This window comes from Camellia sinensis, chromosome 11 (genome assembly GCF_055761805.1).
Source record: "Camellia sinensis isolate YWXY chromosome 11, ASM5576180v1, whole genome shotgun sequence".
In the NCBI taxonomy this organism is placed as follows: domain Eukaryota; kingdom Viridiplantae; phylum Streptophyta; class Magnoliopsida; order Ericales; family Theaceae; genus Camellia; species Camellia sinensis.
The window spans coordinates 139,172,054-139,244,142 of record NC_138971.1 but is presented as its reverse complement, the minus strand read 5'-3'; the positions used below and the strand labels follow the sequence as shown (position 1 = coordinate 139,244,142).

At 41.2% G+C, this 72,089-nt stretch overlaps 2 long non-coding RNA genes and 1 pseudogene across 2 annotated transcripts; 1 reads left to right on the top strand and 2 right to left on the bottom strand.

Annotated features, from left to right (window-relative positions):
- Positions 1-6,338: 6,338 nt before the first annotated feature.
- On the top strand, positions 6,339-8,470 carry LOC145803277 (uncharacterized). The gene is made up of 5 exons (XR_014345387.1): positions 6,339-6,446; positions 6,774-6,848; positions 7,119-7,562; positions 7,647-7,725; positions 7,825-8,470. It is a non-coding gene; the product is annotated as an uncharacterized LOC145803277 (long non-coding RNA).
- A 30,690-nt stretch (positions 8,471-39,160) lies between these two features.
- On the bottom strand, positions 39,161-41,539 carry LOC114278478 (uncharacterized). The gene is made up of 3 exons (XR_014345385.1): positions 40,420-41,539; positions 39,961-40,272; positions 39,161-39,636 (listed from the first exon to the last, which is right to left on the bottom strand). It is a non-coding gene; the product is annotated as an uncharacterized LOC114278478 (long non-coding RNA).
- Positions 41,540-44,783: 3,244 nt separating this feature from the next.
- On the bottom strand, positions 44,784-47,691 carry LOC145802666 (long-chain-alcohol oxidase FAO4A-like; annotated as a pseudogene).
- Positions 47,692-72,089: the final 24,398 nt, after the last annotated feature.

Here is a 72,089-nt window from a genome sequence, read left to right as displayed (position 1 = left end):
AACGAGAAGCTTTGTATTGCAACGGTGGAATATGTACAAGTATCAAGCCCACAAGTCGGGTCAATGATAGAATTTACGTAAATGTGTTGAATTCCAAGGTCGTGGTAGGCTTCTTCCTGACATGTCTGAGAGCCGATATGCCCCTGTTCCTGCGATGGATTCTATCTGATAGGGGCCGTCCCAGTTTGGACCCAATTTTCCATCGGCCGGTCTTCGGTCGGCTGGAAGTACCTTTTTCAGGACAAGCTCCCCTGGCATGTATCGACGCAACTGAACTCGCTGATTATACGATTTGGCGAGCTGCTGTTGATATCGTGCCATGGATGCCAGGGCACGGTCTCTTCGCTCTTCGATTAGAATCAGATCCAGGGCAAGCATCATGTCGTTTTGGCCCGTATCAAAAACTTGAGATTTCAAAGTTGGGAGGCCGATTTCCAAGGGTAAGATTGCCTGGGTTCCAAAGCATAGAGCAAATGGCGTTTCTCTAATGGATCTCCTCGGCGTAGTACGATGAGCCTACAATACACTCGGCAATTCTTCGACCCATTTGCCTTGAGCCTTTTCTAGTCTCTTTTTGATGCCGTCCAAGATGGATTTGTTAGAGGCTTCGGCTTGACCCTTGCTTTGGGAGTAGGCCGATGTCGAGAAGTAAGGCTGAATGCCATATTTGTTACAAAACTCTCGATATACGCCACAATCGAACTGGGTGCCATTGTCTGAGATGAGAGCTCTTGGAATGTCGAATCGAGTTATGATGTTTCTCTATACAAAGCGTTTAATGTCGGCATCTCGTATATGTGTTAAAGCCTCCGCTTCGACCCATTTTGTGAAGTAGTCTGTCGCGACAATTAAGAATCGCTTGTTCCCTGGGGCCCTGGGCAACGGTCCTACGATATCAAGTCCCCACTAAGCAAACGACCAGGGGCTGGTGATAGAGTTCAACTCTTTAGTAGGCAAATGGGTTAATGGGGAGAACTTTTGGCACTGTTCGCTTTTTTTTACATAACTCTCTGCGTCAGCTCTCATTGTCGGCCAATAATATCCCTGCGTTATAGCTCGAAGGGCCAGAGAGCATCCGCCAGAATGGGCACCACAACTGCCCTCATGTATCCCTACCAGAAGCTCCTCCACTTTGTCGGGGTGCACGCATTCCAAATATGGACCAGAGAGGGACTTTTTGTAAAGCCCTCCTTGCGGATCCAGATAGTATCGCAGGGCTTTATTTCGCAGCTTGTGTGCTTCTTTTTTGTCCTCTGGGAGTTGTTCAGAAGAGAGGAATGCAACAATGGGGTCCATCCAGCTTGGAGCGGATTCTATAACGTTGACGTGGATTTCCTCCGAAGGGCCAATACTCGGCTGCGGGACGAAACCTACTTCGATGGTCCGTTTGATCTCAGAATTGATGGCGGAGGCTAGGCACGCTAAGGCATCTGCGTGTGTGTTCTGGTCGCGTGTTATTTGGTTCAGTTCGTGATGGTCAAATTTTGCCAGCAAGGAATTGGTCGTTTTCATGTAGGCCGCCATACGGTCGTTTCTTGCCGCATGCTCCCCCTTTAGCTGATTGATTACCAATTTTGAATCACAAAACACAAGCAGACGCCGAGTGCCGAGAAGGTGCGCATTCCTCAGGCCGGCTAGAAGGGCTTCGTATTCGGCTTCGTTATTTGATGCTTCGAAGCCAAGCTTGACGGCCTGCTCAACTACTGCACCGTCTGGAGACATGATTACAACTTCGGCGCCACTGCCCCTTTGGTTAGATGATCCATCACAGTATAATTGCCAAATATCCCCGACATAAATTCTCCAATTCGGCTTTGGTAGAACTTCAGCCTTCGGTCGAACTTCATCAGGTTTGAGGCTGGCAAGCTCGCCTGTGAATTCGGCAACAAAGTCGGCCAACACCTGCCCCTTGATTGCAGTTTTAGGTAAAAATTGAATGTCGTATTGGCCGAGTTCAAGAGCCCATTTTGAAACACGTCCTGATGCTTCTGCACTCCATTGAACTGATCGGAGGGGATAATCTGTTAGCACCCCAATGTTATGTCCCTGGAAAAAATGCATCAGTTTTCTTGTCGCCATGACTAGGGCTAAGATGAGTTTTTCCAGCGGAAGGTAGCGTGTTTCGGCGTCAACCATTGCCTTGCTCACATAATAAACTGGCCGTTGCTCCCCCTCCTCCTCTTTTAACAGTACAGCACTGACGGCCCTATCGGAAACTACCAGATATAGGATGAGCGGGTCACCAGCGGCGGGTATTGTCAAGAGAGGTACTGAACGGAGGTAGGTCTTGAGTCCGTTGAAGGCTGATTCGCATTCGGCGGACCATTCAAAAGCCTTACCCTGTCGTAGTGTCTAAAAGAATTGTCGGCAGCGATCTGTAGACCGGTTGATGAACCTGTTGAGTGTAGCGGCCATCCCCATCAACTTTTGGACTTCTTTTACTGAATGAGGGGAGCTGAGTTCCAAGATTGCCTCGGGTTGGCTTCAATTCCTCGGTGATTGACAATGTAACCCAGGAATTTTCTAGAGCCGATTCCGAACGCACACTTGGAGGCGTTCAGTCTCATTCTGTATTTGCGTAAGATGCTGAATGTCTTTTCTAGATCGGCTATATGACTCTGTTCTTCTTTGGACTTGACCACCATATCGTCGATGTATACTTCCATAGTGTGGCCGAGTTGCTCTTTGAACATGGCGGTGACCAATCTTTGGTAGGTTGCCCTTGCATTCTTCAGCCCAAAGGGCATAACTTTGTAGTAGTAGGTTCCTCTTGGGGTGAGGAAGGCAGTTTTGTCCTGGTCATCTAGATGCATGGCGATTTGATGGTAGCCTCTGTAAGCATCGAGGAAGCTCACCCCAAGAAAAATAGTCTTTGGGGCAAGCTTTGTTCAGATCTGTGAAGTCGACGCACACTCGCCAAGTCCCATTTTTCTTCTTCACCACCACTGTATTGGAGAGCCACGTAGGGTAAGTGACTTCTCTAATTGCCCTGGCGTCAAGCAGTTTGTCTACCTCCTCAACAACAGCAGCAGTGTGCTTCGCGGCTGACGGTCGGCCTTTTTGAATGATCGGCTTACATTTCGGATCGACATTCAGATGGTGCTGTGAAACTGACGGGTCTATTCTCGGCATTTCGTACGGAGTCCACGCAAAGACGTCAAGGTTGGTGAGCAAGAAAGTGATCAGCTGCTGCCTGTCGGCCTGATTTAGAGAGGCGCCGATCATGAGGAACTTTTTTGGGCTACCATCAATGTCAACTCGGTCTAAATCTTCCGTGGCCTTCTCATTTGGATACCGCCCAACATCGTCCAGGATCTCCCGATTCGGTATCTCGATGGAGTTTACTTGCAGTTCATTTGGCGTTCTGGCGGCAAGGAGATAACATGCTTGTGCCGATTTCTAGGATCCGCGGATTTGCTCAATGCCGTGTTCTGTTGGGAAATGTAGCAGTTGATGATAGGTGCTTGGGACGGCCTGCAAGGTATGCAACCACGATCGCCCCATGATGAGATTGTAGGGCGATGGCAGCCTGACGACCAAGAATTCCACGTCCACCGTTCTGGAGCCTGCTCGAACGAGTAAGCTGATCTTTCCTAATGGGTACTCTAGAGTGGCATTGAAGCCGAATAGTGGATGGTGTCCAACCTCTGTTTGGTTTGCCTAGCTTGTGCCATGGTCGCTTGTATTGTCTTTTGCATTGGGTTTGGAGATGAGCAGAGGTCCGAGGCAAGTCTTGCTGCGATGGTTTTTGGTCCAAGCGAGTTCGCTGGAATGAGGTCGCCTCTCTGTGCAGTCTCGTCAGTGGCTATCAGAGGATCTTCAGTCATGCCTGCCATGGATGTATTTGAGTATTCCCACAGACGGCGCCAATTGTGGAGAAATAGTTCGGAAATACTCTTCGGATCTTGGGAGACGCTGGTGATCCTCAACTAGTCACCTGAAAAGATACAAACATTTTGGTCGAGGGTGCCGGAATTAGCACTCCGACGGACAAGTTAGTTCAGATACTCAGGGTAGCTTCTTTACTAAGTTTTGTCAAGTGATTTTGTACATACCTTTCTAAATCTATGGTTCTTGTATTTATACTTGCTTTTTGGGCCTCGGGGCCTGAGCCTACTTTTATCCCATTTCCTTTTTATTCATTTGGAGCCACTGACCTCTGTCTATTCGGCCTTCCTAACGTATTCAGCGTCCTAGTCACACAACATGAAGCCGGATAGTATCTAATTTATGGAGTACGCATCTTCCGACTCTTCTACTTATTCGACTCCCACAAAGCGGTAGGACTTATATTGGATGTCATCTTTTTATGGTTTTTGTCGAGGTGATATGGTTTTTTGTTAGTTGAGTGTGATATAAAGTGAGAAAAGTTGGATCAAAAAATTTGAAACTTGAAAGAAGAAATTTCACCAGTCACTAGTTGCAATTTCAATGACATTAGCAGAGAGTGGAAATAGGATAAGTCCATTGGTTGGTTGTGTTATCACAAGGGTTGACTTCTCATCTGTTGTGCTTAGTGTTTAATCTTTTATATAGCCGGCCCCAAATCCAGATAAAGGAGGAGGGTTGTTTGTTAGGTAGCCCGATAGCTAGCATGTAAAAATCTCCATCAAATCCCTTATGAACATGAATGCTAATATGAATATGCGAGACTGAGCATATAGCTCTTGATAGAGTGGAATGGCAAAAAAGGATTTGTAAAACTGACCCCACTTGATTGGGACACAAGACTTAGTTTGATTTAATTTGGTTTGGTTATTGTAAGCAAGGGTTGTTACATTTCTCAATTTTTCTTTAAGTTGATATTGTATAGTCACCAACCCCATCTGAAAACAATTTGAGATGATTTTTTTAGAGCTGATTAAAAACTACGTATGTGATTTTCTCTTCCAACTTGTACTCTAAAAATTCACATAGTATTGAGCAGCAGGGCAGGAAATGATTGATACTGTTGGTTGGTTCAACCTCCACTCATTATTATATGTCTCTAGCTTTGTCAATTTATTTTGTTTTCTGTATGTATTGTTACAATCTGTTAGTGAGTGGTATTGTCCCTAATTGTCCTTCCTGCATATTTGTCTAATACATACATAAGGTAGTAAAAAAGGAAATAGAATTGATGCTAACATCCAGTGGTTAATATAATTGAACCTTTTTTTATTGGTTTTCCATCTCTTTTGAAACTTTTTCAGGATCCTGTTATTCGTCCATTGGTTGAGCAAGACTCTCAAACTTTGCAGCGGTTGCTTCCAGAGATATCTCTCTGGGTGAAAAATCCAGACTATCACCGTGTAACCTGTGACTTCCCAAAAATATACTCGGGCATCTATAAACTTATGCCTACTACCTATTGACTATTGAGTATTCTTAAAAATATTGTTTATACACATTCTTGCTGCATATTCATGTAAGATTCTTATAGTTCTACTTTTGCACAGGTTGATTGGCTTAACAAATTCATTGAAACAATGTGGCCCTATTTGGACAAGGTATGTTTACTTGGACATGAACTAAAATTTTTGGAGGTTTCTATTTTGTGTATTGATGGTTTAAGGTCCCTCAGGCAATCTGCAAGACTGAAAAATATAGCAGGGCCCATTATTGCCAAGCAAATTCCAAAATACAAAATTGATTCAGTTGAATTCGAAGCACTGAGCTTGGGCTCCATATCTCCTGCTTTTCAAGGTTGCTCTCCTTTTCTCTCAATGTTTCAATCACACTTGGGTGCCATAAAGTTAGACAAATATGAGTGAAGAAGTTTCACTCTTATGCCAGTATTTCATTTGACTAATTATTGTGATGCAATGAGAAGCTATGCATAATTTACATTATTGCAGCTCTTTAGAAATTTATTCGTAAGGTCCAATGGTTTGAAAACATGTTAATTAAGTGAGAATTCATGTAACTTGTTTTTATGGGAAACAAAATGTAAAATGTTCAATACTTGATGCCATTTCATGCCAAGAATGAAAGTGTATCTCACTGAGGAGAAAGAGTTGATAATGGAACCATCCATGAAGTGGGCAGGAAATCCTAACATCACCGTTGTAGCTAAGGCATTTGGGTTGAGAGCCAGTGTTCAGGTGTTCGCTTGTTTGTTTTTTGTTAAACAGAGAAATTGATAGTTGTTAAAAATAACTAGTTGGTGTTGAAGAAATTGATAGTTGTAAAACCGCTTTGTTGGAAAAACTAACCTATGTGCACAAACAGTTGCAAAATGTTTGTGCTCTCTCTCTCTCTCCTTTTTTGGTAAGTGGATGAATGAACATTAGTTTATCGGTAGAGGACACTTCGTTACTTATTTGTATTCATTAGTGACTGTATGTTCCTTTGGAGTATTTCACGTGATTGATTTGCAAGTATTTGCCTGTCCACGTATCACCTTGAAGCCATTGGTCCCAACTTTTCCTTGTTTTGCCAAAATCTTAGTATCTCTCATGGAGAAGGTACGTGGTAATGAAAAGTGGTAACTTTGGTTGATGAGATGTTGGATTAAGGGTGTGTTTGGATAGGATGAAAGATTTGTGGAAGGAGAAGAAACAGGAGGGAAAAGTGAATGGAATATAAGCTAAATTTTGTTCACTTTTTCTTTTTCCTTTTTCCTTTCATTTTCTAAATCTCTCTTCAAATCCTTGAATCAGCAGACACAGGCTTAGGATATTTTTATTCATCATCAGATTTTCGAAACTGCATGTGGGCTTCATAAGTAACAGTGTTTCTTTTTTACTGTCAAAAGTTTGATTCTCTCTCCCCCTCTTGGTCTGAGTTTGCAGCCTCATGTTGACTTTGGTTTGAAACTTCTAGGAGCAGATGCTATGTCCATTCCCGGCCTTTATAGGTTTGTCCAGGTATGTTAATTTGGTTTCGTTTGTTGCTATAACTCATTTTCTTTAGAATTCATTTTATTCGTCATTCACGTGTTAGGCACGTCTTCGTTGTATAAATTTCAGAAGGCAAATACTAAAGAGTCCCCCTGGGGCATTGTTTAACATTGGAACTAAGCTAAAAAGTTTATTGAAAATAAGTGAAAAGTGTATTATTTTTAATAAAAATTGCATTAAATTCAGTTAAAAGCACCTTGTGTTCTTCAATTCTTCTGTCTTTTTCATGTACCCTAGAGGCACTTGTTAGCAACACCCATTTCAGAAACATGGAACCACATGTGCAAAGAAGTCGTTTTTATCTAAAAAACACTTTAGTGCAAAGGAGGTCGGTACCCAACCCTTACCACCTCATAATGTGCAACCTAAGGATGAGGTGACTGCATCTAGCATCGTTGGTAAGTTTGCAAAGTTGTTTTTAAGGTTTGACTTGCATTTGTTTACTTACTAACTCAATTAATATTATATCCTTATAGCATCACATGACAGACGTGGTCGTGGCCCGACATGCGGCATACAGGCCCATCGCATTGTCAAGAAGGATGGGAAGATGTTAGTTCCTATACCTGAACAGTTTCGTGCACCAGTAGGAGACAACTAGCTAATGTGAATAATAGGATGCAAATGAAAACAAAACATCGATGTGGATCAAAATCAATCCTGGTCAGGGTACACAGCTTGGTGCGTTCTACTAATTTATTTTATTGGATTAGTAGGCTTTGTTATTTAAATCATTGAATTAACATTGACAAACAAATGAAGCAGATAATTGCAAATGGCAAAGTCCATCCACTACAATTCGGACACGCATGAATGGATTTCATCGGAGAGCCAAGTTAATTATGTATGTACAAGGCAATGCTTTTCAATTTTGATGATATTATTTATTTTGTTGTGTAGGGTAGAATAACTAATACTTGTTTGATTTATTTCAAATTAATAGGACAACATGATACAGATGCAAGCAGAACACCTCTCGCAGACTAGTGCGATCCCCTTGACCCCAGAGGAGTTGTCAGTCAAGGTGCTTCAGCCAAGGCCAGGTTATGTGAAAGGACTCGGCATGAGGCCTTCTTCTTCTGTGAATACAACTGTTGCACCTGCTGAAAATAATGACTATGTTCAACGCCTCGAGCTGCAAATAGCACAACAAAATGAACAAATTGCAAGGTTTGAAAAGTCAGAGAAGAAACAAAGCAAGAAGATACAAAGTATCATAGAGTGTTTGAGGCAGAAAGGTATCATGGGAAATTTTGAGAGTGGGGAAAGTTCAGATTCTGATGGACAAGCTTCTTGGTTAGTATATTATGTTTCTATGTTAATTTAGTAGAAATTTCTTCTTCAACTAAGATAGTGAACTATGCATGTAAAAGCCCGAGAAACATCACAAACACTGAAAAATGCACGTGGCTCCCAATTAGGAAACTACTTTGAAATTTGCACTATTCCAACATGTAGGCATGAAACTAAGTCGAAAACTATTCCAACATGTAGGCATGGAACTAGCACGGGACTTCCGGTTTGAAAACTAAGTCCAAAAAGACACTTTTTCACACTTAACCTTGAAAATAAGCCGCCAGAGGCCAAAATCGTGCAACAGCCATGAGACGGCCCGGGGAACACCTCAAACACCTCAGGAGGGACCAATGTGAGTTGTGAAAACTTACGGAACTAGCACGGGACTCCCGATTTGAAAACTAAGTCGAAAAATGCACTTTTTCACACTTAAGCTTGAAAATAGGCCACTGGAGGCCAAATCGTGCAACAGCCACGAGACAGCCTAGGGAACACCTCAAACACCTCGAGAGGGACCAATGTGAGTTGTGGAAACTTACGAAACTAGCACGGGACTCCCGATTTGAGAACTAAGTCGAAAAAGGCACTTTTTCACACTTAGGCTTAAAAATAGGCCACTGGAGACCAAAATCGTAAAACAGTCACGAGACGGCCCAGGGAACACCTCAAACACCTCGGGAGGGACCAATGTGAGTTGTGAAAACTTACAGAACTAGCACGGGACTCCTGGTTTGAAAACTAAGTTGAAAAAGGCACTTTTTCACATTTAAGCTTGAAAATAGGCCACCGGAGGCCAAAATCGTGCAACAGCCACGAGACGGCCCGAGGAACACCTCAAACAACTCGGGAGGGACCAATGTGAGTTGTGGAAACTTACGGAACTAGCACGGGACTCCCGATTTGAAAACTAAGTCGAAAAATGTACTTTTTCACACTTAAGCTTGAAAATAGGCCATCGGAGGCCAAAATCGTGCAACAGCCACAAGACGGGCCGAGGAACACCTCAAACACCTCAGGAGGGACCAGTGTGAGTTGTGGAAACTTACGGAACTTGCACCAGACTCCCGATTTGAAAACTAATTCGAAAAATGCATGTTAAATTGTATATTTTATGGATAAGATAATAATTGTCTAACTTGCATTTTTATTTTTATTTTTTTGTGTTTCATTTTTTTGCAGATTCGAGATTTGATATGGACATGCTTGGTAATTTGGAGGGTAGATGGTAGCTCATTTTGTGTTTTTGTCCATTTTACCTTACATGTATTTTGGTTGCGTTGTAAATTTTCTATTTTTGTTGGTATTACAGGGCATGTTGGGTAATCTGCCTTTGATATTTTATTTTTCTTGATATTAGTAGACATGTTTTTATTGGATATTAGGAGATGTGTTTGGTAATCCGCATGCAGTTGATATTATATTTTTGTGGATATTAGTAGACGTTTTTTGTGGATATTAGGAGACATGTTTATAATCCGCATGCAATTCATATTATATTTTTGTGGATAGTGCTGAAATTCGATTGTGATGTTTATGAAAATGAACAGATTTCTGTATTGATTTGTAATAGATATTTTATTGAACAGGTTATTGAAATGCACAGGGAACTGTTACTGAAAAGAAAAAATTTCGAAAGAAAATAGTACCCCCATTTTCAAATTTTTAATTTTTATTAGTGACGAAATAAAAAATGTCTCTATTAGTTTTCAAAAAACATGACGAATAATTTTGTCACTAATGATATAATACCAAACAAATAATTTCGTCACATTTGCTGAATATTTCGTCGCTAAATTGAAATATTTAGTGACAAAAATGTTTTTTGTCATTGAAGAATTTTCTTTTCTGCTCATTTTAGTGACAATTTTTTTTGTCACCTTAATTCATATCGTTGGTGAGGAAAACTTTCGTCACTAAAATCTATTTGGTGACGAAATATTTCATCGTGAAAAACAATTAAAATAAAATATTATTTAGTTTTGACGACGAAATTGATGTTATAGAGGACGAAAAATTCAATATTTGGAGACGAAATATTTCGTCGCCAAAAATCAAAAATAAGCGACGAAACTGTTTTTCATCACCAGGTACTTTCAGCGATGACGTATAGGCCACGAATGTGGTGACAAATTTTTTCGTCGCAGATCACTTTAGTGACGAAAATTTGATGTTTGGAGACAAAATCACTCTCTCACCAAAGGCTTTTTTTGTTATAGTGTCATTATCAGTGCAAATATTCATTTTCTCTCTTCTCTTCATACTTTCATTATAGCGATCCCGGTTTTCCCTTTCGTGCTTAACTGTAATCCGGATTCGGTTTCGTAAGGGTGCTGTTGTCTTATCCTCTTTCTATCCCTTTCTCTTTGTGTTTGAGCTTTGGGTTGTGTTGGGCAAGTTGGGAATAAGTTGGTTGTGTTTTAAAACGTAAAATCTTTGCCCAGTTTTTGGTCTCTCTGCTCGAGCGGCGCTTTTGATGCTCGAGCGGGACTCTGTTGTTGCTTGTCCGCTCGAGCGGGGGTGTTGGCGCTCGAGCGGGAAATCACCCATCCAGTATTTCGTCTGTAGTGGTAGACGCTCGAACGGGGGATTGGCCGCTCGAGCTGGAGTTTGTGTCCGACGTTCGCGCGGGGAGTTTGACGCTCGAGCGGGCACCATGTCTGTAAAAGTTCTGGGAGCGTGCATCCGCCGCTCGAGTGGGGGATTGGACGCTTGAGCGGGGATCTGTGAGTAACGCTCGAGCGGGGATTTTGCCGCTCGAGCGGGGCGACTTTTATATAAAGCCGAGATCCAACCCTTTTGTTCACTTTTCAATATCCTTTCTCTCTCTTACTTTTCCAAAAAGCTATTTTGAGAGTTCCTCTCACTAAAACCCTAACTTCTCTCTTAGGATTGATCTAGTAGGAGTTGTTTTCTCATCTTGGGCCTTTACAAAAGTTGTGTTGATCGTCGAGGGCTATCTTTTAATCTGAAAATTTCAGGATTTGGAGCATTTCCATTTCTTCATCTCCTTCGTTGAGTCCCATCATTCGAGGTAGGAATAACCTACTCCATCTTATGAGCTTTGTCTTTGAATTTTAGCATTTTGATATGTTTGGGGGTTGTTCGGTAATTTTGAGAAAGTTTGGGCCTTTGTGTAATTTTACAAAAGTTGGGGTTTTAAATATGAAAACCTATATGCATGTTAGGCATAGAGAAATGAGATTAATGTCGGGACATTGATGGAAATGAAACCTTAGGGTTGTTTTGTGAATTATGGTAATTTGCCCTAATTGGTTTAATTAATTAATGCATATAATTAATTGAAGCAAACGAGAAATTGAATTGAGAATGTTGAAATTGGGAATGTATAGGACTAAAGAGTGTAGTCGAATCTTTTATTGCTTATCTAGTTGAAATGTTGATATATTATCCACTTGTGCATTTATTTCCTACTTAGAAATAATTGCTTTGGGCTACCGGTGGAGGGTAGTGTTGATTGTTGTAGACAATGCATGATGATTAGGCAGACTAAATCTAATCAATTGGATGTGTCATAGAGTATGACGGTTGATAGAATACATTAACTTTATGTATTGGTTGATTGTGCATATGACCAATGTGTTTATATGCATTATGTGTAGACAGTTGATAGAATACATTAACTTTATGTATTGATTGATTGCGTATGTGATTCTGTGTTTATATGCATTACTTGTGTATGAGAGGAGATGGGGGACGTACTCCACGGTTTAGGGGAAGATGAGGGATGTACCTCTAAACCGGTTAATGGTTAAGGGAAGATGGGGGATGGACCCAGGGATGCAGCTCATATGCTCTCCCATTGTAGTGAGGATACAGCTCATTTGCTTATCTGTTGAAGTGTTGATACAGCTCATATGCTTATCTATTGTAGTATTGATATAGCTCATATGCTTATCTGTTGTAGTAGTGATATAGCTCATATGCTTATCTATTGAAAAGTTTGTTTGATTTGATATAGCACTAAAATGTATATCATCACCGTTTGTGAAGTATGTAAGTAGTTTATGTGTTATTGATACAACACCAAAATGTGTATCCACCTTGAATTTCGAAAATGTTCTAGTGATGAACTATAGTCTCATCAAATGTTTTGGCCAAAGTGCTGAACCTTGTTTTCAAACTCAAAGTTGAATAAGAAATGGAAGTTGAATTGTAACCTAGACTTGACCATCATGGAATTGTAATAAGATGTAAATGGAAGTGTAAGTGTTGACCATCTACCAGTTGCTAATCTCTTAGTCATTGTTCATAGTTGGTTTAGTATATCTCTACTGGGCTGTGGCTCACCCTATATGGGGACATCATTTTCAGGTACAGGTAGCATGCCATCTCTAAGGACATAGCTTGGGAGGCTAGAGGCGAACATACTTTGGCTGTCTTATTTTCCTTGATTGTATTACATATAGTTTTAAGCCAAGGGCTTAAGGTGTAATTGAGTTAGCACTCTCTTTTGTAACCAAGTGTTAACTTGGAAAGTTGTAAGCCCGTAGGGCATTTGCTTTTGTGTTGTAAACATGTAATACTGTTGTAATGAAATACCCTGATGAATAGATGAATGTGGACCTTTATGTATCAATGCATGTCCCTATATGGATGAGTTTAATGTTATTTTTTTGAGGGCGTTACATTCATCACTTTGCATCTTCATATCCAACCTTAGCCTAACCCTATTTACTCTAATCTATCATTCTTACATTCTATTTCATTTTGAAATAAACAATAGACAGTAAAGAATACGTTTTTAAGCAATTTTTTGTATAGAGAAAAAAAGTTTTTAATTATTGTTCATTGTTTTCATAGGTTGGTTTTCCGAATTGGTTTGACACTGAGCAACCGAACAAATTTCACATGTTTGAAATTAAGTATCTGTACAAATATATTATGTTCGGCATTAAGTATTCATATAAAACAACTGGAACCAATTTTTTTGTGTTCGGCACTGAGTATCTGAACAAATTTCACATGTTATGAATTAAGTATTCGGACAAATATATTTTGTTTTGTATCCATATGAACAACTGGAACTCAAAATGGTCAGATTGTATAGAAAAACAGAGACCCTCTTTGTCTCGGAAACTTTCTTCATCTCAAATGAATCCAGAATCTCTCTTCGTTACTTGGAATTCCAAAGACCCCAAATGTGATTTTTGTTCCTCTATTTATTGGTAGTGAGGTGTACAAAGTAGATTTGTATAAGATTTTGGGATTTTTAAGGTTAGAATGGGTATTATTTGGGGTGTCCAAACAAATAAATAAAATTTCAAATTTATTATTTGGTTGTTCAAAGTAATGGGATATCTAACCTACTTTTTGGGGTGCTAATAGAAGCTCCCCTCCCGTTAATTTAACTTGGTTGTGCAAATGAACATAATACCCTTTAAATACTATTCATAATTTATCTATATATTAAATTATCATTTTATTTCTTACAATTTTTTTTTTTTTTTTTTTTTGTAATTCCTTGACTTTGTATTTTTTTCCCCCTATAAGTTATTGAACTTTTATAAGTTAAAAAAAATATCAATCATTAATGAAAGTAAGAAAGAATATCCATGTTTCTTATTTGAATTAATTTTAAGATTTAATTTAATAAAAATAATTTAAATGAGAGAAACAAAGATGGAGATATAAATTTTAGATGTAATAAATAACAAATTATTTGAGTATTTTATTATTTTAAAATAATTTTTTTTTCAAGTAAAATTTCATTTTAATTGTATGTAAGAAATGATAAATTGTTTAAATAGTTTATTATTTTCAAATAATTTCTTTATCTTTCATTCCCTATCAATTAATATTAACTTATTGTAATGTGATTAGATATTTTTTCACTTTTATATTTATTTTTAAAAAAATTGTAAATAAAGTGAGAAATATTGACCTTTTTTTATTTTTATTTTAAATATCCATCAATTGAAAATTGAAAGATTCAAAGATGAAAATTAAAATTTGAGAATAATATAGGATTGTGAAAAGAAAAAAATGACATTTTTAAAAAAATATATTTATGAGGTAGTATTTGGTAATTTTTAGAAGTCAATTTTTTTTGGGACATTTATACACAAGCCCTAATTTATGAACTTATACTCCATTAAATCCAAATTAAGATATTTTGGACCTTTAAATCCCATTAAATTTTTAATAATCGAAATTATTATTTAAACGATGATTGTTCATCATTTATGATTATCTATACAGAAATATGATGATTTGATATTTATTTTGATTTTCAAAACTTTAAAATATCAACTTTCAAATTGAAAAAACTAAAAAAAAAATTTATGTGCAAAAAAGAAAAAATATTGAAAAAATTTAAAATACTGAATTATTTTTTTGTACAAAATTAAAAATTTTGTGTCTATAAAAGAGTATGATAATGGAACATTGACGTGCAAAATTGAAAAAAAAAAAAAAAACTTTAAAAATGAAAAAAATTAATAATGTTTTTAGTTTTAAAACTGGAAAAACTGTTAATGTTCTCGGTTTTATTGGATAGTTGAATCAAACCAATAAGTAGAAGGGCAAAAACGTTTAATCTTTTACTCTATTTTTTTTCATTAGTTAGTAAAACAATTATCTGGAACATTACTATGCAAAATTGATAATATTCTTAATTTTAAAAATTGAAAAAAAAAAACTAATAATATTCTCAGTTTTACTAAATAGGACTTATTAGTTCAAAAAATCTTAAATAGGATATGAGATACTATAACATTTGTAACTAAGACTTTTAAATAATTAACTCTTTTTTTTATTGTAAATATGAAATGTTATTATATTTATTTTTCTTTTAATACAAAAATATGTTTATAAAGTTAAAGAAAAATTTATGTTTTGTAAGTTGTGGTATTGGGTGATGTTAGCTAACATTGATGAAAGAAAAAAATGATGAAAAAATAGAGGAAAGAGCATGAGAAAAGAGAACAAATAATAATAATAATAATAATAAAAAATAAAAAAAAAAAAAAAAAGATTGCAGTGACACTATGAAAAAATGAATGAGGAAATTAATAGAAAGAACCAAATGAAAGAAATAAAATAAAGAAAATGAAAAGAGAGAAATAATTCTCCAAATAAGTATTTTTCATACCAAAAAAAAAAATCAAATACCTATATGTATTTTTAAATTTTTATTCAAACTCTAATTTGTCAAAATAGGTATTCATAAAATTACATTCTGATTTATTCTCCTTCGGAGGAGAAGCACAAGGAACACTTGAGAGTGGTGCTCGAGTTGCTTAGAGCCCATAGGCTGTATGCTAAGTTTGGGAAGTGTGAGTTCTGGCTAGGAGAGGTCAAGTTCTTAGGCCATGTTGTTTCTGGGGAAGGGGTGTATGTTGATACATCAAAGATTGAGGCAGTGCAAGATTAGGCACAACCTAAGAGTGTTTTTGAGATCCGCAGTTTTCTGGGTTTAGCGGGGTGTTACCGTCGGTTTGTGAAAGATTTCTCTAGACTAGCTTCGCCGTTGACTAGATTGACGCGGAAAGGGGTCAAATTTGTATGGAGTGGAACTTGTGAAAAGTCGTTCCAAGAGTTGAAAGTTAGATTGACCATCGCTCCGGTTTTGATTATTTCGGAGAGAGGTTTGGGTTATGCAGTTTATTGTGATGCCTCACAAGAGGGTTTGGGTTGTGTGTTGATACAAGAGGGGAAAGTGGTAGCCTATGGCTCACGTCAGTTAAAGATTCACGAGAGGAATTACCCTACTCACGACCTAGAACTAGCAGCAGTAATTTTTGCCTTGAAGATTTGGAGGCACTACCTTTATGGTGAGAGATTCGAGGTATTCTCGGATCATAAGAGTTTGAAGTACCTGTTTACATAGAGAGACCTGAATTTGAGACAGAGAAGGTGGATGGAGTTCATTGAGGACTATGACTTCGAGTTGCACTATCACCTGGGAAAGGCCAATGTTGTGGCCGATGCCCTTAGTAGGAAATCCATTAGTGATGTAGCTTATATAGCCATCCAGGAGTGGGAGATGTTGGGTGCACTTGGCGAGTTCGATTTGTTTCTGGGCGAATCTGTTGAGGCTGCGGCCTTGTTTTCTGTAGTTGCACAACCCACACTTGTGAATCGAGTGTTAGAGGCACAAGGAGGTGACCTTGAGGTAGAATCCCTCCGAGAGAAGATCTCCAACGGGAAGGCTGAGAAGGGTTTGACGGTGTATCCCGACCTGAGTGTGAGATACCGAGACTGTTTGTTTGTGCCGGAATCTTGCCGAGAGGAGGTACTCTGAGAGTTTCACCATTCACGTCTTGCGGAACATCCGGGAGGCACCAAGATGTATCGTGATTTGGGTCACCAGTTTTTGTGGCGGGTATGAAGAAGGATGTGGCTGTGTTTGTGTCTAAGTGCCTTACTTATCAGCAAGTGAAGGCCGAACATCAGAGGCCAGCGGGTTTGTTGCAACCCTTGCCTATTGCCGAGTGGAAGTGGAAGCATGTCACTATGGACTTCATTATAGGTCTTCTGAGGACTCAACGGGGTAGTGATGCTATTTGGGTGGCTGTAGACCGGTTGACTAAGTCAGCGCACTTCATTCCTATGCGCGTGAAGGATTCGGTAGATCATCTTGCTGACTTGTATATTCGGGACATAGTGAGGTTGCACGGAGTCCCAATGTCGATCGTCTTAGATAGAGATCCACGTTTTACTGCTAGGTTGTGGCAGAGTTTGCAGAGTGCCTTGGGCACTAGATTGACTTTTAGCACGGCTTATCATCCTCAGACTGACGGGAAGTCCGAGCGTACTATTCAAATCCATGAGGATATGCTTCGAGGTTGTGTCCTTGACTTTAGTGGGTCGTGGGAGAGGCACTTGCCCTTTGTGGAGTTTGCCTACAACAACAGTTTTCAATCCAGTATCGGTATGGCACCGTTTGAGGCCTTGTATGGCCGACCGTGTAGGACTCCAGTATGTTGGGCCGAGGTGGGTGATGCACCTTTATTGGGCCCGGATTTGGTGAGGGAAACGATGGAGAAAGTTGAGCTTATCTGAAGGAGGCTTGTTACAGCCCAGAGTCGCCAAAAGAGTTATGCCGACCGTAGGAGGAGGCCTTTGGCATTTGAGGCGTGTGATCATGTTTTTCTGAAAATATCACCTAGGCGGGGATTGATGAGATTTGGGAAGAGTGGGAAGTTGTCCCCTCGGTTTATTGGCCCTTTTGAGATCCTTGAAAGGATTGGCGAGGTTGCCTATCGCTTGGCTTTGCCGCCGCAGTTGTCCGGGGTGCATGACGTGTTTCATGTTAGTATGCTTCGGAAGTACGAGCCGGATTCGTCCCATGTGTTGGATTGGACCGACTTGGAGGTTGGCGAGGATATCTCGGATGAGGAGAGACCGGTTTGGGTCTTGGATAGGCGGGATCAAGTCTTGCGAGGCAAGACCATTCCCTCGGTAAAAGTTTTGTGAAAACATCACGGAGTGGAAGAAGCCACTTGGGAACGTGAGTTGGATGTCCGTGAAAAGTATCCGGATTTGTTTGTTAATGTTTAAACATGTAATGGGAATTTTGTAATATTGATAAACTTTAAGAGCATGGAATATGTCTTAAGTTGTAAAACATTGTTAATGTTTTGGTTTATGGAAATATATTTTGGGACTTTCCTTGAAATGGAAGTTTATTTTAACATTGCATATGTTAAATCTGTTTTAGTAATGCAAATATAATACTGGCATTGAATATGTTTTGTGATGCATGTTGATAATGCATGTTGGAGGTTATATTGTGATTTGCCTCTTAAAAAGAGATGGGATGACCGGTAATGGGTCAGGTTGTGGAATGTTGGTTGGTAATGTTATTGAGAATTGAGGAAAACTTGTTTTTTTTGAAAACTTGTACTTAATTTCGGGGACGAAATTCCTTAAGGGGGGGAGATTATAGTGATCCCGGTTTTCCTTTCCTTTGATTATTGCATTCCGGACTTGGTTCCGTGGTTATGTTGTTGTCTTATTCTCATTTACATCCTTTACTCTTTGTATTTGAGTCTCGGATTGTGTTGGGCGTGTTTCGAACGGGTTGGTTGAGCTTTAGTCCCATTCCTTGTTGCCCATATTTTTGGTGGTCCACTCGAGCGGGTCCCTTTGCGCTCGAGCGGAGTTTACACACTTTCAGCATTTTGTGCCTCTACAAAACTTCTACGGGTGCATTTTCACGCTCAAGCGGATTTCCTTGCGCTCGAGCGGGCCTCTTGGCGCTCGAGCGGGTGTGCAATGTCTGTAAAAGTACTGGACAAGTGTAATCTACGCTCGAGCGGGTTTCCCTTTGTGCTCGAGTGGGTGTGTTTTGCAGTTATGTCTTGACGCTCGAGCGGGTCCAATTTTTGTGTTTGACGCTCAAGTGTTCTATTCTCCGCTCGAGCGGGTCATACGTATATCAGATCGCAGCTGGGCCATTTTAAATCACTTTTTCAACTTTCTCTTTTTCTCTAACTTTTCAAAACCCTAATTTGGGTAGCCTCTCTCTCTGCACACTCTCTCTCTCTAAGAATCCATCTAGCTCTAGAGTGTTTCTACCTTAGTTCCTTTGTACAAAAGGTAGAGTTTGGCTTAGGCTATCTTTGGATCCAAAAAAGTGTTGATTTGGAGCATCTTTGGGTTTCTTCATCTTCCCCTTTGGGCTTCAAACATTGAGGTAGGGATAACTACTCATGTTTATGAGCTTTAACATAGATGTTGAGCTTTTTGTATAAATTGTTTGATTTGGAAAGTTAGGGTTTTGTAATGTGTTATATTGGAAAGCGGGGTTTTGTTCTTTTGATTCAAGCATATGTGTTTTAGGTCTAAGAAGGAGGTTATTGATGTTGTTGTTAATATTTGGACCTTTGGGCCAATGTTGAGAAAAGGGAAAAAAATGCCATGTTTGGGTATATTTGGGTCATTAGTGTAATTAATGACATTTATTATGGAAATATGAAATTGAGTTGGAAATAATGTAATTGGCTCATTATGAAATAGCATGGTGGAGTTGGATTCATTAATCACTCACCTTTGAAAATGTTGATAATTTATCTATTAGTGCATTTATTTTCTGTTTAGAAATAACTGCTTTGGATTATCGGTGGAGGATAGTCTTGATTGTTGTAGACACTGCATGATGATTAGGTGAATTAAAACTAATCAATTTGAGTATGTCATTGAGTATGACAGTTGGAATAATACAACGAATTTGTGTATTGGTTAGTCATTGTATATGATGAGTATTTGATTACATGGGTGCCGAATCCCGCGGATGAGATTTCCGTAAAATGGCAATTCGAATATAATTATACATGGGTGCCGAATCCCGCGGATGAAATTTCCATAAAATGGCCATTCAAAAATATCTATAGATGGGTGTCGAATCCCGTGGATAAAATTTTCGTAAAATGGCAATCCCAAAATATCTATACATGGGTGCCAAATCCCGCTTACGCAATTTCTGTAAAATGGCAGTTTGAAGTGTTGTTGGCTTGAGATGTAGTCTCACTTAAGTTGTTTGGCCAGGTTCTGAGTCGTGTTTCTAAGTTGAGTTTTTGTTAAGTGAAGGATTATCGAACTAGATTGCACTGTATGTTGGTTTATATGAGTTAAACGTTTATCAAGTGCTAATGTCTTAGTTATTGCACATATTATGTTTAGTATATCTCTACTGGGCGTTGGCTCACCCTATATGGGACATCATTTTCAGGTACAGGTGTTATGCCACCTCCAAGGACGTAGCTTGGGAGGTTTGAGGCTGTCAGACCCGTTTTGTTGTTTTGTTGTATTATATGTATATCAAGCCAAGGGCTTATTTTGTGTAGAGCTAGTATTCTCCTCTTTGTAACCAAGTGTTGACTTGGAAAGTTGTAAGCCTATAGGGCATTTACTTTTGTTGTCAACATGTAATACCTTTTGTAAGAATACTCTGATGACTGTAATATGAAATCTCTTCTATTTATCGTGAATGTATGTTATGATGGGTTTATTTTTCAGGGCGTTGCATTTACAATGGTATCAATTATCCAAGACTCCTCTTATTTGGATTAAGATCAATCATCTTAAGAGTCCAACCTTACCTAAACAAGTAGTCTAATATCATCTAGGACTCCAGTCCCTCATTTAAACACCTCGAATTCAGATGTGGTTTGACCACACCTCAGCCAGTCAAAATCACCCACGTGGCATCTTAGCTAACCACATAGGTCATGTGGATAACTCAAAATTATGTCCCTACAACTGCCCTCTAGGTTCTATTACCTCGGTAACTTGAGGTGATGGAACCTATATCGTCTAATCTTCCAATATATTGTGTAAACAACATGCTAGGGATACTCCTTTGACCGAGATCATGACTCGTTGTTATCAAAAAATAAGGACTCAAATGTCCACTCGTCAAAAAACAAGAACTAAGAATCAAAATGATCTTTCTCGTCCTCCTTACTGGATGTTGGCTATCTATTCCTACTAAGTTTCCATAGACGACACCAAATTAATTTCCGACCTCATTAGAACTTAGCTAGAGAGCACGCCGCATAATAGATTAAACTAAGCACCTGCCAACAAGAAGACAAGAATACCACGATGGCTCGTTCACCTGAAGGCATTCTGACGATCAAGTCAACCAATAATCTCACAAGATCTCAACTCAAGTAATCAGTGCACAAATAAAAAGTATACCTTAGACCTATGGAAGTGCCTTACTTTTATAACAAACAGTGCCCTCATCATTTAGAAGTCTTACTTCATAGGATTCTATCATTTACAATGATATCAATTATCCAAGACTCCTCCTATTTGGATTAAGATCAATCATCTTAAGAGTCCAACCTTACATAAACAAGTAGTCTAACATCATCTAGAACTTTAGTCCCTCATTTGAACACCTCGAATTCAGATGTGGCTTGACCACACCTCGGCCAATCAGAATTACCCATATGGACAACTCAAAATTATGTCTCCACAAAGTGTAAAAGAGATAAATCTTAATATATATTAGATGGGCTCTCCACTTAAAGATTTAAGCTTTTAAGTAGGTATGAATTTCAAAAAATGTATGTTAAATCTTGATATAATTATTGTGCGCTTGTGAGCTCCCAAATTCTCTAACACAACTATTAAGCTAAATTTGTAGATGCTAAAATAACTGCAATACTAGGACACTATGTGTATGCACTTATATTGAATTCATCAACTACCATTATCAATTAGGAATACACTTTGGTGAATTTGTTTAATAATAATGCTGGAATGACTATATTCTTATGCAATGTTTTATTTATGAGTAATACTATTTAAAAAATATATATATTATCTATAAATTTATTCATAATACTGTCCTTCCTGGCATAAGATATATATTTCTCTCCGTGGCCCTGGTCACGAGTTTCTGCATTGTTGTTGTCTCCTTCAACGTCAAGGTCAATTGGTCTGCGACTCCCAGCAGGAGTGTCGTCCCCAATCTTTTCCTTTTGTCCGTTACTGGCCATCTATTTTTCTAAGTTCCCACAGACAGCGCCAAATTGTGTGAGTGATTTTCTGATCACACTGCCCGTTTAGTAATCAGCTAGAGAGCACCGGCAGAATAGATGGCTTCAGTTAACCTGTAACAGAAAGAGAAGGCTCCGGCGGTGGCTCTTCCACCCGGGGGCACTCCGACGATCAAATCAGTATATCTCTCAAAGATAATCAAGTGCTAAACTCACTGCTCAAAGCATAAATTGCGTACCTTACACCCACAGGGGTGCCTCTCTTTTATAGTTTACTTAATCCTAGTCCCACTAGAAGCCTCACTTCTATGGACTCCAAGTCAGTACTTACTTTGGACTCCTCAAAAGATAAAGATAAACTCTCTAAGAGCTTTATCCTTATCCTGGCTAAATCTCCTCTTTATTCTAGGATTCTTGTCCTTTATCTTTTATCCTCTTATCACGGATTCCGATATCTTCAGAGATAACCTCGGCGTCACGACCAGGACACGTGGCACCTCGGCTGACACGTCGGCGTCACCTTGCCATGTGTTGGTACTCAGAAAATATATCCCCACAACTGCCCCTAGGTTCTATTACCTTGGCATTCTGAGGTGATGGAACCTATATCATTCCGTTTTTCCAGTACGTCGGTTTTCAGTATCTCAGCCGAGATCATTATTTTGGCCGATATCCTTTTATTGAAGAACAAAAATTTCAAGAACCCTTCCACGTGTATGAGCTGTCATACACCATAATTCAGCCGTTTTTAACCACGCGTTTCTTTCTTACTGGTTCGTACCTGTGACGCGTCCATAAGCCGTCTCTTTCTCACGTGCGCCGTCTGACGTATACGTTCTTCTAGGCGCATTGATTATTTTTTGCCGCCGTTTTCATTTTTGACAAAACCTTTCCCCCTTTCTTCATTTTTCCACTTTTGCATCTGATTTCTCTTGCTTTTTCTCTCTCTAAACTCTTTCTTTCGAATTCGCCATTGCCCAAGCTCCAAGCTCTGCAGTTGTCTTCATTCGTCTTTCTGGTGAAGCTTTCGCTACTCTATTACTCCTGCAACCATCGTCGGACTTCGGCAATCTTCATACTGGCTTCACCCTTTTCTGGTAAGCTATTGTTCCTTTTGTTTTCAATTCTGTTAATATTCTTCATTACTTGTTGCCTTTACTACATCTGTTGAAACTTTTAATTTGCGATTCATACACCTGAATGTGTCCTTCCCATGATTTTGCCTTTGCCCATATCTTGAACACACGCATTGTTTCACTACTTCCCTGTATCTTTGTCACTAATCTTGGCCTTGTACTTCTTGTATTCTTTATTCTCTTGATAAACCATCTCTATTCTTGATTCTGAAATTCCATTCTTGCTTTCTGTTTTTTGTGTCTTTTCCAGATCTGTGCCTTTGATCCTCATTTCCATAGTTTTAGGTTGGGATTTGTTTGTAGAACCCACTATTTAGGGCAAAACTGAAACATTCCTTACAAATTTCTGTACCAGCCCAAAAATAGGTTTTTGCCGAGGTCCCATCAATAAGAAATATCTTCTTTCTGAATTCCAACCCTTCTAATTCAGGCCGATATCATGGGTATGTGGAGACATAGGGTAGATACCCCGACCAAACTTGAGTACTTTAGGCAAGAGTTCTCCATCCCTGTCGATGTCCATCTGAGGCTGGCAGGGGATGATGACTCCATCATGCCTACAGAAAATTCCATGCCCTTTCCCATTGTAGCTTTTACTGAGTGCGGACTCCGGCTCCCACTCAATATCCTTTTTCGCGAGATTCTTCACTATTATAAGCTGAACCCCATGCAACTGGCAATCAATTCTTATCGAGTGATCTTTGGTGTCATAGCCTTAGCTAAACAGGAAAACGCTAGGATCACCCTAGCCGATATCCAGTATTGCTATACCATGTGTGCCCTTAATTTGAAAGAAAAAGGCTACATTTATTAGCTTAAGCCGAGGTCTGCAGAATTCAAAATCGTAGCCGACCTCCTAGACTCCAACAAGGGGGCTGGATATGACTATCTCATTACCTCAGGAAATTGGGAGTTTGCTCCAAACGAGGACATCCATCTCTACCCTCTTCCCCAATCACTTTTAGATGGCAAGGGTAAGAGCCCAGTATTCATCTTTGCCTGTTTTCTTTCGAAGTCTTAAATACTTTATTTGTTTCTGACGTCTGTTCTTCCTGCAGCTGTTCGTCAGCCACCAAAAAATTTTCGGCAATCCTTTGTCCCCAACAAAGACTTGAAGAAACTTCTGGACTTGCTAGTCCATAAAAGGAAAGCGCATGTGCTTCTCAATTTTATTCCATCATACAAGTCAACTTTGCCCGACGTTTCCAAAAGGAAGAAGAAAAGCCTTTCTCCACCCTCTGCTACAACTCCATTGACTGTATCCACATCACGAACAGATCAAGGATCAACATCTGATCCAACTGATCAGCCATCAACCTCGGCTCCGTACTTGGTCCCGATATCAGAATGAAAACGTCGGCGACGACTTGTCCTTACTGCCAAGATGGGCCACCCAAAACCAGTTACAAAAGATCTTCTGGCCAGCATTCCATCATCTGTTAACGATCAACCTGCACAAACCCTTCCTCCACCGAAGCCAAAAAGAATAAAAAAGGCTCAACCAAAGGCCAAGGTAGCTCAGGTTGAGTCTGAAGACACTCTGCCTATTTCAAAGTTGGCTGAGAGTGATAAATCTCAGCCTTCTGCTGGGAAGAGGCGCTCTGAGTCTCAACCAACAGAATCCCAACAACCAAAAAAACCAAGGTCTTCTTCTGCAACCACTTCGGGATAAAAAAAGCCTGATGCCCCTGGGCCCCCACAATTACTTTGGAAGAAAAACCTGTCATGGCAAGTGATAGTGCTGATGATATAAACGTCGACGTCGCACTCAGTATCGCTCTGCTTCTTCCAGGCGATCTGGAGCGAAATGCCCATTATAGTGAGTACGAGAACTATGCTCTAATGCTTCAGCACTCCGTTCAGGTAAATGTCTTCCTTTTGGTAATTTTCTTATTTCCTTCCCTTTATTTTATACTTTGAGTATTCTCTAACACCTCTGTTTTCTTTCAGGCCATCCAGCTTGCCCACTCTTTCTCAATGCAATCTTTTGAGAATTGGGAAAGGCTTGTTGAGATGAAGAGGGAGTTCTCTTCCCTCCAAAAGACCAACAAAGGTCTTCAATTGAAGATGAAAAAACTGGAGGACCAAGCCGACGCTGCAATAAAAGCCCAGACCAATGCCGAAGAGAATGCAGAGGCTGCTGAAGCCATCAGGAAAGTGGCTGAGTCTCAGAAGAGAGAAGCAGAGGAAAAAATGGCCCAGGCCGAAAAGGAGCTTCAGGAGGCTCTGGCCACCAACAACGCCGATGTCAAAGAGGCTGAAAAAAAGGCGTACACTCAAGGTATGGCCGATGCCACTGAGGCCTATGAATTTCAAGTGAAGTGGGCAAGCAACAAGGGTTTCACCCTTGGTTGGATGTCTCTTCTGAAAAAACTCAATATCCCTGATGATTCGCCTCTGAGGAATGCCGATGATATTCCTCTTCCATTCCCTTCACCTCCTCCACCAGCTCAGTCCGATGAAGACTCAGAATCTGGAGATGAGGAAGAGGATGATGCCTTGCTGAGAAAAGCAAAGGAGGTTACTGCGTCCAAGTCCATTTCTTCAACTGAGCAGGTCCTGGACATGACTCAAGATGAAAAGGGCAATGTGGTTGTCAAGGAAACTACCCCTGAGCAGGCATCCTCCGACGTTCTTATAGCCGAAAAAAGCATTGATGAAACCCTTGTCCAGATTGATGTCGAGATCGCGGAGGAGAAGGCGGCCGAGGTAGCTCTTTCAGATCCTTCCGAGGTCAAAACCCAAGTTGCTGTTGATGCTGATGAAGCTTAATTTTCATGTTTTTCCTGTCTTGTCTTTTGTACTGTTTTCTTTTTTTAGACAATGTAAGCTCTTGTATGGCCGATGTGCCCCTTTCTTGGTGAATGCTAATGCAACTTTTCTTTTTTAAGTGCTTGTACTCTTGTCTTCTCTTCATTGCTTCTACATGATTCTATACTTAAAATATTCTGCATGTCTTTCACACATTTCTCCTTCTTTGTACAATCTTCTCGGGGTGACACACCTCGGATAAACAAACTCCTTGTAAACTTTTATCAAGTGTTTGAACATCATACTGGTTTAACTTAACTTGTAAACTGTCCACTAATTTCAACAAGTGTTGAACAATCACTTCGGCTTGACTTTAACTTGTAAATTGTCCACAAATTTCAACAAGTGTTAAGCAACAATTTAACTTCCACTTGTAAATTGCTACAAATTTCAACAAGCGTTAAACATTACTTCGGTTTAACTTCAACTTGTAAATTGCTACAAATTTCAACAAGTGAAGATAAACAATAATCTCGGCTTAACTTCAACTTGTAAATTGCTACAAATTTCAACAAGTGAAGATAAACAATAATCTCGGCTTAACTTCAACTTGTAAATTGCTACAAATTTCAACAAGCGTTAAGCATTACTTCAGTTTAATTTTAACTTGTAAATTGCTATAAATTTCAACAAGTGAAGATAAACATAATCTCGGCTTAACTTCAACTTGTAAATTGCTACAAATTTCAACAAGTGAAGATAAACATAATCTCGGCTTAACTTCAACTTGTAAATTGCTACAAATTTCAACAAGTGTTAAGCATTACTTCAGTTTAACTTCAACTTGTAAATTGCTACAAATTTCAACAAGTGTTAAGCATTACTTCAGTTTAACTTCAACTTGTAAATTGCTACAAATTTCAACAAGTGAAGATAAACAATAATCTCGGCTTAACTTCGACTTGTAAATTGCTACAAATTTCAACAAGCGTTAAGCATTACTTCGGTTTAACTTCAACTTGTAAATTGCTACAAATTTCAACAAGTGAAGATAAACAATAATCTCGACTTAACTTTAACTTGTAAATTGCTACAAATTTTAACAAGCGTTAAGCATTACTTCGGTTTAACTTCAACTTGTAAATTGCTACAAATTTCAACAAGTGAAGATAAACAATAATCTCGGCTTTACTTCAACTTGTAAATTGCTACAAATTTCAACAAGCGTTAAGCATTACTTCGGTTTAACTTCAACTTGTAAATTGCTACAAATTTCAACAAGTGAAGATAAACAATAATCTCGGCTTAACTTCAACTTGTAAATTGCTACAAATTTCAACAAGTGAAGATAAACAATAATCTCGGCTTAACTTCAACTTGTAAATTGCTACAAATTTCAACAAGCGTTAAGCATTTGTGTCTTCTGTCTGCCCCCAATGTGAACCTAAGTTCCACTTGGGTTCTTATTATTAGAAACAACATGATGCATCTTTTATTAATTCACAAGTCTTGGAAAATTCTGCTAAGATTTTATTGATGATGTCGGCAAAAAAATAACAAGGAACATCTAATGATAGAAAAATTTCAAATTACAAGTGTTCCAGGGTCATGGCAATGCTTTGCCCTCATTATCTTCAAGCCGGTATGCTCCATTGCCCAATACCGAAGTAATTCTGTAGGGCCCTTTCCAGTTTGGGCCCAGCTTGCCCTCTCTGGGATCCTTCTTGTTGCCAACAACTTTTCTTAGGACTAGGTCGCCGACCTAAAAATCCCTTGGATTGACCTTCTTGTTGTAAGCTCTAGCAAGCTGCTGCTGGTACGCTGCGAGCTGAATTGCAGGTTTCTCCCTTCTTTCTTCTAAGAGATCCAGATCTTGGGCTAGAAGTATGTAATTGGTCCCATTCTCTACTCCCTAGGTTCTGATCCCTGGGATGCCGATCTCTAGTGGGATGACTGCTTCTGTGCCATAAGCCATGGCAAAGGGGGTTTCTCCTGTTGATCTTCTCGGCGTAGTCCGATATGCCCAGAGTACATTGGGGAACTCATCTACCCACTTTCATTTTGCTGCCTGCAATCTCTTCTTTATCCTATCCAAAATTACTTTGTTGGATGCTTCTTCTTGCCCATTGCTTTGGGGAAAACTTGGTGTTGAAAAGTAATTCTTTATCTTGAATTTCGTACAGAAGTTCTTGATGAGTTTACTGTCAAACTGCGTTCCGTTGTCGGCAACTATTGCTCTTGGAATGCCAAATCTGGTGATGATGTTTCTCCATATGAAGTTCTTAACGTCCACATCTCAGATTTTGGCAAAAGGTTCTGCTTCTATCCACTTTGTGAAGTAATCTGTTACTACCAGCAAGTACTTCCTTTGCCTAGTTGCTTGGGGCAACTGCCCAATGAGATCCATGCCCCATTAGGCAAATGGCCATGGACTGGATACAGGGTTCAGGTCAGCAGCTGGCTGGTGTATCAAAGGTGCGAACCTTTGGCATTGTTCACACTTCTTCACGTAGGCTTCTGCATCTTTTTGTATATAGGGCCACCAATACCCCTAGGTAATGGCCCTGTGAGCTAGTGATCTGCCCCCAGCGTGGCTTCCACAAATCCCTTCATGAATTTCATATAGAAAATCTTTAACCTGCAAACGGTGTACGCACCTTAAAAGGGGTCCAGTGAAGGACCTTCTGTAGAGATGTCCGTCCGCTATCAGATTGAATCTTGCCGACTTCAATCTGACCTTGTGTGCTTCCTTATGGTCTTCTGACAGCTTTCCCTCTTTTAGGAATGCAACAATTGCATCCATCCAGCTTGGTCCCAAGCCCACACACATTGCTTCTTGTTCTGTGATCGGTTGTTCTATGCTCGGGTTTGACAGATAGTCAATCATTATTGTTCTTGTTTTTCCAGTTTGTATTGAGCTTGCCAAGTTGGCCAATGCATCGGCGTGGTTGTTATCATTTCGACTAACTTGCAGAAGTCGGCAGTTGCGAAACAAGGCTGCCAGCCTGATGACTTCCTTTGCGTGTGCCGACATCCTCTCATTTCGGGTTGCAAACTCTTCTGTTGTCTAATTTACTATAAGTTGTGAATCACAAAAAATTATTACCTCATCTGCTTCTGCTGCCACTGCCAGCTTTAGTCCTGCAATCAATGCATCGTATTCTGCCTCATTGTTTGAGGCCTTGAACCCTAATCGAATAAACTGTTCCAATATCTCCCCATCAGGAGATATTAACACTACTCCTGCCCCCGCTCCTTGCCGATTTGAGCTCCCATCGACAAACAGGCGAAAGGAGTCGCCGATGTAAATGCTGTAGGGTCTGAGTTTTTCCTTTCCTTGTTCTTTTGCCTTTGGCTGGGCTTTTCCTTGTTTGCTTGGACATCATTCATCTTGGCTCAACGGAGCCCGATGTTCGATGGATTCTGGCATGAATTCGGCCACGAAGTCGGCCAAAACTTGGCCTTTAATTACTGTTCTCGGCCTGAACTCCAGGTCGTATTGGCCCAAGGCCACTGCCCATCTTGCTATTCTTCCAGTTAAGTCTCCTTGTTGTAACAAGGACTTCAGTGGATGCTCTGTTAGCACTATAATCTTGTGCGCTTGAAAGTAATGGTTCAGCTTCTTTGAAGCCATTACTAAGGCCAGCATTAATTTCTCTAGTGGTAGGTATCTTGTTTCTGCATCGGCCAAGGTTTTGCTTACATAATAAATAGTCTTTTGCTCCCCCTTTTCCTCTCGGATTAGTACTGCACTTACCGCGTGTTCTGAAACTGCCAAATACAAAAACAGTTCTTCTGCAGGTTCAGGTGTTGAGAGGACTGGAGCCGTGGTCAGATACTTTTTTAGGTCGGCCAAAGCGGCCTCACATTCCTCAGTCCATAGGAAGTTCGTAGCCTTCTTCACCAGGTTGAAGAAAGGTTTACATTTGTCTGAGCTTCTGCTGATGAATCTGTTTAGGGCTGCGGCCCTTCCAGTTAGCATCTGCACCTGTTTTGCCGATGTTGGGCTCTTCAACTCTAGGATGGCCTTGATTTGATCTGGGCTGGCCTCGATGCCCTTTCTTGTTACCAGGTACCCCAAAAACTTACCTGATCCAACTCCAAACGCGCACTTCGATGCGTTGAGTCGGAGCCGGTATGTTTTGAGTATATCAAAGACCTCTTTTAGGTCGGCAAGATGACCCTTAGGTTCTTTGGTCTTCACGACCATGTCATCGATGTAGACCTCTATTGTTTGGCCAATCAGGTGTTTGAACATCTTGGTTACCAGCCTTTGGTACGTTGCTCCTGCGTTTTTCAACCCAAAAGGCATTACCTTGTAACAATACAACCCTTTCGGGGTGATAAACGCTGTCTTCTCCTCATCTGGGGGGGTACATGGCTATCTGGTGGTATCCCCTGTAAGCATCCAGGAAGCTCATCCTTCCATGTCCAGATGTGGCGTCTACCAACTGGTCAATCTTGGGTAAAGGAAAGCTGTCTTTGGGACAAGCTTTGTTCAGGCTTGTAAAATCTACGCAGACCCTCCATTTACCGTTCTTCTTCTTTACCCCCACTGTATTGGATAGCCATGTTGGGTAGTGTACTTCTCTAATGGCCCTGGCTTCTAGAAGTCTGTCTACTTCATCTTCTACTGCTTCGACTTGTATCAACGTCGGTCTTCTGGCTCGCTGAATTACAGGTTTGGCCGACCTGTCAACATTTAATTCGTGGCAAGTGACCTCGAGGCCAATGCCAGACATTTCGTAAGGTGTCCAAGCGAACACCTCCATATTTGCTCTCAAAAATGTTTCCAACTCTTTTTCCTCTTCTTCGGCTAAGCCCGAGCCGAGAAGAAAGAAGCCTTCTTTATCTCCATCCTGGACGAGGATCTTCTTTAGCGCCTCTTCGCTCTTCTCGGCTGGTTCTTTGTCGACGTCTTCTAGGACTTCCACATCCTCAATTTCAATTTCTACTTTCTTTGGCTCTCGCACGCTGCTGGTAGATTTCATTGCTGCCATGGAGCAATTCTTCGCCTGCAGTTAATCTCCTCTGACTTCTTCAATCCCATGCTTTGTTGGGAACCGTAGTAGTTGATGCAACGTTGAGGGAACTGCCCCCATTGCATGCAGCCATGGCCTTCCCAAGATGATGTTGTATGGCGAGGGTATGTCAATCACCATGAATTCTGTCTTGATCTTCTTAGTACCGGCTTGTACTTCCAAGCTTGTTGCGCTCAGTGGCCACGTCGGTGTTCCATTGAAGCCGACCATCGGGCCATTAGATTGCTCCAAGTCATCAGGATGAAGGCCCAGCTCCTTGTAACATCTAACATACATGATGTCGCAAGAGCTGCCTTGATCAATCAGGATGCGTTTCACTTGGCACTCCCCAACCTGGAGGGATACTACCAAGGCATCATTATGTGGATGCTGGACCAGCTCTAGGTCGGCTTCTGTAAAGGCTATTGTCGGTCCCTGGCATTCTTCAGGCTGAGGTCTTTTATGTCCAACCTGGTTTACGTGTTGTAGGTGTTTTACCTTCTGGGTCTCCCCTCGTATGTTGTTTTCGTTCACTTTTGAGTGAATTATATTAACCACCCGTGGTCCTCCTGCCTGTGGTTGCTGTGCTGGGAGAGGCGGAGCTGCTGGTGCTTGAGGCAATCTTGCCTGTTCTTCCCTCGTCCTGGCTTCATCGACAAGGTCCCTCAGATGGCCTTGCCTCACCAAGTCTTCTAAGTGTGCTTTTAGGGCTCTACAACCCTGAGTTTGGTGCCCTTTTTCATTGTGGTAAGCACAACGCCTACCGACATTTCTTCCCATAAATTTCCCTAGTGTTCTTGTCGGTGCTCTGAAATAGGGTTGGTTTCGTATTTGATCCAGGACTTTGTGGACCGGGATTCGGAATACAGTCGTTACTGCCTGTTTAGCCCTCAATTCCGTTTCTTGTTTGATCGGTCCATTGTTACCTCGGCTTCGCTTCGGCGAGCCATTTCCTTTCTCCTGCTTTGTCTCTTTGTTTCCCGACGTATCCTCCTCGGCTCTGGCGTACTTCTCGATTCTCGCCATGAGTTCTTCCATGCTTTTTGGCAATGTTTTTGCCAAAGACTTCCATAGTGGGCAGTCATCTTTCAGGCCGTTCTTGAAAGACACGACCGCCACCTCTTGGTTGCATTCAGGTATTCGATTGAACACCTCGTAGTACCCTTTTGCGTAGGCCCTATGGCCTTCATCCTTGGTGATTTTTAAAGCCATCAATGCGTCGACTCTCAAGGGCTGTAGTTTATTTGTCACAAACCTGGCCACAAATATCTCGGCCAGGCCTTCCCAAGTCTTTACGCTTCCCTTCGGTAGTTTATGGAACCAATCTGATGCAATTTCCTCGAAGGATGAGGGGAATACTTTGCAGAGCAACTGCTCATTCCCACTATATAATGCCATTGAATTCAGGTATAGTCCAACGTGAAAGTTAGGATCTGACTTACCATCATATATTTGGAACCTCAGCATACTGAATCTCTTTGGTGCTTCAAATTTGTCTAGTTCCACCGAAAATGGTGTCCTCGGCTTAATCGGGAAAGTTACTTCGGCTTCAGCATTCTGTTGCTTCCTCTTGAGGTAATCTCTCAAGTCTTCTTTACTCCTTCCTGGAGCTCGGCTATCTTCGAACTTCAATCTTTTCGACAGACTACTTTCGGCCTCGTGGTGAGCCCGTTTTGATCTTTCTCCATGGGTTGTATCAAAGCAGAGCGCCTGCCATTGGACTTGCCGATGTTCTTTGGGCTCTGGGTCCTTCGTGTGATACATCATTCGGGACTCCTCTCGTCTCAGTTCCTCTCGTCCGACTTCCCTGGAAGGTCGGTGAGAGTGCCTTCCGTTCCTGGTGTTCTGAGGGGCTTCGGGGATTGTTTTCCTTCCTCCCTTCTGGGTATTAGTTGCTGGAATCGGCGTGTCGTGCAGTGGGTACGGTGGCTGCATGACATTGTTTTGCATCATGAAGTTGGCGACCGACTGCAGGTCCGCCAACTTGTTTGCCAATTCATTTACTTCTTCATCTCTCCGCAGGCACCTATCCCTCCATACCTGGAGGTTGTCTTCGTTATAGTACTTGTTTTGGTCTGTCTTCTTTGAAGTGTCGCCCTCCTGGCCGACGTCTTTCTCTCCGTGGCCCTGGTCACGAGTTTCTGCATTGTTGTTGTCTCCTTCAACGTCAAGGTCAATTGGTCTGCCACTCCCAGCAGGAGTGTCGTCCCCAATCTTTTCCTTATGTCCGTTATTGGCCATCTATTCTTCTAAGTTCCCACAGACGGCACCAAATTGTGTGAGTGATTTTCTGATCACACTGCCCATTTAGTAATCAGCTAGAGAGCACCGGCAGAATAGATGGCTTCAGTTAACCTGTAACAGAAAGAGAAGGCTCCGGCGGTGGCTCTTCCACCCGGGGGCACTCCGACGATCAAGTCAGTATATCTCTCAAAGATAATCAAGTGCTAAACTCACTGCTCAAAGCATAAATTGCGTACCTTAGACCCACGGGAGTGTCTCTCTTTTGTAGTTTACTTAATCCTAGTCCCACTAGAAGCCTCACTTATATGGACTCCAATTCAGTACTTACTTTGGACTCCTCAAGAGATAAAGATAAACTCTCTAAGAGCTTTATCCTTATCTTGGCTAAATCTCCTCTTTATTTTAGGATTCTTGTTCCTTATCTTTTGTCCTCTTATCTCGAATTCCGATATCTTCAGAGATAACCTCGGCGTCACGACCAGGACACGTGGCACCTCGGCTGACACGTCGGCGTCACCTTGCCACGTATTGGTACTTAGAAAATATATCCCCACATATGACATTTATATCATTTTGAATAAAATTTTATACAAACTTGTAATAGTGAAGTGTTAGAATTTGTGAAAAAAAATTATTTGTTTAGCGTTACTTTTATTTAAACATGTTTGGCAATGGCCTGTTTAATAGTTTTTTTTTTTTCTCCTTTGGGGGGACCTTTTTAGAATTAAAAAATCTCATCCGTTCAGCAAATTGTAAAAAAAAAAAAAAAATCTGTTGGTAAAAAAGTTAAGTTGGTTCTTAAATTTATGGGCACTCAGCCCAAAAAATCAAATTTGAATCTGAAGTCCAGGCCTAAAGCATTTTGTCTATAAAAACAAGTTAGTGTAAAAACATCAAATTATCCATGTATATATAGAGGTTATATGATCATTACCAAACCTCATTTTTCAGCCCCCTCTCTGTCTACTCTTTATCTCTCTCTTTCTCTCTCTCTGCATGACTGTTGTAGCACAACTGTTGAATCCGTCGCTCGCCTTGCCGCCGCTCGCCTCCCTCTAACGTTGACGCCTCCTCCACCACCACCTCCACCTTGACTTCCGCGACCACCTCCATCATCACCCTCTCTTTCTCTCTCTTCTCCTCTTCTCTTCCCCTTCCGCCACCGCCGATCTTCACCAATCTTCCCTCCAGTCGTAGATCTGAGATCATCGCCGCAGTTCGGCAGCAAACAGAGTTCAACACTGTGTCGGCATCATTGCTCTGGCAAAGCCCAATCCAAAGACTTACCACTATTCTAAAAAATTTGGCATAGTTTAGTGTTTATTTTTGGTGTGTGAAACAACCAATCAAATTTTGGCGCCGCTGCCAGGAACTTCTAGCGAAACTAATTAATTTAAAGTTACATTCTTATTTTAATTTTTAGTTTAGGATTTTATGTTTTCATGTTGCTAAGTATGTATAGTTTTTGCAAGTGGAGCTATCATTGAAGTGCAAGCAGAGCACAACCGATCTTTAAAAACAAACCGCAACACTAAAGTGTTAAAAAATAAAATAAAATGAAGCAAATACTCTCAAGCAAAGCACCAAAGTGTTAAACATAGAGAGCTCAAGTGGAAATTAGAGACAATGGCCTGCATGTCAAGCACTCGCAAGACGAGTAAAGCGTTTTCGTAATCTACTATGAGTAGTTTTCCCTTTGGTATTTTGCTTTCATAACATAATGCATAAGAGTCGAAACTTAGTGTGTGTGTGTGTGTGTGTGTGTGTGTGTATGTGTGTGAGTGCGCGTGCGTGCGTGTGCGTGTGTTAGTGGTGTATGCACGAGCGCCGTTCTTGTCACCCTGAATTGTGGAGTTTGAACCTTGAACTAAAAATGACTCTTAGGAACCTTAGAGCCTCTTCCCGTGTTCCTAGTCTTGAATATCCATATCCATATCCATATTTCGAGCCATTAAAGATGGTGAACTCGAATTTCCTAAATAGGTCCAACCAGACCCTTAAGAATTACGTCACAACCACTGCATATACATCACCATCATGCATTCAGTTACCCGACACCACCACTGTTTTTTATCAAATTGAGTCCAACATCATCCAAATGCTCTCATCATTCCATGGACTAGCTCATGATGACCTTTACAAACATCTGTATGAATTTTTGAAAATTTGCTCTACAGTGAAGATCTATAATTTCACCAATGAGGCCTTAATGTTGCGATTGTTCCCATTTTTACTAAAGGACAAAGCCAAACACTGGCTGAACTCCTTATTTGCTAATTTCGTTACAACATGGGACCAATTACAGCAGAAGTTTTCGGAGAAATACTTTCCCATTGGTAAGACCAACCAACTCAGGAGAGTCATCACCAATTTTGCTCAAATTGATGGCGAGCAATTTCATGTAATATGGGAAAGACTTCGTGACCTTCTACAACAGTGCCCCCACCGCCAAGTGCCTGATTGGCAACTGCCTCTATAGACTTGATTTGATAGTTATATATATGTGCAAATTTGTGTTATATATATATATATATATATATATGTATAATATGTGTTCTATGGTTGCCTCTTGATTTGCAGTGATTAAATTTATTTCTTTTAAAGTTTGTCTACTTTGGTCGAATCTCCCTTTGTATTGTGTTCATCATAGTTCTTGTTTCGGCAGAGAAATCCGAAGACTAGAGCAAACACAACCATAGAACACATATTAAACAGATAAAAACGAGTCTACATCTCAAACACAACCATAGAACACAAATTAAATTTGAATAGTTGATAAAAAAAAAAATTGAACAGATAAAAATTGTAACAAATAAAAATTTTAAACAGATAAAAAAATTCAAACAAAATAATTTTTTTTTTTTTGAACAGATAGGAACTTAGCAGATAAAAAATTTCAACAGATAAAAATAATTTCAACAGATAGTCAACAAAAAACTAAACATATAAAACAAAATTCAATTGGTAAAATTAGAAACAAAATAGTTTTTAGGACTTCTCACCAAATTATTTTACAAAATATAGACCTCTCATCAACAAAAAATATCTTTTGGACCAATGTCTTATACCCTCTTTATATTGGATTTATCACCAATTAACCATAAATTTATTTTTTTAGCCTAAAACAAACATAATTTTTTTTCTTTTCTTGGGACTATATGGTCAAAAAACTGTTTTTTACTTATTTTTTTAAAGTTTTTTTAGAGATAGCCAAACAGGTCATAAAGTCATTAGTTTCCCGGCATTTTTTTTCTTCCCAAATTTGGCAAACAATACATAGTTGTTGTATGTGTGCCCTAATCTGCTCTCTCTCTCTCTCTCTGGTCTGTGATTGATATTAAAATTGTATTATATAAGGGTGATTTGCTTTGTGATTGTGAGGAATTCTTTCTCATTGCAATGTGATTTGCTTTAGAAATTTCTAAGAATAGTAAAGACTAGCAAATGAGTAGTTTTGAAACTAGGAAAATAGCAAATTATCATCTTCTATTCCTTGGAAATTAGTGAAATTTTTTTGATTCAAAGATGCTCATCCTCACTCTGTTTTGCAATTGAAAAAAAGGGGACACGGAAAAGTACAAAAAAAAAAAAAAAAAAAAAAACCATTCAAAGATTTAAAGAAACCATTGTATGACCTCCATACTGATTGGCATGAGAATACCCAGTTTACCACTTGAGAATTACTGTTAATTAAATCAAATATATACAACACAAAGGAATGATGACACTAGAATCCATGCATTGTTTATAATCAATTGTTTGAGTCCTAGAGTTGGGTATTGGGCAAAATCATGAGCCTCTATTACCCTCCCAAACAAAGATTGTTGGATCTTTTAGGTCTTATTTGATTAGTAAGATTAGTAGTGAGAAAATAAATAATTCATGAGATTATTGTAAGATCTGTTATCTAGTTAGATTAGTGAAATAAATAATTTTCTTTTACTTACGTTTGTTTTGCAATGGATATAGAAATATATTATCTCAATTATATAGCTGTTTTTTATTATTAGTTGTAGGTTTAAAAAAATACTAATTTTATTGTATAGAATGTTCATCCGAATCTAATCTGAATAATAAAAATTGTAACCAAATAATAGAATATGAATCTCATAAATTGATAGAATAATGTTTGGGACCCCCTTTTGGGGGTCACCCCTCACCCCCCCTTTGCCACGTGGCGGGTGGTGATTGTAGGAGTAAGAAAAAAAAGAAAAAAAAAATGTAACCAATGAGAGAGAGAGGTGGTCAAAGGAGGTGGAGAAAAATGGGGGATAAATCATTATTGAAATTAATAATCTCAATTTTATGTTATAATATGTCCAAACAAATAGGCCCATAGGGGCATCATTCTACTCTAATTTGGCTGAAACTCAATTGAATTTGACAGTGTACCTTGAACACCATGTTTGGTAAGTTCAGGGGGACAAAAATCATTATGTGACAGTGACAAAAGGAGAGCGCTGAGTCACCATATTTGTTTCTAGTTTTTTAAATATATTTTTCAGAAAATTTTAATTTCTTATTATTTTATTTATTTATTTTTTGTATATTTTTGTTTTTATTGAATTTTTTTAATATTTAAAGTAATTTTTTTAATTACTACACTCCAAACATAAATATATTTAAAAAGTATAATTTTCGTAAAAAAAATATTTAAAAAATTCACTAAATACTAAAAATATTACAAAAAAACGAAAATTTAGTATATTTTTCATATTTTTGTGTATTTATTAATTTTTAAAAAAAAATTTACAAATATTTTATTTTTTAGATACATCTAAGTAAGGTGCATCTAAAAAGGTAAAAACATTACTTAAAATTTTAAAAAAAATTCACTAGAAGCGAAAAAACACAAAAAACAAAAAATTCAAATTCTAGAAAACTAAATTCAGAAAATTGAAACCAAACACATTTTTTTATTTTTTTTTCGTTCATAGTCACTAGGAGTGTAAATCTGGCCCGACCCTGCCCATGTCGGGCCTCACGGGCTCCTGCCAAAATTCGGGTCGGGTCAGGTCGGACCGAGTCACGGGCCAAAAAATTAGGCCCTGACCCAGCCCTAGGCCTAGGGTTATTCGGGCCTTGGGCGGGTCGGCCCGATGAGCCTAGGCCTGGCCTCAAGCTTAGGCGGGCCTGACCATTTTATTTTACTTTTTTTTAATTTTTTCAACCAAAAATTTATTATTTTCCACTAAAAAAGACACTAGGCCTCGGGCTGGTCGAGTCAGACCTTGAGTGGGTCTTAAGTGGGCCGATAGGTTGGACAATGGGCTAGGCCTACGGACCGGTCCAGGCTTAAAAATGATAGCCCAGGCCCAAACCTAGGGGCTCGAACTGGGCTCGCGCCTAAGCCCAAATAGGCCTAAATGGGTCGGGCCCATCCCGGGCCGCCCACGGACTACGGACTATTTTTACACTCCTAATAGTCACCCTGTTTGCAAAAGTAATATATGGGGCACTTTACCCCATCCCTTAAACAATAGCTTATATTTCCTAAACCTTTCTATTTTTTTTGGCGAATCCAACGTAAATGAGTTCTATTCATTATTCAGTTATCTAATAACATATAACAAAGCAACATTTTCCATTTCTTGCGTAAACTTTTGATTGTATTTTATATTATTCTATGGTTTTATTATCTTAAACAATATCTCTTGCTTCTCAAGCTCAAGCCAATAGTTACTTTCTATTGGTTCTTCTTCCTTTCAAGAACCACAGCAGGAAATTCAACTTTTAGTGGCTCATTATTCAGTTATCTAATAACATATAACAAAGCAACATTTTCCATTTCTTGCGTAAACTTTTGATTGTATTTTATATTATTCTATGGTTTTATTATCTTAAACAATATCTCTTGCTTCTCAAGCTCAAGCCAATAGTTACTTTCTATTGGTTCTTCTTCCTTTCAAGAACCACAGCAGGAAATTCAACTTTTAGTGGCGTTTAAAAAACGCCGCTAAAAGTGACAAAAACGCCGCCAATTATTTTTGCGACGCTTAGCACCAAACGCCGAGGACGCGGCCGTCGCTATAGCTTTATGGCGTTTTAAAAACGTCGTGATAATAGTATAGGCGGCGTTTTAATAGTATAGCTTTATGGCGTTTTAAAAACGCCGCCAAATGTCCTGCTCAACATACACTGACGTCTCTGATGATATTTAGCGACGTTTTGAAAAAACGCCGTCATATCTTTTAAAAAACTTTGGCAGTTAGATGTAGAGTTTAAGAGGTGTTTGTAGAAACGTCACCGTATCCTTTTTTTTTTTTTTTTTGAAATCGAGCTAATTTTATTTGATTGAACTAAAAAAATACCAGTAATAACACTAATATAAAATAATAACTCCCATTCAAATAGCTGTAATGAAGCATTAATTCACTTTCTCATTCAATTAATATCCAATCATTACCCACAAAATTAACATATCTAAAATCAAAAAATCATGTTTTAACATTAATCACAAACCAACATATATCCAAAAATTATGTGTTAACATTAACCACAAACGAACATTCTTCTCATCTTCACCAAACCATTTTGAAGTGATAGTAGACATAGACACGTTAATGAAACTTGCTCCAGCCTCGTTGGCAATGGCCTTTGCCAACATTGTCTTCCCAGTGCCAGGACGCCCAAATAGCAATATTCCTCTGCATGGCTTTAAAAGGCCTCCCTTGAATAGGTTTGGTCTTTAAAGAGGTAGCATCACTAGTTCTTGGAGAGATTCTTTAATATCATCCAAAGCACCAATATCTTTGAATGTCACACCGATCTCACTAGCTGGTATGACTTCTGGCCTTGTGCGCTTCTCAAATTCATTGTCAGGAGAAATCTCCTGGTATAAGCAAACACCACGATGAGAAAAGAAGGGAACAGGAGAAGAATAAACACTACAGAGACGGATGGTCATCATAAACTTCATGTTAAGTTTACAAAACTAAAAAAAATCAATCTACATGTCTATATATTATATGCCTGAAAGAATGTCAGTGATTCTTTAGTTGATTAATTAAATACTAAAAAAGTATCCGCAATTTTAACATGGAATGCAGAGGTGCAAGTGCTGGCATATATACATAGCGAGTTGTAGAACCAATGGTAGAGAATAAGTAAATCCTAACAAAGAAATCTCAAAAATGAAATAATAAATCTAACCCACCAGAGCTTTTGATGCTGGCACGCTGGGTTACCAGCATCCTTCACTGTTGAAGCTGATGCCTCTGTTAAAGTTGATGCCTCAGGGACTGTGCTTCCAACTTTTGTTTCTGGCTTCAAAGCAACAGCCTCATCCTTTGGTGCATCCTAGGACAACAAAAAGAGGACATCAAGAAAATACTCTTCACGTTCCATACAATCAGATTATTGAAAAAACATATGCACAACCATAAAAGGTTCAGTCTGCGCTTCCAGCTTTAAAGTATCCTTGCCAGAAGACTTGCCTTCCTGGAATATGCTCAAACCATGGGACAAACTGTTCCATGACCAACAAAGTTAACGAGGCTTGAATGGTAAGGAAACCGCCAATATATATAATAATCTAACCTTGCGGATGAAATAACTAGCCTCCAATTAATATACTAATCTAACCTTGTTTTGATAAATAATATACTAATCTAACCTTGAGGATGAAATAACTAGCTTTCCGTGTCCGTATTCAGGATCCTTGTTATTCATCAAATGATAAGAAACTGCAGATACTACAATTTCTTCTATATAGTTACCAAGAACCATCGTGTCTGCTGCACAGATTGAACCCAGATCATCACAGTCAAGGTCATTAGCTGCAAGTACTTCAATAATGTGGTTTTTGTTGTCCTGATATTGGATCATCTTCATATCCTCCTCAAGTTGAGACTTCCAGCTGACAAGATGTGTTTCGTCTTCGGGTTCCATTGATAAGCAACTGAATCTCTGTGATAATCTCAGCTGCTCACTATTTCACTTGCACTAGTAGTATTTTTGTTCACCAAAACTTGCATCGGAAATAACAAATAAGTGGTTAGCCATATTGCAATCAAAAGTAGTTTAAAAAGTATACTGAAAAAAACCATCCAACCCAAAAATGTTCACAAAATTGGTATCAGTCTGACCATTTTTAAGTATTTGTAAGTTTTGTATTCCATTTCCACCTTCTGCATTCATGATAATGTGAAATATATCTTTTAGGGAACCCCGGGTCCCCAACTCAAATTTGAGGATCGTCAGTAGGTCAAGAAAACCTGCCAGAGCTAAGGTTGAGCTTTTAAGATTATATATATATATATATTTTTTAACATGAGTTTTTAAGTAATTGACAAGACAATTTTCAATAGAACCTAAGTTTGATGGACCCAGATTGGATCATTCAATAGTTTGTTCTGCTCACTTCTACCCAGTCAGAAATTCAACAAACCCAATAATTCAGTAAGGCCATTTAAGCAGTTAGGTTGTGTTTGGATCATGGATTTGAGGAGAGATTTGCAGAGGAAAGGAAAAGAGAAGAGAAGTGAGAAGAAAATTAACTTCAATTTCATTTATTTTTCCCTTCAATTTTCCTTTTCCATAGAAAATTTCCTCTCCGAATCCATGATCCAATTACAACCCCAAGGTTTTCTGCATGAAGGATGAACAATAGCAATCCATATTGTACTGCATTAAGCATCCCAGCTTTAGAAAGATCACATCTTATATAGTTCACAGGATATGCCAAAAATCATTTGTGTCCAAATCCCTGTTTATAGTCAACAAGTTGGTTCTAAATTGACAGTCACGCTACTGACTTAAGAGAATTCCATAAATTTCCACAGTGCAAATCATACATATAAATTCACTTCAAAAACCCAATAGAAGTATATGTAGTTATTAGGAAGGCATACATACAATGATAGGAGCTGTAATTAGAAGTGCAGTTTCTGCAATAATGTTTTTTTGGTACTAGGGATCCCTTCCAATGGCATAGATCACCTGCCCATAAGACCACAACCCTAAGAAAGCACCTCAAGTTTCTAGATATAAGTACATATATGAGAAACCCGTAATATTGGATCATCTCAAAATAAAGAAGATATGATCATTTATTATGTCATGAGATTCATTTTAAATCAATGACAAACAACCAGCAATTTTGGAATTGATGATAACATCAATGGACAAATGCCAGCACACAAAAGAATTAAGAACTCGAGAGAGAGAGATGGAGGGAGATTTATCAAAATATGGATTTTACAATTTCAATGACATTGATTGATTAGATTCACATACCGTCTCCCCCTGGTTTAGAAAGAGCTTAGCAATTTCAATCCCAGCCTGAAATAAGCAAAACAATCAAATTTACAATTTTTAAACACTCAATCACATTAAACTCCATGGACAGAACCGAAAAAATTAAAAACATAGTTTAAAAGCATTTGAAAATTAGTGGGGGAAAAAATCAGCTAACTAGTGAAGCAAATCAATTTTTCCTTTGCTCATAAGATACACAAATAGCTTTTTCTCCTCAACTCCAAACGGTTTTTTCATTCCTCTTCTTTTTTTCTTCTTCTTTTTTTTTATGATAAATATGAACATTGAACACATATATAGGTAGGAAGTGTTATTCTAAAAGGTATGAATGGGTATAACTCCTGATTCAAGGATAACAAGAGCAACTAAAAATTATGTCCAAGAAATAACATAAAATAAAACCTAATCATGGCTCAATGAGAACAAAGGAGAAGAAATAAAGAAAGAAAATTACAATGCTCTAAGAAATCGATTCAAATTATCTGTTATCCATTAAAATTGCACTGATGGTAACCAATATAACAAAGACAATTTTTCTTTGGCATCATGAATTTAACCTTCTGCAATAGATGAAATAATAAAAGTGTCCAACTTGGATATATATATATATACATTGACAAATGGAGAATGTAAGATATCAAACAAACCTGAACTAGTCCACCCAGATTATCTCTAAGATCAAGAATAAAAGATGAGGCACCCAGGTCTTCGAGTCGCTTCATTGCTGCAAAAATAATCTCTTCCTTCAATTCAATCACAAAAAACAACTAAGATAGCAACTAGTATTCAATGAGAAAGAGAGAGAGCAAGGGCGGGGATAAATTCTACAAACAAGCACACCATGCAGGAGGGGCATGCTAAAGAACTTCATTATCTGGTTCATATTGCCACAACTATAGGAGAACCTTTAATGATATTTTCTCTGCTCATTTCCTGCTTTTCTCTTGTAAATTATTTTTCTAAAGTAAGCCTAATGATATTTTCTTGGAAGCAAAAAAGAAAAAGCATAAAATTCTGTAACATAACTCAGGGATTATGGCTTAAACAAAGTTGTTTCAACTGAATGAGTAACTGCTTGACAGACCACTAAAAAGTATAGGATTACTTTGCAGCCAATAACAAAGCAAATATCACTCAAATCATTAAATCCCTTTAACGTATCTCCTCTTGGACAAGAAAGGTTTTGTTTGCCTTCTTCTAAAGCAAGAAAATTGGGGGAAAAAAATTAAAAATTAAAAACAACAATATCATTTAGCTATCACACTCTGTTTCACCACAAAGGATCAACCATATCGAAACAACACCAAAACACCTTCATACCTTGAATTTTGAAAGAATATTTTATCATTCTATGATATATTATATGAGATTTTAATGTTCCAAAATGAGGATAGCTATGCAATCATTTTCCTTATACATGGACGCAATTTTCACCCAGTAGCATCAAGTGGAATTAAAAAGGAAAGATTTGATCAAATAAAATTCTAAGAAACACAAGAATATCCATGATAACTAAGAGCAACATAAAAATGTAATCCTACTTAGAATAACAAAATGTTTGTCACAGCATTACCTTGGTCGGTGGTGGTGTGAGGCAATAGAAGCCCATTTTTGTTTCCTACAACAAAAATCAAATGATGGCATTGAGATAATCAGTTTAAAGCTCATGGGTCCTCAAATAGGTGCTTCCTCTGAATGTTAATAAGAATTACTCAACAGGATATTGACTTAATTCAAGACTTGACAGCATCACATTTAATAAGAATTACTCAACAGGATATTGATGTTACTTTAACAATCCAGACCCACCAGCGCAAGAACAAAAAAGAGAAAAGTGAAGACCTTGTTAATAATATATTACATATCAATGCCATCAGATTTAATATTCTTAACATTCTACAGCTGTAGATCACATTGTAAACGGTTACTAATGAACTAAAAAGGCATAGTTCAGTTCCCTAGATATATCACTTAAAATGTGTGAAAAAAACAACTTCCAAGGAAAATTATTAGACTATTCAAATTGGTGAGACAGTAATGGAAAAGGCATTTTAAAAATTCAATCTGCTTCCAGCCTGCAGTAAACACCTACTTTTTAACCACTAAAACTTGAATCTGAATGATTAAAACCGAGTCCAGAGTCTAAACTTCAGATCCATCCCATTTTAATTTGACAAAATACAGAAGATAGTTTTGAAAAGTGATGATTCAAACAAAAATCAATGCAAACATCACCTGTTGGCCAGATCGTTTATATATATCTAAGGCTTTCATTGCTTCATGTCTTGGCATCTCAAAAAACTGGAAAAAAAAATAGAAATAAAAATAAAAAACAAATAAAAAATAAAAAATAAAAAAACAAAAGCATAAAGTCTAAGCAAGCGAAAAGCTCCACCTAATACCATGTTAAAGTTGGAAATATTGCAAGAAAATAAAGGCAATTCACCTTATCAACCAGATTGATGATTCCATCATTAATTGCACAATAAATCTTAAAACTCTCTTTGAGTACCTGAAAATTACATATATTGACGAGGTCAAGCATAAAATTTAGTCAAATTTAGGACTAGCTTTTATTCGCCAATAATTTTTCCCTTTTTTTTATTCTAATCCTTGGGCTACGATTAGGATTTCGTCTATTATATATAATAGCCATGTTGAACAAGCATAAAGGATATCAAAACCATTCAAAGAGAGAGCAACTAACCTTTCTAAATGTGGTTAATTAAACGAAGAAGAATCACTGAACTGAAGAAGAATCGAGAGAGATTTGAGTGAGAGAAAGAGAGAGCAACTAACCTCTGATCGAAGAAGACGAAGAGCTCCAAATCCACAGAGATAAATCACGGAGCTATGCTCAAAATTAAACTTCGAAATCGCAATCCGAGATGAATCACCGAACTGAAGAAGAATCGAAGAAGAATCACTGAACTGAAGAAGAATCGAGAGAGATTTGAGTGAGAGAAAGAGAGAGCAACTAACCTCTGATCGAAGAAGACGAAGAGTTCCAAATCCATGGAGATGAATCACAGATCTACGCTCAAAATCGAACTTCGAAACCGCAATCCCGAGATGAATCACCGAACTGAAGAAGAATCGAAGAAGAATCGAGAGAGATTTGAATGAGAGAGAGAGAGAGAGAGAGAGCAAGGAGTGAGTGAGAGATTTGAGTGAGTGAGAAGGAGACGGCGGTGCTCAAAATAGGTTTTCAAAATAAAAACTGAGAGAGATAGAAGAGGGTGTGAAGGGAGACAGGGAAGAGGGTGTGAAGAGAGAGGTTTGAGGCGTTTTTTAAACGTCTTCTATCTACAAAACGGTACCGTTTTACCTAACAACAAAGGCGACGTTTAAAAAACGCCGTTAATTATAAAAAAAGGTAACGTTTAATTAAACGCCGTTAATTAAACGCCGTTAAATCCTCATTTTCCTGTAGTGAACTTCAAGAACAAACTGTGCAGTGCAATAAGAAATTGCCTGAATAGTTACCATTGGATTCCCAGCTTTGTGCAAACTCACATGTTTTACATTTATGTTGTATTTGGCTAGGGGATTTGAGAAGGGATTTATAAAAGGAAATGAAAAACGTAGGTGAAATGTGCATTTCACCTAATTTCATACACTTTTTTTCTTTCCTTTTCCAAATCCCTCCCCAAATCTCCCAACCAAACACATCGTTAATGTCTTCCCATTACAATGATGAGTTCCATTTTCTTTAGCTCGGGCTGCTGCCAATATCTTTAGGATCTTCTCTAGTCCTCTCTTCAAATTCTGTTCGTCAATTTTGTCCATTCGATAACTAATTGAGCTTGGTGAAACCACCTCTCTTGATCCTTTACCTCTTGCCAGTGGAAATATGTTGGCAGTCCTTGAGAACTTGCATATTTGCATTTTTATATCAATACCAAAAACCCATGGCATCAAAACTGAGAACGTACTCGGGTGCAATGCTGGTGTCTGAATCACAGCACTATAACCATTCTTACTAAAGTTTGCTGCAACTGTTGAAATTACTGTCATTATACCCCCTTTGTAGCACTTTTTTTCTGCTTCTGGTCATGTATTAGGCAAAGGTTTGTCTGGAAAATAGCCCTATGTCATTGTCACCAGATGGAGATGCAGGTTCTTTCTAATGTTTGGATTCTTCAAGCCACTTTTTTTCAACAGTGAAAGAGTACTGAGAGCACCGCATGTAACAACAGTCACCTTTGACTCCACAACGCAAACTTCTTTAACCCCTCTGTATTGAAATTCGAAAGCAACCCCAGTCGCAATGTTTCTCTGTCTTCCTTTCTTTTTGTTGTGCTAGACTTTCGTTGCTTGACACCATGGAAGAATTGCACCATTGCTGAATTCACCAAGTCTAGTAGCCAGGTCTCCGAGGCACCTTTCTTTCTTTCCTCTTTGCAACCAAAACAACACCAACCATAATAATAGTGATTTACCGATGAATTTCTAGGGATATTATTTACAGAATAACCCAATTCATGACATTCTTTTCTTAGCACGACATTGTTGAATCCTTCATCTTTAACTTCAAAACATCCATTGCTTCATGTATAATATGCTATCAAATAATTGTAGTTCACATTGTTCACACCATTCCCTAAGTATATGTTAGGGAGTACGAATTGAAGCCGACCAATTTACTGTGGAACCTCCACCTACGGTGGAACCTGCGAGTATAACAACACCCAAATCGTCAGTTGCTAGTAACCCATCTCCTAGATACATTTGATCCATAATAGATCCTTCAAGAAGTGAGAGCTTGCTTTTAGCATAGTTCATCCCTTTCTCTATGACAAGCACTTTGTTGCCAACTTTTGCTAGAACACCAGCTACAACCACACCGCCTGAGCTAGAACCAACTACAACTACATCGCATTTGATAATCAAATAAGGGTCTAGTGAATTTGATGTGTTTTTCTGATGGGAACTAAGATGAGAAAGCATGATCGTTGTAGAGTTTGTGCAACGATTTATCGCGGGTTGTTTAGATTAATGAGGCCTTTGTAAAGAGGTCCAAAGAGCTCTTCTTCATTAACATTTTCTTCATTTCCTTAGTCTTCTGATCTTGGATTTCCCATTTCTTTTGGTGTTCTACTTTTTTGAGTTTGTCTTTTGAAGTCTTGGTCTGGTCAACAATCTAGGTCTCAGAATTACCCTCACCAACTCCAATAAATATCTTGTCAGATGTGGGGACGAAATCTGTCTATTATCACTTATGACAAAAAATAATACGTGGTGGACCACAGCTTCGTCTTTAACATCTTGTCCAAATTTAACATTCCCAATTAATTTTATACCTGGGAAGAATCGGTCCACAACGTCTATTCCGTGACGAACGTACTATTTATCCTTACCACCAACGAGCTTGAATCTCATTTTCTTTAGTATCTGAAACCGGTCAGATTGGTGGATCAACAATCCAAGTCTCAGGATTACCCTCACCAACTCCAATAAATATCTTATCAGGTGTGGGGACGGAATCTGACGGACTATTATCACATATGACGAAAAGCAATACGTGGTGGACCACAGCTTCGTCTTTAGCATCTTGTCCTAATTGAACATTCCCAATTAATTTTATACCCTTAACAACAATCTTGTCTGATTGACAGTCACATCTCATATTACCCAACTCAATACCATTCAGCAATCTCGCTACACCTTTATTATCAAATTTAACGTCCCTTAATTGTTCATCGTACAGTTATAACTTTCTTACTCCCCTCTTAGTCTTCTTAATATATCGGGGAATATTATGTATGTACCGTCTACGTATATACGCCGCCTTAAAAGGTGCATGACCACGGTAACTACGCTTATATCCACTGGCTGCTAGTGTCCTTGACCTCCGATACGCAAGGGGAGTCCGATATTGGCTACTTACTACTCCTTCTATTTTTGATAAAACACTCCAAATCTTTTATCCTACGAATTCTGCAGATTTTCTTACCTCTGCTAACCCTTCTATTTAGACACCTTAGCTTTGATATTTTTTTCCTCTGCTCCTCGTACACCAGAACAAACTTCGCTGGATCTGACCGCTGGCTCTCTTCTCAAAGTCCTACTTGCCACGTCAAAAAACGATCTACACACATTTGAGTGAACTACTCATAATTCTTGGGATACTCTTCTAAGGAGTACAACATTGTATACCAATACAATCAACAACAAAGAAAGACAAAAAATGAGAGACGAAACAATGTACCAGAAAACAACGTCACCACAATAGCTATCCCACTGCAAAAGCATATTCCTCTCTGCCATCAAATGTTTTCTGGTACCAAATAAATAGCAAAAATGGCCCGCGTGTGAGAACAAACATTTCCCATTCAAAATAATTCAAAAGCATAATCATTTTCCTGTCTTTGCTTTATGTCAATCATTCTGAAAATATTTTTATTTTATAACCACGCGAATCACCAGAAATGCAACACGTGTATCGCACTATCCGGCAAAGGAATCAAAAGTACTCACACCACTCACACCTGGGCCCGGGTGTGACTTCCTTTTAACCCCATCCACACATGTGTCTACAAGTACAACAATGGACGGCCCAGATCAACGCCCAGAGGGGGGGCACTGCCAATATTAATACAGCGCCCCCCTAGTCACACAACTCATACCATTCACACCGGATTTTTTAACTAATAAGGAGGCCTTGTACGGCTGGTGTACTACTGGTGTGAGTTTACTGTTTACCACTACAAAATACCTCACCAAGCCTAGTTCTGTTTTGTGGGGACATATTTTGTGAATGACAGCACGTGGCCAAGGTGACATCGAAGTGTCAGCCAATGTGCCATGTGGCCTAGTCATGATACCGAGGTGATCTTGGCTAGGCCGAGGTTATCTGCACAGATACCGAAATCCGAGATAAGTAGATGAGGGGCAATAGTCCTAGAACAAGGGAGGATCTCAGTCTGGATAAAGATAAAGCTCTTGGGGAGTTTATCCCTATCTAGCTGAGAGTCTAGGATGAGCATTGAGCCTGAGTTCACAGAAGTGAGGCTTCTACAGGGATCAAGTCAGGGCTGGCTATAAAAGTAGGGCACCCTCATTGGTCTAAGGTAAGTTCTTTCATGTGAGTTTAAGCACAATTTGCTATCTTTAAGAGATATAGATTACTGGCCTAATCGTCGAAGTGCCCTCGGGTGGATGAACCACTACCGGAATCTCATCTTCTTGTGCAGGATGTTGGGCTTAATCTATTATGTCAGTGCTCTCCAGCTGAGTTCCCTGTTTGGTGGTGTGGTCAAAGATCAACACCCACAATTTGGCGCCGTCTATGGGAAATTAAGGAGAACAGATGGAAAACGACGGGTAGAAAGAAAAGATTGGAGATAACATCCATAATGAGAGTGATGAACATACAAACCCTAATGCAGGAGTGGAAAACCATGATGAAGAAGCACAGGATTCGAATCGTGTACAGAAGGACGTCAGCAATAAGAGTAACGCCCCGAAGAAAGCAGGCCGAGATGAGTATTACAATGAGAGCGACCTCCAGGTATGGATGGATAGATGCCTGAGGAAGGACAGCGAGATGATGAGAATGGCCAACAAGTTGGCAGATCTACAATCGGTTATCAACTTCATGATGTAGAACAACATCATGCAACCACCGTTTCTGTTGCAAGACGCGCCGATGCCAGGGGCCAAGACTGATGCCTAGAAAGGAGGGCAAACAATAATCCCAACAGTCCCACAGCATGGCAAGGAAAAGGAGCCCTCACATCGGTCTTCACGGGATGTTGGGCGAGGAGAGTTGGTCAGAGGTGACTCGCAGAGGATGCCTCACACCAGGGGAACATATGTCAAAGAACCCCAGAATATCTATGAGAAGGGTCTATATTTTGACACGGTGAATAAAGAGAAGTCCAAGAGGACACATAACGACACCAGGAATAGCGCATCAAAAAACCTGAAATCTGTTGATAGCCGAGCTCTTGGTTAGACAGAGAAGGATTTGAGGGACTACATCCAAAGGAAGCGACAGAATGCCAAGGTCACATCCTCTGTCAAGCCAAAAATGCCATTCTCAATGGAGTTGGACAAGTTTATGGTCCCAAAAAGGTTCTACATGCCGAGGTTCCAAATTTATGACGGTAAGTCCGTTCCGAGCTTTTATGTCGGTTTATATCTGAATTCAATGGCATTGTATACTGGGAACGAATCGTTGTTGTGCAAGGTGTTCCCCTTATCCTTTGGGGAAATCACATCAGATTGGTTTCACAAGTTGCCGAAAGGAACTGTGAAGAGTTGGGAAGGCCTAGCCGAGATGTTTATGGCTAGGTTTGTTACAAACAGGTTGCAGCCACTAAGGGTAGACTCCTTGATAGCTCTGAAAATTAGCGGGGGTGAAGGCCGCAGGGCTTATGCCAAAAGCTATTATGAGGTGTTCAACCGAATACTGGGATGCAACCAGGAATTGGCGGTCGTGTCTTTTAAGAACGGCCTGGAGGATGAATGCCTGCTTCGAAACTCGCTGGAAAAAACTCTACCAAAGAGTATAGAGGAGCTCATGGCACGGATCTAGAAATATGCCAGAGTAGAACAGGATACGCCGAGAACGAAGGAGCCAAAGCAAGAGAAGAGAACGGCTCGCCGAAGCGAGGCCGAGGTAATACTATTTTTAACAGGCAGGAAACAGAGCTGAGGGCTACACAGGCAGTCACCAGTGTGTTTCAGATCCCTGTTTATAAAGTTCTAGAAAGGATCAGGAACCAACCGTATTATAGAGCGTCAGAGAAGATTCCTGGTGAGTTCATAGGAAGGAGCCTTGGGAAGCACTGTGCGTACCACAATGAGGATGGGCACCTGACTTAGGGGTGCAGAGCCCTAAAGACGCACTTGGAAGATCTGGTCAGACAGGGTCACTTGAGGGACCTAGTAGATGAGGCCAAAACAAGGGAAGAGCATGCAAGGCTTCCCCCGGCACCACCACCGCCACAACTACAGCAAGCAGAACCTCGGGTAATCAATGTGATTCACTTGAAGGTTAATGAGAATGATATGCGAAGGTGAGGCACTTACAGCATGTATATCAGGTCCAGCAAAAGAGGCCTAGGACAAACAAGTACCATGGACCAATGGTGCCCTTTACTGAAGCAGACCTAGATATAGGGCAGCATCCACACAACAATGCTCTGGTAGTGACCCTCATGATTAGAGAATGCCAGGTAAGGCACATTCTGATCGACCAAAGCAACTCTTGTGACATCATGTATGTCAGATGTTGCAAGGAGCTTGGCCTTCACCGAGATGATTTGGAGCAGTCAGACAGTCCAATGGTCAAGTTCAATGGAACGCTGACATGGCTTTTGAGAGCAATAAATTTGGAGGTGCAAGCAGGCACCAAGAATGTTAGCATAGAATTTACGGTAATTGATACCCCTTCCCCTTACAATGCTATATTGGGAAGACAGTGGCCGTACGCAATGAGGGTTGTTCCCTCAATGCTGTACCAATTGTTACGATTTCCAACTAAACAAGGGATTGAGGAAGTCAGAGGGAATCAAGTGCAGGCAAAAAATTGCTCCATGGCAACAATAAAATCCAACTGCAATGTGGGAGAGACAGAAAAAGTGGAAATTGAGGACGAGGACATAGAAGTCCTAGATGATGTCGGCAAAGAACCAACCAGGAAGAGCGAGGAAGCCTTGAAGAAAATTCTGGTCCAAAAAGGGAATGAAAAGTGGTTCTTCCTTCTCAGCTCAGGCTTGGCCGAGGAGGAGGAGAAGTGTTTGCCTGGACACCATATGAGATGCTCGGCATTGACCCCAAGGTCATATACCATATGCTCAATGTAGACAGGTCGGCCAAACCTATTATCTAGCGAGTGAGGAGGCCGACATTAATGCATGTTGAGGCAGTTGAGGAGGAAGTGAACAAACTGCTGGAATCCAATGCCATTCGTGAGGTAAACTACCATACTTGGCTATCCAACATTGTGGTTGAGAAAAAGAAGAATGGCAAGTGGAGGGTTTGTGTTGATTTCACTAGCCTGAATAAGGCTTGCCCCAAGGACAGTTTCCCACTGCCCAAGATTGATTAGTTAGTTGATGCTACTTCAGGGCGTGGAAGGTTGAGTTTCCTGGACACATACAGAGGCTATCACCAGATAGCAATGCATGCCCCAGATGAGGAAAAGACAATATTCATCACCCTGAAATGACTCTATTGTTACAGAGTGATGCCTTTCAGGTTGAAGAATGCAGGAGTAATATTGGTTACAAAGATGTTCAGGCATCTGATTAGGAAGATGGTAGAGGTTTATATTGACGACATGGTCGTGAAGACCAAAGAACCTAGAAACCATTTCATAGACTTGAAGACAGTTTTTGATGTTTTAAAAACATATCGGCTCCGACTCAATGCTTCGAAATGTGCATTTGGAGTCGGGTCTGGTAAGTTTCTAGGATTCTTAGTCACCAGAAGGGGCATTGAGGTAAGCCTAGATCAAATCAAGGTCATTCTTGACTTAAAGAGCCCGACATTAGCCAAGCAGGTCCAGATTTTGACCGGCAAGGCGGCAGCCCTGAACAGGTTTATTAGCCGAAGTTCAGATAAGTGTAAACCATTTTTTAGTTTTTTAAATAAGGCCACAAATTTTTTGTGGACGGAAGAGTGCGAAGTCGCCTTGGCCGACTTGAAAAAATACTTGACAACTGCTCTAGTTCTATCAAACCCAATACCTAGAGAAGAACTGTTCTTATACTTGGTAGTTTCAGAGCACGCAGTGAGTGCAATGGTAATAAGAGAAGAGAAGAGAGAACAAATGGACATATACTATGTGAGTAAAACCCTAGCAAGTGCAGAAACCAGGTACTTGCCCTTAGAGAAACTAACACTAACGCTGGTGATGGCTTCAAAAAAAATGAATCACTACTTCCAAGCCCACAAGATTGTGGTGCTGACTGAGCATCCTTTGAAGTCCCTATTGCAGCAAGGTGATCTGACAGGCAGGGTAGCCAGATGGGCAGTAATGTTAGGCCAATATGACTTGGAATTTAGGCCCAGAACAACAATTAAGGACCAGGTTTTGGCCAACTTTGTGGCCGAGTTTACCCCTGGTGCCATCCCGCGTCGGACTCTGGTGAGCCACAACTTGGAATGCCCAAGAGAGCATAAAGAAACCTAACTGGGGCCCAAGAACCCCACTCTAGCAAAACAGAAGAAAGAAGAGAAACCAAAGCCCTACGACATCTACATCGGCAACTCCTTCCGCTTGTTTGTTAATGGAAGTTCAAACCGTCAAGGAGTGGGGGTAGAGTAGTGTTAGTATGGCCAGATGGGTGAATGTTAGAGCAGTCCATTCGTTTGGGGTTCAAGGCCTCAAACAATGAAGCAGAGTATGAAGCATTGAGTGTAGGGTTGAAGTTAGCAGCAACAATGGAAGCCGATGAGGTGGTAGTCTTTTGTGACTCCCAACTTATTGTGAATCAAACAACAGGCAAGTATGCAGCTGTAGACACCCCATTTTTGACCGTCCTTAGGACTTGGGCGCCAGTGATTGATCACTCGATGATGAAAGTTATGTTGTACAAATGTTCGATTTCTTCAGCAAGAAGAGCTTCTAACTCCCAACCTCACACCCTATTTTGGACCAAAACTATTTTAGACCCTAAAACCCACTCTTTCAAAATATTTTTGAAAATGTTTCTAGGATGCTCTGAGGCTCGCATTTCGTTAAAATTTGTACTTTTCGATAAACCGAGCAAGGACAAAGTGGAAATAAATAGAAGAGATGTGAAATCTTTGAAAAACTTTAAAACCTTTTTATTTAGAGGTTTGGAGTTGAAGAAAATTGGAGGAGAGGGAAGAAAACTAGTTGGGGAAGAGATTGAGCATAAAACCGTTAAGAGAAAACTAAGTAGCCATCACTACATCAGGCCTATCTCTTTGTGCACTTAGAATTTAGTTGTCAGGCCACCACCATTGGAAAGTGGACTTCTAGGGCTTCAATTTAGACTTAAGAATCTCCTAAAGCCAAATCTGGATGAGGGAGATATGACTATTTGAAGTTTGGCATCAATCTGATTAAGACAAAACTGAGCTGCCTTAACTAAAATACGCATATCTCTTTGCACATTTATAATTTAGATATGAGGATGCCATCATTGGAAAGTAGACTGCTGGGACTTCAATTTAGACTCAAGAATGACCTAAAATCGAGTCCGGATAGTCAGACCTGCAGCAGATTTTTGGTAGCCGACAGGTGGCTGGCAGGTGACAGGCCGGACACCATTGGTGGCCGACAATTCACACTTCTGGCCGGCCGGCCACTAGTGTAAGACCCAGATATTTTTGCCAGCTTTTTCCACAAAGCTCCAGCTGTCCTATTTTTGATATTTTCGACCTAAGGCTCATGTTTTCTATATATAGATGACCTCCCTCTCATATTTCAATGTTAGAAGCATTTAGAAGTGAGGAAATAATTTCAAACATATCCGCTCTCTCTACAATTCTCTCTCTCTCTCTCTTGTAACTTGCATAGCCTTTGCCCAAACACTCTAAACCAAACCTAGAGAGCTTCTTGATGAGATTATTTAAGCTTGAATTTGAGCTCTTGAAGAACTTTAGAGTGTGAAATTTGTAGCCTTGAGGGTCCTGATTAGAAAAGGGCATCTGAAGCCCCTAGAGCCACACCCATTGCCAAATCCCCTCCCTCCTACACACAACTCGGCCAAGTATTGTGCCTTCCATCAGCAGCATGGTCATGATACCGACCAATGCTTTAGACTCCGTCATAAGATTCAGGATCTCACTGACAACAAAGTGATAGTGCCTCCTGAGAAGCCTAACGTCACTACAAACCCTCTCCCACCACATAACCAACCCCCTCCTCCACCCAGACAAGTAAACCTCATCCAAACAATGGTCGTTCTATACGACCCCGGTATATACATCACTCTCTCCCACCTGTCTAAACCGGCGCAGTTCATCCTAGAAAGCACAGACTTGTACATGATGAGCACGTCAATACCCCAACCCGAACCCGTGGTGGTGGCTATGGCAGAAGAAGGCATGCCTGAGGGCTCTACAAGCTTAATTGAGGAAGCATGCAATCCTTGCCGCTTTATCGCGCCAGCTAGCCAGGCCAAGCCAAGGGTGGAATTGTCAATAGGGATGGAGGTAAATGTAGTCCAGGAGGATGGGCTGAGTCAGGGGCTAGATGACTTAGCTGACTTGAAGAGGATATCAGTAACCTGTAGTTCTTTGATGAACAGGATCTAGGGGGTGTACAGATTGGTTGGTTTGACATGAACGGATCAACGGATAATACAGGGTGGCTTAGTGATGAGCCGGATGTTGATGAGGGGTCTCAACCAAAGTAGGAAAAGCTGGAAACAGGAATATCTGCAATGGCCGGAATGGTTGACAACAAAGGGGAGTTGCCAGAGAGCACTGGTATTGAGAATTTTTCTTGGAAATTGAGCAGTATTTGTACAGTTGATACAAAACAAGAGGCCGCGCTGAAGCGGTTCGACCAAGAAAGAACTAAGAATGATCAGAGGGCTAGAAAAGCCAAAGCCCCTGCGGGGACTGATTGTGTTGTGAACACAGGAACAATTAAAGCAGAGCCAGACAATTGTTTGTCAGTTGCCGAAGGAATGTGGTGGGAAGACGATGATTTGCATCTTGCCCACACTGACGAGGACTGGGGATAGAATCTGCTGGATGATACATGGTATACCGAAGAAGTTGATCACATGACTCAAAGTGGGCGGTACTTCAAGCCCCCACACTTGGATCACCTGGAGGCATCAGGGAAAGATAAGGAAGCAGAGAAACAGAAAGAGAAACTGTTAGAAGAGAAAGTTGTACTGAAGCAGCTGAGAAAAATTCAAGCAGACATCTCCATCTGGGGATTGTTCATGGCCTCACGGGTGCATAGACACAACCCCCGAGCAGTTAATGGGACTGGCGTTCCCGGGTGGCGCTTCACCGACTTTGACCTTCACAGATAAAGAATTACCACCTGAGGGCTCTGAGCACAACAAGCCACTGTACATCTCTGTGGAATGTAAAGAGAAGTGGATACCAGTTGTCTTGGTTGATTCGGAATCTGCAATCAATGTGTGTCCGTCGCGTACGGCCTATGCTATCGGTTTAAAACCTGCAGACTTCGCACCAACAGCCTAGGTGATTCGGGCTTATGACAATACCAGTCGGGAAGTAATGGGTACAGTACGGATCAGAACTCAGGTTGGCCCAGCACAACAGGACATCCAATTTCATGTTCTAGATGTTCCGGCCACCTTTAATTTACTCCTTGGACGGCCGTGGCTGCACCAAGTGAAAGCTGTCTCTTCCACTCTACATCAGATGCTGAAGTACCCCCATGGGAAGGGGGTAGCTATTGTTTTTGGGAACTTTTCCATACATCCGCTGCTGGAGGTTACTACATCGGTCTTGGAAATTGTACATGGCAAGGAGGATGTCTTTCTGTCTGGGTTCACCTTGGCCGAGGCTCGGGTAGTGCAAGATATTCTGGCTGTTGATGAGGGACTGTATGTCAGCGCGCAATCCGTCTACCTCATGAATAAGCTTCAACATGTACTCGGAATGGGATTGGAAAGGAGCGGCCAGAAGGGCGCCGCTGCATTGGCCAAAGTACCACACAACCCTCATACATTTGGTCTAGATTACACGCCTACCAAAAAGGATTGGGTAAGAAAAGGAAAGGAAATGGCAGGAAGGGCCAAGGCTAAACAAGCTGGGAAGCACCATGAGTTAGTGTATAAACCTATTCAAGGAACCCTGAACGGCCGCTTTGTCCGGGAGGGGGAGGGGGAGGATTTCCCATTTTATGGCTTTCCTGAGCCATGGTTAAATTCAGAAAAACGGCATTTGCCCGGCTTTGAGATCTTTTTTGACCTACAGTTGCAAGGGGATGAAGTTACAGAAGAGCAGACTGACCTACCAGCTAAGACTGAATAATGTAAAGATGATGAGTCCGATGGCACAGAACTTGAGATAGGAGCAGCGCTAGCTTGTCTCCTTTCGGATCCTCAGATCACACCAGAAAGCTTAGAGGATGACTTATCTACTTCCATGATTGGAGATCAAACGGCTATAGGCCCTTCTTCTAGCATTCTGGATGCATCTATTGCACCCTCCCTCATTTAGCAGTACGAGGAAGGCTTTTTGTCCAACAGTTCTGAGTCAGTAAATCGGAATTTGATTCCACAAAGTCTGTGGAGTCGGAATCAGATTCTAGTTCTTTTGAGTCAGAGTCCGGTATTTCTAGGGTTGATAACCCGGATGCCGTTGTTTTGTCCAAGTCGTCTTTTTCCTTTTCTTTTGAGTCGATTTTAACCGAAGAATTGGACGAACTGGAAGTTGTGAATGAGAATGGTACCACTGTCGTTTCTGAGTACTTTTATGTGCCACTCGTTTATTGTATTAATCAGGACTTTCAAAACTTTGATAAAAATGACGAGGAAGAAATTTCTCCGGTTTTGAACCATTTGATTGATCGAGAGGATGAGAGGTTTGTAAAACCTTTGGTTGATGAAATCACTTCAATTAATGTTGGTACTGACAAGGATCCGCGTCTGGTCCAGATCGAGTCCACGTTATCTTCGGAGGAATACGAGCGCTTAGTCGCTTTATTAAAAGATTTCAAAGATGTTTTTGCGTGGTCCTATGAAGACATGCCTGGAATCGGTCCTGAGATTGTATAGCACCGGATCCCTATTGACCTTGAGGCCCGACCCGTCAAGCACAAGCTTTGGAGAATATGCTCGGATTGGGCTCTAAAAATCAAAGAAGAGGTCACAAAGCAAATAGATGTAGGGTTCTTGCTAGTATCTAAGTATCCTACTTGGTTGGCCAACATTGTTCAGTGCCGAAGAAAGATGGCAAAATTCAGGTGTGTGTGGATTTCAGAGATCTGAACAAAGCCAGTCCGAAGGACGAATATCCTCTACCGCACATCGACGAATTGGCGGACTTCACCGCAGGGCATGTGTTACTCTCCTTTATGGATGGGTTTTTCGGGTACAACCAGATCGTGATGGCACCCGAGGATAGGGAGAAGACTACCTTCACCACGCCGTGGGGAACTTACAGCTATAGAGTGATGCCGTTCGGTTTGAAGAATGCTGGGGCTACTTATCAACAGGCTGCGACCACGATCCTGGACGATATGATCCACAAAGAGGTCGAGGTGTATGTGGACGACATGATTGTCAAGTCCAAGGAAAGAGAGGGCCACTACACCACCTTGTAGAAATTTTTCCGACGGATCAGAGAGTATCAGTTGCGACTGAATCCTCAGAAATGTACCTTTGGTGTCACAGCAAGGAAAATGCTGGGGTTCTTGATTACACAAAGGGGCATCAAAGTCGATCCTTCCAAAATCAAGGCCATCTTAGAAATGCCACAATCGAGGACTGAAAAGGAGGTGCGCGGCTTTCTGGGTAAAGTGCAATTCATAAGACGGTTTATTGCAAAATTAACCTTGACTTGTGAACCACTATTTGGTCGCCTGAAGAAAGGAAAGAAATTCCAATGGGATGACTGATGCCAAGTTGCTTTCGAGCAGATCAAACAGTATCTACAGAACTCACCCGTATTGTCACCGCCGGAGCCAGGGAAACCATTGATTTTGTATCTGTCAGTAACCGACACGACTATGGGCTGTATGCTTGCACAGGAATCTAAGAATAAAGTAGAGAAAGCCATCTATTACTTGAGCAAGAAGATGCTGGAATATGAGACCCGCCACACGCCGCTGAAAAAGGCTTGTTTGGCCTTGGTATGGACTACCAGAAAATTGAGGCACTACCTATTAGCTCACTCCGTAATTCTGGTTTCGAAATTAGATCCTATCAAATATCTCTTCTAGAAACCAGCACTTACGGGTACGCTAGCCCGTTGGTTGCTTCCTCTCTCTGAATTTGATTTGAAGTACATGACTCGCAAGTCTGTGAAGGGAAGAACGGTAGCGGAGTTCCTAGCCGATCATCCAGTGGAGGGAGACGAAGCAGTAGAGTATTTGTTCCCAGATGAGGCCATTTTGCAGGTTAAAGAAGAGATTTGGACTATGTACTTTGACGGAGCGTCTAACCAGTACGGGTATGGGATAGGGGTATTGCTGATAGCACCTGAAAATTCCCACATACCCTTAGCTTTCAAACTCCGGTTCAAGGTATCGAACAATAAAGCAGAGTACGAAGCATGTATCGCTGGCTTGGAAGTAGCCCTGGAACTAGGGGCAAAATGGTTGGACGTCATTAGGGACTCGAACCTGGTTGTGTCTCAAGCGAAAGAAGACTGGAAGGTTAAAGAAGAAAGGATGAAAATCTATCACCAAACCTTAGACGTTCTAATTCCCAGGTTTAAGAAGCTAACCTTCACGCATCTGTTAAGAGAAAGCAACAGGTTCGCTGACGCCTTATCAACTCTATCTTCGATGATAGACATCCCTTTGGGAGTCCGGATGCATCCAATCATTATTGAACAAATGTATGTGTCGGCTTATGAGTTAATCGCCGCAATAGATGAAGCACAAGATCAAAACCCCTGGTATCATGATGTCTGGAACTTCTTAGAAAATGAGGCTTATCCACTAGGGGCAAATGCCAAAGATAAAAGGGCAATACGACGAATGGCTGCTCAGTTTATCATCTGCGGGGGTAAATTGTACAAACGAGGCCATCTGGGAATGCACAAGCTGTGTGTTGATGATGAGGAGTCGAAGCGTTTAATGGAGGCCATCCACGGAGGAGAGTGCGGATCGCACATGAGCAGAGTGATGTTAGCTCGAAAGATTCTCTGACAGGGTTACTACTGGTCAACCATGGAGGAGGATTGTATCGGTTTTGTTTCTGCGATGCCACAAATGCTAGATCTATGCAAATCGCATGAACATCCCGCCGTCGAAGTTATACAACATGACTTCACCGTGGCTATTTTCAGTTTGGGAAATTGATGTTATTGGGGCAGTTACTCCGAAGGGGTCGAACGGGCATGAGTACATCCTGGTGGCGATAGACTAGTTTACAAAGTGGGTCAAGGCCCAATCCTACGCAGTGCTGAAGGCGTTGCATGTAGCTAAGTTCATCAGGAATAACATTATCTGTCGGTATGGGGTCCCGAATGAGATCATTTCGGACAATGGTTTCCACTTCAAGAAGGAAGTGATCGCCTTGTTGGAAAAATACAACGTGACTTTTCATAAGTCATCCACATATCGGCCGCAAACCAACGGAGCTGTTGAGGCCGCAAACAAGAATATCAAGCACATTCTACAGAAGATAGTGGAAACCTACAGGGACTAGCCGGATAAGCTGCCATTTGCTCTTTGGGGCTACAGAACATCAATTAGAACATCTACTGGGGCAACTCCATATTCTCTGGTTTATGGTATGGAGGTTGTTCTGCCGATTGAAGTTGAAGTTCCGTCGCTGCGGGTTATGGCTGAGTGCCAGATAGCATAAGTAGATTGGCAGCAGAGTAGGTTCGACGAACTTATGCTGTTCGACGAGAGGAGGCTGAAAGCACTGTACCACGTCCAAGGTTATCAAAGAAGGATTGCCAAGGCTTTCAACAAGAAAGTTAAGTCCAGGAATCTGAAAGAATGAGATCTAGTCCTCAAAGACAACCGAGCTCCCATCCACGACCCTAGGGGCAAGTTCAGACCCAATTGGACTGGTCCTTACATCATCAAATCTATTTGGTCGGGTGGAGCTGTCATCCTTATGGATTTAGATTGCCTTGAATTCTCCCAACCAATCAACATGGACAAGTTGAAAAAATACTACCCTTGAGAGGCTTGCTAGGCCGAAAACCCGGAAGGGCGACCTAGGCAAAAGTTAGAGCATAAAAAACTTGAAATAAGAAAAACTGAGCTCGCAAGGTTGAAAACCCAGAAAGGGCGGCCTTGGCAAAAGTTAGAGCGCAAAAGAAGAGTGTTAAAACCCGAGTGAACCCGAACCGAACTACATAAGGCTTGATTCCCATCTTTGGGATACGTAGGCAACTTCATTCTGAAGTTCATCCATAACACTTCTAAATCAACTGTGTCCATGTGATTGTTTTAGTCATCTTTGTTTTTTCTGCATCCAAGAGTTCGGTTGTGATCTCCAGTGCAGTGCTATTCAGACAAGGGACAACTTTCCAGTTATCGAATTCGGGTTTGTACATCTCAGCGATAGATCCCGGGTGTGTCCAGTTGTGATCCTTATCGAAAATGGTTTTGAAAAGTTTTAATAAAAGTTGATTTTGTTCAAATTAATCTTTTTACAACTTAGACCATTATTGGACCAAAAGGAAAATTTTCAGTACCCACAACCTTCAATTTCATTGATTTCAATACAGAGTTCTCTGACTCTTGATATAAATTGAAGTTACTTTTTATTACATTCAAAAAGAAAACTTGAAAGTACAGATTAAAGCAATAAACTTGGGGCATAGTTGAGACAGGTGTTCCTGCGCCCCCTCCTAGAGCTTATGGAAGCTTCAGATACCAAAGTAGGCCCGGTTTGTGCCTCATCTTCAAGCCAAGCTATGCATTCGCCAGAAAGGGCGCAACTGAAATTGGGAGCGGGGGCCAGAAGTTCTCTTGTCCTCCAAGTAGTGGAATACCGAGCTAGCTATGAGCCTCGGATCGAAAATGAAACTGGGTACTCTATTCCCTCTCCTGGACAAGTCTGGTCATGTCCAAACTGACGCTTGAACCGGAATGAAAAATAGAAGACACAGTGTGTGAAGCCAATCAACTGAATACCAGGCTGGTGAGACATGTTGTAGCACATCTCAGGTGTATCAAACTAGGGACAATGCTAAGCAATGTCAACAGTAAGCCGGTTGCACATCCATTGGCACCACCATCCCTCATTGGGTACATTAATTAGCTGTGAGCGAAAGAAATAGTCGCGCGCTGAATATGCAGGACGAGAGTCCACTATTTTCAACCTGTCCATGAGCCAAACCTGGGGGATGAAAAATAAGAGAGATTAAAGAATAGAGAGGTGTACGTGGAGACAAAAAGTGAGAAAAGGGTTATTAGAGAAAAACAAAGCCTGAGGGCCGAGTCATGTGAGAAACACATGTGAGAATGGTGGGAAACATGACCTGCAGAAGTAGTGGACTTCCTGTGAACTTGGATGTCTCTCGGTGATAGAAAGCATCCAAGCCCACCAAAGTTTCGGCTAGTGTCAAGCTAATGCAGCTTTTGCCCTCCTTCAAGCCTTGGACAACCTCTATCAAGCAAATGCTAGACCCTCCGAAGCCAGGGGCAAGCAGGAAATGAGCCAACATGCACAAACAGAGGGCATGCTACTGAAAACTTTGCCAAAGACGGTCGCCACGGTCACCGGCGTTAGAAAATTGGTGAATGAGGTTGGGAATGTCAAGCTCCCCGTTGTGAGCCAAGGACCGAGCATCGTGTAAAGTGAGCCCACATATCCTTCCTAAAGCTTGGATGTGGCCAAAACGAGACTGGGGGAAGATTTTGTCGTCGCGTTGGAATTCCATCAAAGCTTGGAATTCTTCGATTGTAGGGCATATCTCTTGTCCGCCAAAGCTGAAAACATGTGTAATCGGATTCCAACATCTAGCCACGGCATGGAAGAATGGAAAACACAGTGGAGTGCGACTTAGCGGGAATAGTGCATTTATCCCGAAATCCCAAAAATTTAACTCTTTCGAGCCATCTAAAGTTGGTGTTTTTCGGCAAAGAATGGCTCCATTTGACGCAAAAATAGAGCTAGAATGAAGAAACCACGAAGTTGAAGCTTTTGTAGAAGATAAGGTGCTGAGTGGAAGACAGGTGGCAACAATCTGGAGGTTCCTTACACTGGTGGCCGACCGGCCACTTTTGTAGCCGACCGGCCAGTACTAGTGGCCAACAACAATTTTTGATGGCTGGCAGTATCTTTGTATGGCCGGTAGCCTCCCATTTTGCCCTCTAGGCCATCCATGTGTTGAAAGTGCTAAGAACCTGTGTTTTCTTCACTCTTGGTGCATCTCTTCGGTCTCTCTTTAAGAATTTTGTCATATTGCTTATCGAGTTGTTGCTTTTCATTATCGAGTTGTATTTGTTTTGACTGTTGAGTCGTTATTTTGTTCATTAAGTTGTTTTACTTTGTTTGTTATGTGTTGGTTGGTTCACTACCTGATTAAGCAATTGCCAATGCAATTTTCAATTTCCATTAATCCTGTTTTCGTGTAAAACGGTGCGATGCGATGAATGCTCAGAATATAAAATGTAACACTTTTTATTCAAAAGTTGTTTTCATTCAAATCATGGTTTCTTTTTGCAGAGAGTACAAGTTTTAAAGAAAATAAAACTGCATAAGGCTATACAATGTGCTAAAACAACTAGCAAAAAAAAAAAACAAAGCAAAAAACATCTAAATCAGTGCCGCCCATCTCAGGATCGAGAGGTCCTCTTCGTCCTCCTCCTGGGCATGGACTCAGAGCTATCACCATCAGCGCCACTATCTGAATCTAAGCTGGAGCCCTCCTTAGTATCTCCGCTCCCATTCTCGGAGCCCTCCTCAGCATCGCCACCGCCCTCAGAACTCGAGCCGGTGCCGTCACATTCACCCTCAGATGACTCTGACTGCGGGCTCGTTGGCTCCCCATCCTCGTCTATCTCATCATCCTCAGGGATAGGCTCTGGTGGACTGCTCTTGTCATGAGTACGCCTAGCTCTGCTTCAACTGTGCATCGGAGTCCCTCGTCTCTCTCTCTCTGTTCTCGAGGGAGGCACTGAAGGTCCTGCTGCAGCTCCCGCCGGGGTGCCCGATGGAGATGGCATCTAAAAAGGGACCTTAAAAGGACAGTTTGTGCATCAGTTGTGGTATGAAAAGATCAGTATAGTGCTGAATGCAGTATATGGGAGCAGTGTATTAATGCAGTGTTGTCAACGCAATGTATTCAGATCAGTATGGGGCAAATTGCAGTTGAAATGCTAGTGTATCAGCAAAAAATGTCATGGCATGAAGTGCAAATTGAAGGGACTTACTGGAATCCTGTAAAGACTGAGAAGGTTCAGGCTCGTCTGAACCATCCCCATCAGAGAGGCCGCCAACTCGAAAGCCTGTCCGATGTACTCTATGGAAGCCTGCAAATGTGTTGAGATGATCAGTGATCTACAAAGCATAACTGAAATGAATTGAAAATACAAACGTAAAGTATGATACATATCAGGGTCGGACCTCGAACTCCAACAAGTTCATGACCAACTGGTGCGGGATCAATGGGAATCTGACAGGTCTCCCCGGAATGTCCTCAACAGGTCAGTGTAGTAGGCAACTTTGGCCACCTCGCCCTCTGCCTCGCCTCGGGGCCTCTCCTATCATGAGCTCGGGATGTCTTGGATCCTCCCGCTCTCTCTCCTACCGCTGGAGCTCTGGCTGTCTCATCTCCACGGGCCCCAGTCAGAGGCGGCATGAGGTATGTCTGGATAAAGTCAGTATAATCGCCCTCAAGCCTGGAGAAGTCAGCATCCTAACCTCTGGTGAAGTCGATCATCTCCTACGTGGTGTACCTCTCTGTGACCCTCATATATGTGGGAGGCAGCATCGGAACTACCGGCTCAGGCAAGCCGAGGCTCTGTCTCAGGAATCGCTCCTCTAAGAACCATGCTCAACAAACTGGGCCCTCAAGCAAGATCTAAAATCAGAAAGCCTCTCGCACGCCAACAAACTGATCTTCGACCCCGTCAGGCATCACTGCCCACGGCTGCCAGGTGATCTACCAATAGTGAATATACAGGTTATTAGCTGCCATCAAAGATGTAATATGAAGTAAAGCTGAAATGACTGAAAGGTTTGAGTTACCTCTACTGCGGTCACGGTGTCGAAGTATCTGCGGAAGAAGGAGAATGACTCTCGGGGCCTCAGTTGGCATCTCCTGTCATATCTGTGTGAGTATGGCACCAAGGGTGGTATCTCTACCTCTGGCTCTAGGGTGAGCCTCGGAAAATAGGCGTACACCCATAGCTGCAGAAAGCAGAATGATAACATCAAGTATATATCAGATGACTACAGATAATGTAAAGCAGGAAGCAGATTGTGTGCAGCGCAGTATACAGTGTGTGCAGTGTACAGATAATATAAATGAGGAAGCATATTGTGTGCAGTGCAGTGTGCAAATACTGTAAAGCAGAAAGCAGATGGTTTGCAGTGCAGTGTACGGTGTGTGTGGTGTATAAGAAATGCGAAGCAGAAATGTAAAGTAGAAGGGTAAGGTGTATCTCTCAGGCTTTCTAGTAGCCTCCTAGCAGATGCCCGCTCCGGCGGGAGGTGGAGCTCATGTATCCATATAGTGTGGCCAAACCTGCGCCGCCCCAGTCGTAGAATCGGACACGAGACAGGTCCACCAAAGCGCTCATGAGGTAGAGCCCAACAGTGTTTGCCTGGTCGACGAACAGAGTAGTGCCAAACAGGAACATAAGGAAGCCTCGGGCGTAGTACTCGGTCTTCTCGCGGGTTGTCGGCATCGTCCCTCTGAAATGGTCGGCGAACCACGTATATTGCACCATCCCTGATCGGGAGATGGGTGGGCGAATCCCTAGCAGATAGATTTGAGTGGCCTCCCACTTGTCCATGTCGGTGTCGTAAGAAATCAGATGACCCCCTACTGCTATGCCGGTGAGCATAGAGAAATCAAAGGGAGTCATCGTCATCTCCCTTACTGTAGGGAAATGAAGAGAATCGGTGGTATCCCACCACCTCTCTACTAAAGCGCCCAATAGAGGCCGGCTCGCAATGAGATGTGAGAGCCCCATGCAAAATATGCCAAAATCGGCCTCGTCGACGATGTGATGGACGGCGTCAGGAAGCTCCATATACCACTCCCTCGCGGAGGTGGTCCCGTATCCGCGAAAGGTATGTGAATCCCCCTGTAAGTAGGGCAAGCAAATGCAAGGCAGTGTAAGAAATACAGTGCGAAGGTGTGTTCAGGACAAGCAGATGTAAAGCAGTGAAAGAAATACAGTGCACAAGTGCGTTTGGGATGAACAGGTGGAAGACAGTGTGAGTTATACAAGAACTGTAACCTACATTGCAGAAAATTAAGAGAAAGTGTATATCTCAGAGGCGCCGTGGGATATATGTGACTCCGGCTCGCGTAGCAGGAGGTCCTCCGGTGCACCTCGCGCAAACCCCCTGAACTGGCAGATGCTGTCGGGAGGTAACACGTGTACCTCAGGATGGTACATCGTAGGGTCGAATGGCCGAATGCTGAGCGGCAATGGCTCGAACTCGGGATCCATCTCCATCCCCGGAGGAGCTCCGTTGTGTGGGATGCCGTCCGCCGTCTCGAAGAAGGATGAGAAAATGGCCAAAAATGTGGAAAATTGGCAGAAATGCCAAAGGTCAACAAAAAGTCAACTCTGAGAGGAAAAAAATGGAAGAAAAGGTCAAGGCTCAGAAAAGAGCACGGAAGTCAAGGGTAACTCGGGGGAAACAAACCCTAAGTGATGGAAATCAAGAAAGGAACACCGAAATCACTTTTTAATCAGTTTAAAGTGTTGTAAACTATGAGGGTTTATCGAATCGGACGTTTGTGGGACGTTGGAAAATGCGTTTGATGCTTGGATCGGAAGGGGGAAATGGTCTAGAGCAAAAGGGGAGTGTTTTTCGATAAGGGAGAAGTGAAGAAATAGGGTTTGAAACCCTATATTTAAAGACCCGTGGTGAAATGCCAAAATTGCCCCGAATCTGTCATCGGTGGCCGACCGGCCACCAGTGTTGGCCGACCGGCCACATTTGCGGCCGATGGCCTTATTTTATGGCCGATGGGTGGCCGGTGGCTTCCCAGGATGGCCGACAGGCCTTTGATGCCCTCATTGGATGTTGTTTTGCTGTTTTGTGCCTTGATCCCTCAAAGAAAGTGCAAGAGAAGTACATTTTTAAGCTCAAGTGGCCTCCGCGGAAGCTCCAGACTGTGTTTTCAGTATGTGATGCTCAGCACGTACGAGGTGTATCCTTTTAACTTGTTGCAACTCCTCCAAGAGGTAATTCGGAGGTTATAACTGAATCGGTCTGGTTAAGACACGCATTCCTTTACTCGGTGTTTTGCATCGAACATGCTATTGATATTGCACTGAATATGCATTGATTATTGTGCACAGCATGTGTGTTGCATTGCATTGCATTGCACATGTTCTTACATTTGCATAGATCATGCATGTCGCATTGAATATGCATCGTTGATTATTGTTGCATAGAATGTGTTTCTGTTTCGTTCCTCGCATGATGTGCATGAAGCATGCTCTCTAAGCATTGTGTCATGGTTATTCATCTTGCATAGAACATGCATTCCTATTGTATTGTACTTGTCAAGGTTTCTTTCTTGTGCAAGCACGATATTGTATGTACGGTTCATTCAAAGATGATACAACCAGATGATATTGTATGTACGGTTCATTCAGAGGAATTTCGGGTAAGATCATTCCTGTCCTTTGACCCTACCTTGTTGCTTAGAAACATTCGGGTGCCCGGTGTTTATACCACCTTGCTCCAGTTAGAAACATTCGGGTACGCCCGGTGTTTATACTACCTTGCTTCGGTTAGAAACACTCGGGTACGCCCAGTGTTTATACCACCTTGCTTTGGTTAGAAACATTCGGGTACGTTCGATTTTTATACCACATCCTTTGGTTAGAAGCGTTGGGACGTATGCCTAATGCTGATACCTCTTTGGTTAGAAGCGTTAGGACGTGTGCCCGACGCTTATACTCCTTTGGTTAGAAGCGTTTGGATCGTGTGTCCGACGCTTGTACCTCCCCTTTGGTTAGAAGCATTGGGACGTGTGCCCGATGTTTATACCACTCATTTGGTTAGAAGCGTTTGGATCGTGTGTCCGACGCTTATACCTCCCCTCTGGTTAGAAGCGTTTAGATCGTGTGTCCGACGCTTATATCCCCTATGGTTAGAAGCGTTTGGATCGTTTTTCCGACGCTTATACCTCCCCTTTGGTTAGAAGCATTTCGATCGTGTCTCCGATGCTTATACTACCTCTTGCGGTTAGAAGCGTTTGGATTGTGTGTCCGACGCTTATATCACCCTTCCGGTTAGAAGCGTTTGGAACGTGTTTCGACGCTTATACCTCTCTGTTTGGTTAGAAACATTGAAACGTGCTCTGATGTTTATACCACCCTCCAGTGTTGACACCGCTCTCTTTTCCCTCTCGTGTGCGGCACGTTAAGATGCTTTGGTTAAATGCATCTGGATGGGTTTCGATGCTTATACCGCTCTTTGCTTTGATTGCATAATATTTGGATGTGTTTCAATTGTTATCATGTGCTCTCTTTGGTTTGGAACCTTGAGGTGTGCCCTTGGGTTCACACAATTTCTTTCCTCGCATATGCCATGCATTGGAATCTTGTTTGCCGCCTTGGGTGCATCCGATGTTGGTGTTGTTCTTTACCTTTTTTGCGTGAGGCGCAGTTAAGATTGCATAATTTTCTTATATCCTTTCTGGATGAAATGTGGTTTGGTTCATATTTACTTGCTACGTATGAGTTTGATGTAGCATTTCTTTGCATAACATTTGCATCTAGATGTTTCGTTACAGTCTCATTACAGGATCATAAGTTATGTTTTGCATCGTGCATGTCATTTGCATCTTACTCAAGAACTACGCTAGTTTGATTCCTTGCAAAGGGATACGTAGGCAGCCTGTGGGCGCAATAGTTCTTTGTTTTGGTTGCTTGTTTGTCTAAGACTTCGGCCTTGTCAAAAATGGGTCGTCTCTGTGCTTTGACATTCATTCCCTTCATTTCATGACTTTCAAGTTCTGTCAAAGAGGGGCAACTGTAGACACCCCATTTTTTACTATCCTCAAGACTTAGACATCATCGTTTGAACACCCGATGATTTCGCATGCTCGTGTTCATTTTGAGTCCCTGAAGGTCTCGTCTGAGCACCTTGTCTTGGAGCCTCTAATCTTATCTGTTTTGTGCTTGGTTGTGGACCAAGAGCTTGTTACTTTGAATCTAGAGGAGATGGTGGCTTGTCGGCCACTGTAGACACCCCATTTTTGACCGTCCTTAAGACTTGGACGTCACCGTTTGAACACCCGGTGATCATCCATGTTTGTGTTCGTTTGGAGTTTCCGGAGGTCTCGGCTACGCGCTTTGCCTCAGGCTTAGTGTCTAGTTTTGCACCAAACACTTGTGTTTTGCCTTGGAGGGGCAGGGAATGCCTTGTGAGGCATCCCCACACATCACCGGCCATGGCCAGAGGCCACCGGCTGGTGTTTTGTTGCCATCGGCAATGTGTATTGCCGATCAGCACTCTTTATTGCCGGTCGGCAGTCCATTTTGTCAAAATGGCAATTTTGAGCAGCCGACTACTGTTCATCTACTTTTGCAGATATTTTAATACAGCTGTATGGCATTTTGTTCCCCTCCATACACGTGTATGGAGGGATGGCCTTCTTGTTAGCTTACCTTGTAAGCTTTACAAGATTGGCTCCTCTATAAGAGGAGCTCCCCTCTCCCTTGCTTAGGGTTAGACATTTTAGAGAGAAAAAACATTGTTAGAAGCTCTGGTTCTAGGGTTAGAATTTATATACATTCTATCTCTATACCTCTCTCTCTTGAGTGTTCTAGGTGTATTTGTTCATAGTATTGCACACAAACACCTACCATTACACCTTCCCTTGGCTATTGAGGTTCTAAGGGATTGTTTTCAGAGTTTTGGAGCTGTTTTGAGCTCAAAGAAGCTGCTGGAGCTTCATTTGTGAAGAGGGTCTTCAAGGGTAACAATCTTAGTCCTTTATTCCCCATTTTTGCATACTATTTTTTCCTATCTTAGAATTGTTTTAGAGCTTAGTGTATAATACAAAAAAGTTCTATTTTTGGGCCCTCTAAATAGTTTGTTTAGAGTGTTTTGTGGTTTGGAGGTGTTTGACCCCTCTTAGCCCTTGAGAGGCCCCATTTTGTGCCATTTTGAGTGAGCTCCGGGACTTTGGTGTTTGGGCCTCCTCACCACTGAAATCTTGAGGGATTTCAGTGGTAAGGATGGTGCCTTGAAGTCCCAAGAAGGAGAGGGCCACCCCCTCTCCTTGTTGTCCTTGAAAAGGACCATTTTTGGCCTCTCGAGGGAGCACCTAGCTGAGCTTCATCTTGACCATGCCTTAGCTGATTTTTGTGCTTATTATGTCATAATATGCCTCTGTTTTTAGTTGGTTTTGGTACACCATGCATGCTTAGCATACCTGCCTTGTAATGTCATGTTTAGGCCTTAACATGCCTTAGGTTGTAAACCATTGTTCAAGCATGTTTTTGGCCTAGCTTTGTGAAGCTTTTGTGCTTGTCTTGCCATGTTTGAGGTCTGTCCATAGTTGTTTGGGTCGACTTTGGCATGTTTAGTATAGCCCCTTTGCATTTTTGGTTTGTTGGCCTTAAGTGTGTGAATGTATAGCACGCATCCTTGCCTTAATTTAGTGGGTTGGGACCATTTGTCATGATATTTTAGTCCCTTTAACATGCTTGTATGCTTGCCTTGGATGCCTCTTTGAAGCTTTGAAAGCTTGTCTTGCATGCTCCATGTTTTGGTCATTGTGTATGCTTTTGAATTTGAGCCACTTAGATACCATCTAGGTGTCCCTTGGGTGTGGTCTAGGTCTACCTTGGACCTGTTTTTAGCCCTCTTGGCCTTGTGAGGCTTGGTTGGCTTAGCCATGGTTTTAGCCCCCTTGACTTGCTTCAAGTACTTGGGCCATTTGCATGCTAATGTTTAGCCTATCTTGTTTGCTTGGTTTGGCACCATGTTCTCGCATGATTTTCAGGGCTTAATGCGTGTCATTTGTCCATGTTTATTCCCTTTCAAGTGTGCTTGAGAGTTGCCCTTTTGTGCTTGAGTGTTAGCCATTTAACATGTGCATGTGTGTATGTGTGTTTAGTCCTCATTTCATAGCACTTTGGCCATTGTTTTGGGCCTAATTAGAGCTGCCTAAATCATGCTTAAGTCCATCCTTTGCTTGCTTGCATGCTTACCTTGCATGTTTGTTTGCACGCTTGCATGTACATCTTGCATTCCCATGTTGCATCCTTAGCTTGCATGGCTAGGTTGCATTGCATCTAGCATGCATGTCTTGTTCCTTGATCTAGTGATAGGAATTGGGCCTTGGTTTGATTGTGTGCATTGCATTTCATTTGACATCAAAATGTGCACGCTTGGTCTCTTGGGCCATCACGCATTGAAATGCGCGATTGGTGGTCTGAGAACCAAGGAACATGTCCCTTTGACTCACTCACATGATAAGGAACATGATTGGTGCATATATGGCTTGAATTGCATTGCCATGCAAAGTTCTGTCCTCTGCTGCTGTCAAACAGGTTCTGCAGGAACTTCTTGCCGATCGACTGCATAGAGTGCCGACCGGCAATAAATTGACCGCCGATGGATTCATTGTGTGCCGATGGATACCAAATCACAGCCGGTGATGATTCCCTTCAGCTGGTGGCATTCCCCAGTATCCAGAGAAGCAATTCTGAGACTATGACAGTCTTCAGAGGAGCAGAGCAGGGAAAACAGAGGCAGATTGCGCATGGCAGTGAATTCCTGAGCAAGACCGAGCATGCATCGCATTGAGCTCTCTTCCCGAGGCGGTTTACTGTTTTTCCTAGCTTAGTTAGCTTGTTAACTAATTAGGTAATTTTGTAATAATTAAATTAGCTAGGATAGTTAATTCATTATTCGATTTGTATTATTCTTTCGGTCCCTCCGGGCGAGGGCGAATCTGTAATAAGTGTGGGTGAATGTGTGCATGCCTTCCAATCCCCACTTCTTTCTCCCTTTTACTTACCTGCTTTGATGGTTAGTAATAGGTCATGTTTAAATCAGCATACCTTATGCTATGCATGCGTGCATCCATACATTTGTCTTGCATGCACCGGGCTCGGTACATCATGCTAACTGCATTTGTACTTCAATTCCAAATTGAATACGTGCATCAATTGAATGCATTTCACATGCCATGTTAGGTTAGCCGAGCCTACTCTAATTGCATCCTGTATGTGTTGCATTAGTCAATTTGACATGAATT